The sequence below is a fragment of the Ambystoma mexicanum genome, chromosome 5p (genome assembly GCF_040938575.1).
Source record: "Ambystoma mexicanum isolate Mex_15411 chromosome 5p, UKY_AmexF1_1, whole genome shotgun sequence".
Taxonomy (NCBI): Eukaryota; Metazoa; Chordata; class Amphibia; order Caudata; family Ambystomatidae; genus Ambystoma; species Ambystoma mexicanum.
This window is the reverse complement of record NC_090930.1, coordinates 175,451,221-175,523,309: the sequence shown is the minus strand read 5'-3', so window position 1 is coordinate 175,523,309 and position 72,089 is coordinate 175,451,221.

The window sequence follows — 72,089 nt, the reverse complement described above, 5'->3', positions numbered from 1 at the left end:
GCCTAGATAAAGCGTCCGCCTTACCATTTTTTCTCCCTGGTCTAAAAGTGACTCCAAAATTAAACTAATTAAAGTACTGTGACCATCTTAACTGCCTTGGACTTAATGTATGAGCTGTCTTGAAGTATTGTAAGTTTTTATGATCAGTGACCACTGTAACCTGATATTTGGCCCCCAACAAATAATGTCGCCACTCCAAAAATGCTGCTCTAATCGCCAATAACTCTTTATCAGTGATTGAATAATTTTGTTTGCAGCTAGTAAGCTTGCGAGAGTAGAAAGCTACTGGATGCCATACTCCTTCTTCATCCTTTTGAGACAATACTGCTCCAACAGCCACGTTAGAAGCATCCGTGTGATTGAATAATTTTGTTTGCAGCTAGTAAGCTTGCGAGAGTAGAAAGCTACTGGATGCCATACTCCTTCTTCATCCTTTTGAGACAATACTGCTCCAACAGCCACGTTAGAAGCATCCGTTTCCACTTGGAAAGGTTTTTCTGGGTTAGGGTGTCTCAATACAGGAGCTGATGTAAATGCTTTCTTTAACTCTTGAAAAGCTACTTCTGCCTCAGTGTTCCAATCAAACTTAGTGGCTTTCCTCAATAATTTGGTAATGGGGGTAACGATTTGTGAAAGATTTGATATAAATCGCCTATAAAAGTTTGCAAAACCCAAAAAGGACTGGATATCCTTGATGCACTGAGGCGCTGGCCATTCCGTAACTGCTTGTACTTTTTTCTTGTCCATCACAATACCAGAGGGAGTCAAAATAAAACCAAGAAATTCCACTTGAGTGGTATGAAAGGCACATTTTTCCAGTTTTACATACAACTGATGGTCTTGTAATTTTGTTAACACTGCTCTCACATGATCTATGTGTTGCTTTTCAGAAGAGGAATAAATTAAAATGTCATCAATATAAACTATAACAAACTGATCTAGAAACTCACTCAACACGTCCTGCATAAAGTATTGAAATGCTGCCGGAGCATTACACAAACCAAAAGGCATCACAAGGTATTCAAACAAACCAAACTTAGTCCTGAAGGCTGTCTTCCACTCATCCCCCTCTTTCACACGGATCAAATGGTAAACCACTCTCAAATCTAATTTGGTATAAACCACTGCTGTTTTTACTTGATCCAATAATACTGAAATCAAAGGCAAGGGGTACCTGTTCTTCACTGTCACCTTATTCAATGCTCTATAATCAATACATGTCCTAAGTATTCCCTCTTTCTTTGGGACAAAGAACAAAGGTGATGACACAGGTGAGGTGGAATGTCTAATAAATCCCTTACTTAACATGTCATCCAGGTATTCACGTAAATGCTGATTTTCTGTTTCAGTCAAAGCGTAGATTCTGCTACAAGGTAATTTAGCCCCTGGTTCCAATTCAATCACGCAATCATAGGATCTATGGGGTGGTAACCTGTCTGCTCCCCCTTTGTCAAATACTTTACCTAAATCTTGGTACTGATTTGGGATACTCACAGCCATTTGTAGTTCTGCCACCTGATCTGCCGAATATAATGCGGGTCTCACCTCCTCCTCCATGTGACCCTCACATTCCACTCCTGCAAATACCACCTCCCGCTTAATCCAATCAATCCTGGGATTGTGTTTAAGTAACCAAGGCATGCCCAGAATGAGCCCGAATTGAGGTGCCGCTATTAAATCAAATACAATTTCCTCTATATGTCCAGACTCACACCTCATTAGAATGGGTTTAGTTTGTTGACATATGGGCCCTGAAACCAATGGTGATCCATCCACTGATTGCACCCCCTCAACCTGAGCTTTTTCCCTTAAAGGTAAACCCAATATTTTCGCCAATCCAATGTCAATGAAATTACCGGTGGCGCCTGAGTCCACCATTGCAGACACTAGCTGCTTAGTACAGGCAAAAAGTAAAGTCACCAAAATGTACAAATGTGAATTTCTTTTCCCTGTCGTATTTGTACTCCGATTGGGGAACCTATTAATTTCTGGGCCTGTCGCCTGCGTTCCCCCTGAGGCCGGCCCAGTCCTTTTCCCGTCTCAACCTTGCTTCTATCGACCCCTGCTCCTTTCTTGGGATTATTCGGGCAAGTTCTAATAAAATGTCCTGGTTGTCCACAATAAAGGCACAAGTTATTAGCCTTCCGTTGCTCTTTTTCTGCAACAGACAAGGGACCCTTATTCCACCAATTTGCATAGGTTCTCCTTCTGTATTCCTGTTTCCCTTACCCTGATCCAACCTAGCAAAAGGCAAAACTTCTGGTATTTTCTTCTCTCCCTTGCGCTCTCCAATACGATGATCCAATCTTAGGGCTAAATCATTCATGGCGGTACATGTACTAGGCTGAGGTTCTACTTGAGCAATAGCATCCTTCAATTCCTCTTTGAGCCCTTGATAAAACAACACAGTCTGTTTATTCTCAGGCCAATCAGTTTCAATCACCAACCTGTTAAATTGGGTAACATACGAAACCAAGTCGCGTGTTCCTTGTCTTACAGCTAACAATCCTTTGTCTTGAGCCAAAGACACCTCTCGGCGATTAAATAACCTACCAAACTCCACTAGAAAACCATCCCAATTATATAATAAAGGATCATCCTTTTGCACCAGAGGCATAGCCCATGCTGCCGCATCTCCAGTTAAATAGGAAATAACAAATTCTGTTCTAGCTTGTACTGTCTCAAACGCCTTAGGTTTACACAAAAAATGAAGTCTGCACTGTGTTAAAAAGGTCATGTATTTCTTAGGGTCTCCTGTGAATCTTTCTGGTGCGGTTAATGGCACACTACTAGGGGGCTGCACAATTACAGTAGGCGGGGCTCTACCAATTTGCCCTCCCATAGAGGTTCCAGCCCCATCCAGCGGGGTTCCTTGTGCGACCAACCCCTGTACCTGGGCTTTCAATACACTAGACTCTTGTCTAGCTTGTACCAACTCTACTTGTATGTCTTGTAGTGCTTTTAGCACATCTGCTAAAGGGGGAGGATTCATATCCATTTGGCCTGGGTGGTTCAATTACCCCGAAATCAGGGGCAGGTAATTCTGTAAAACTTATAAGGGAATAGGGGTCTCAATCCCCTCTTCCGAACCACAGAAGCCAAATAGATTGACCCCTCTCACCGTGGCTGGCACGGGCGCCTGAAAACTGATATCACAGGAAGCCACGTGGCAGCCAATGGGGGGAAGATGGAGTTAGGGAAAAGGGGATGGAGTAACAAAGGAAAGGAGGGGAACATACACAAGCAAATACATACAATACAGCGATATTCCTGAACCTGTACCTCTATTTCCTGAACACCTAACCTGACCTCCTATACCTGTAATGACCTTGCTACATACGAACCATAGGAGCTCTCTAAACTCCACTTTGCACCTCACAGAACATAAGCGGATAACCTAGAACATGGACTTTGAACATAACATAGGGCTTGAACATAACGTAGGACTTGGACAGTCATTTCTTGAACACACATAGATTGGCTTACAAGCTAAATGGTACAAACAAAGGGGTGTCCCTTTTTATGAAGACACGAGACCCATGGCCCGTCGGGCACAATTAAGCCACAAACAATGATTTAGGAAAAAAGACACACAAGAACATGCCCTTGTACTGTGTGGACCCATACGTGTGCTTTGAATAGTCTCTATATCTTTTCCAGTGCCCTGTTTTATCCGTTCAGAGCTTTATAGCATGTTTTCTCCACATGGCGTGTCTAATGCATGGCATGTATCTTAGGGCGTGTTACATCACACACTCACTGCCGCGTTGAAGTATTCAATTAATAAACAAAGTAAGCATATAGCAACTCCAGAATATGAACACTGGGGTCAAAAACACTTAACTGATGGTCCGGATGCCTCACAAGGACATCCGGACCCTGAAGAGCGATGCCTGAAGCTTTTGGGACGGAGCCCGCTTCACCGCCGCGGCCCGTGTTTATTCAGCTGTTAGTCACCGTCACGGCACGGGGAAGCTACATCAGTCCTTCAGCGTCTGAGAATTTCCGCATGCCTGCTCCTAAGCTGCCGCCCGTGCTGAGAATCATTAATTACCTGCACCGAGGCACGGGCGGCGGCGAGTCTTAACAGTTGCTGCTAATGAGCAGCTGTTGTAGCGCGCAATAGGAGAACTACACACTTCCCAACGCCTCATGGGAAATGTAGTTTATCGCCTCTTGCAAAGCAAGAAGTGCCGACCTGTGCCTTTCCTCAGATTCCTGACACGCTGCCTACACCAGGTGTTGACAATCATGACTGCGCGCCCCTCAGTCCGCAGGCACACATACATGCCCAGAACACCCGCAGAAAGGCAGGCCGTTGTCCAGGACTTTTACAGGGTGGCACACTTCCCCAAAGTGCTTGGTGCCATAGATTGCACCCATGTGGCCCTACGCAAGCACTGGCATTCCATCAATGTGCAGGTGGTATGCGATGCAAAGGGAATCATCAACTCTGTCTATGCAAACTGCCCTGGCTCCACCTATGACCGTTTCATATACAGAATGTCCGCCCTGAGCCGGACCCTGGAAGCTGGGTAGCATGGCGACACATGGCTCCTAGGTGAGTACAAATGCCTGTGCACATGCATGCATGTCACACACAGACAAATACACAAACCCCAATAATCACAACCATTATCACCTCTCCATGGGACAGTGCCTACCCTCTGAGCAACCACATGATGACACCAATCCAGAACCCCACCACACCACCCCAGGTAAGATACAATGCTGCCCATATTGCAACCAGGGGCATAGTGGAGCGCACATTCGGAGTGCTAAAGTCACGCTTCTGCTCCCTTGACCGCTCTGGCGGGAGCTACTCTATGCACCCCAAGTAGTGTGCAGGATCATTGTAGCAGCATGTGTCCTGCACAATGTTCCTACATGGCAGGGCGTACCGGTGGACATGGTGGTGACCCCACATCCCCAACCACAGGCACAGGCGCTGCCCATGGGAGGGGATAGGGCACGTGGCGGGGCAGCCCGGACCCAGCTTGTGGCTACATTTTTCACCTAAACTCCTACCCCTGCAGAGTGCACACAGGCCTGGCACATACCAGGTGACAATCGATGATGACAAAGAGAAAGTCAATTGTGTACAACCTTACCACCCTGGGAATGTTGCCATGGAAGTGCTACATTGTGTGCATCCCTAGCTACTTAAACATAAACAATTGTGTGTGACCAAAAGGAACACATGCAAGGTGTGTATCACGTACCCCTGCAAAACAGGCAATCCCTGGTATGTCATCCAAACCATCCAAAACCACATCACCCTTGTCTGACACACCATGACATGGCAAGCAATAGCAAAATCCCAACACATTACCAATAATATACGAAGTGACATGTGATAAATGGAAAGTGGCATCAGACAATGACGCCTGGCATGGAATCAGATGAAATGACTGACCAACAACCTCCCACACAAAACAAGTCATACCGAAATGCATTCCAACAGTTGTAGCATGAACATAACAATTAATGCCTATTCACATGCACATTGGGCAATGCAAAATCCCTACTCCTGAATCCGTGTGCTGTGTGCGTCTCCTGCAACACACTGCTCAGCACACAGCATAGTGACCAGCCATTGTGTTAGAGACACACCTTGAGCCTCACATGAAAAGGACTAAATAAATAAACAATTGACGCATGTACAGGATCCACAAATGGTCATAGATCATGTGCTGCAGGCAAACTGTGTGCACATGTGGACATGGAAGGGTGGTTGTACATGTGGTGGATCATAGTGTGTGTGTCAGTAGGGACATCCACTCAATACATGCATGTTTAATCAAGTGATCATCAGTGTCCTCTGCACATCACATGTGAACATTGCCCATGTGCACACCCCAGCATGTCAAACCACACCAATCCCCTCACACCTGAAAGGTAAACATAACACAGGAACAGGCATTGGCCAGCAGAACACATCATGTACATAGGACACCACAATTACAATGTCAGGGTGCCCATCACACTGTAGGCCAAGACAACTGTCCAACAACCAAACACCCTCCCTCAGTCACCATGACGTACTGAACAACTGTGTCTGGGGTAGTAGCCTTCTTCCTTGAAGTCTACCTGGCCACAGGATCACCCTACCCCTTTGTCTCCATCTTCCACCTTGCATGTAAATAGTGTCCAGCACCCTCACAGGCCACCTTGACTGGCAAAAATACCAAATCGAAGAGAACTCAAAGGAGCTAAACACACAAGCCAGGCAAAAAGCCTGTAGGCAGCAAAAAGCCCTTGAAGAGTCTCCAGTAGATGACTTGAAGTAACAGTAAATTTCAAAGCACATGTTCAAGCACAATGATGGAACAACCAAGGTAGCACACTTAACTAATGGCACATAATATACAATGATGCAGCACCAACTGATGGGTAGTGTCACTGCTCCGGTGTCCAAGCGCAGGAGTGGCACGAACCAACCACCCCCTCTGTGGTCTGGGTGCCTGCAAGGTCAAACTTACACAGGCCTCTGAGACTGCGGTGGGAAAGGAGGGTCAGGGATATGTTGTCTGGACAGGCATTGGTATTCAGGATAACCGGAAAGAGGGGCAGGAGAGGGGAGTCGGATTGTCAAGGGAAAGTAGGGAAAATACGAAAATCTACTATTCACAATAACACATACTCAATCAGAGAAACCATGTTCATCATGCATATTGTACCAAATGACTCAAATGGAAGTCAAAGAGAGACTTATCTCTGGGGTGAGTGCTGGCCTCCTGCCGTCGCACTCTCAGGTCCGGTAACAGGAGCAGTTCAATGCTGCAAAGAGAGTAAGAGTTACTAATCTGTGTGTGTCTATAACACACACACACAACACCATACATGCCCCAAAGTAAGTAACTCCTCCCCAAACAAACACTCTTGTCTGCTGCTTTGTACCCATACGTAAGATTCCCCCTGTGATGGTTCATACACTGTCAATGCAGTAAGTCAGGTGCACGTGGGCGCTTGGCAAATGGAAAACCAATGTGTCAAGATTCACACATCATGCAATGGTCCCTGGGTAAGCAGCTAGACACATATAGCGAGGTACGACTTCAATACAAGTAGTGTTCTGTCATCCCCCAAATAAAATAGGTAGTGCATGTGTCAATTTGAACATGCAAATGATATGCACTGCACACAAGTCTGTCCCTCGCTGGGTGTCCCTGTGCGCAGCTTCTTTTTCTGGCTTGGAACACTACTGGGCTAATACATCTGCTTCTATGGAGCATGGTGGACCGGAGGATATGTGTGACAGCCCCTGCATGTGCCCCTGACAACTTGGAAAGCAACTTGCCATGTGTCCACCAACTCATTTTAGCTGTACTGTGCGCTTCAACACCAATAACTGTCCAAGCTCACCATCAGTGGCGCTACTTAGCATGCATGTGCAGCTGGCCTGGTGTAAAGTTGGCTGTGGTGTGTGCCCCTTGTGCTGCTCACCTTGCCTGGAGTTCCTGGAAACACGTCTGCTTCTGTTGGATGATTGAGCACAAGCCCTGTGGCACTGCTTGCGCACACATGCGCATGTCTGCACCACCGAATGTGGCCAGCTGCCAGACATACACTGGCCCATGTCTGCCGGAAAAGGTGGTCTGGAGGCTCATTCTCCTGCAGAAAGGGCACAAAACACAGAATTAATGCTGGAAGGTCCCCTGTGTGTGTCTCTTCATGCTGGTTGTGACTGGCCCATGTCAGAGACGTACACCAGATTTCATCCCACCATCAGTGTGACTTTGACAGGCAAAGGGTGGCGGCCACTCTCTACAGCATGAAGTGCATCAAGCACATGTACAGTAAAGAAAATAAACATACAACACAATGTATAGCAATTAATGGACACCTGATTCATGAAACCACCCATTTCTAATGCAGAAATGCTGTCGATAAGACCCCAACAATCCCCACTAGGGGTGTTAACACAAGTAGTACAGCAGCAGACAGGCCACAGATATGACAGTCCAAAGCCCTTGTGAAATTGACTGTAACACCGAACCATCCTTGCGAGCCCATGGATAAGGGAAGCAGGAGTGGCCTATGTGAGTCAGGACCCCAAGCTGCAAACACATACACGAGGCAAGCGTGAAGGGCCCAGCTGGAACAGACAGTGGATGCTTTCAAAAGCCACAAAGCACCACACTGTCACATGAAAGCACAATAGATAAACAATTTTAAACTATATTAACTAATTAAACTAACTATAAAAAACCTACATTACCTAATTAAACTAACTATCAAATCGAATGTTAACTAACTAAACTAAAATGAAAAATCAAAAATGGCCACATACGACCTGGGTGGGGGCACCCAGGAGGGGGGAGGTACAGGGTGCAGCTCAACACCCACATGCAATGATGTTGAGGAAAACAAAAACCTCCATGGGCTCAACGCCTGCACAGCTCGACCTGTTTGGGAGATATCTCGTCGTCCGAGTCAGCCTCCTCCTGAAAGGGTAGACGTGGTACAGGAGCCTGACCACACCTAGGCGCAGCTTGCCCCTCGTCGGCAACAAGTCTGCTGGACGGGTGAGCCTGGTTCTGTGCGGCGATGACACGTAGGTCAGCATACAGAACCTCTCGTGATACGCGTGCTTCCTCTTGCAAGGTAGCACATGTAACACGGAGTTCTTCCTGCGTGGCCTGGCTAGACAACTGATGCACCTCCCGGCAAGCACGTAGCTCAGCTGAGATGGTACGCTCAAGCTGCGCAAACCTCTCCTCTGACCGCTCCCTCTGGGACATCAAGAGGACACCCAGAGTGGATCTGAGGGAATCATACTCCGCCCTCAGGGTCTCCATGTGTGCCTCTGCGTGAGCAGCAATTGCTTGATGCAAAGACAACATTTCAGCCTGGCGTGCCCTGTCTGAGACCGCCATGCCCAGCCTGAGCGAGCGGGCCTTGGACTGTGCCGCCCGCTGCTGGAGAAGCACCTGCCTAGTGTGGGGGAGCACGGATTGGGCCACATGCTCCATGCTCACAGCGATGTTTTCTATTGCTGCCCTCTGGCATTCTGAATTGGCAGTCATGTCTTGCTCCCACTCAGTATACCTCGGTGGCGCGCAGCCACCGCGTTGCTGGGCTTGACACCTGCGGGTCCCAAGGCACTGACGTCCTTGTTGGGTTGGCACCACCCTCGGCTGCAGGACTACATTCCCCCGTCTACGTGATGCCCCAGGCACATCAGCAACTGGTGTGGAGGGTGACCCTGCGTCCCGATCCACCACAGGCAGAGGTCCCACCACCATCTGGCCCCTCAGCGCAGGTGTCGCGGACAGAGGAGCGTCCATATCAGAATCACTCACCCCAGACGAATGGACCCGATGCACATCCAACTCGACATGGTCGTCAGAGTGATCGTCCGGGCTTGACTCATTGCCAGCCACAGACAAGATGGACTGTAACACATATGGGTTCTCGTGGCCTACCACCCCACGACCCCCACTTGTGCCGGGTTGCTGGTGTGTTAGCAAACCTCTGTCTGGCATGACAACACCATCCTCTGGCTACATTGCGTCATCATCTGGAAAGTGGAGAAAAACTTTACATTAGTTCACATGTCAGAAGCACATGACACACACAGACATAGACATCACTTTGACATAGCATCAGGGACTAGGCTTGCAGAAAGTTGTAACACAGCTCTGAAGTGGGTTGATGCAGTGCAGGACATGCGTACGTTATCCACTATCTACATGAACAAGTACATCATGATGTGTATCAATTGACTTGAAGGCAGTGCAAGGGCAAGTCCAGGTATCACGTGCTATGTGCATGCTATGTGTTACATGGATGCCAGAGCCCTCCCAAGTGAAAATTTTGCGATGCATTGCATGTCAGCGAAAGGCCAACAAGAGACCTGTGCATTGCAGACAGTGCTGTCTAGCATCAATTGCATCCTCTGAGTCAACTGACAACACAGCAGATGATGATGGGACAGAAAGCAGGACATATGATGACCCCTCAGTAGTACAGACATGGGTGCAGAAGCCCCCACACTAGTTGAACAGAGTCAGTGGGCCTGAAACATGGTGAGGCCTGCGCCCTGCACAGACTGTGACAACCAAAACATGTGTGTGGTGCAGGACTGATCCAGAGTGGGCATGGAAGGGATGATCAAAAGCAAAGAAATTTACGTCATCCCGGACACATACTACAATGATCATCCAGTCAAGGACACATAGGGGGATGCATGGAATACACATGGAGCATGAATGGGAAATCATGTTACAGCGGAGCATCTGCCATCTGCACAGTCCAAGTGATACAACCTGCATGAAGTGCAGAGGATGTAGACCACTGCATGTGTCTGGCAGGTTGGCTGGTGTAAGTTTGCATGTACACAGGAGTCTTGAAAAGGCCATTGCAGTACACCAACGCGATGCACACCTGTGCAATGTTGAAATTGGGGCACAGGGTTGGTGGAGGGGCAAGGAAGCATGCCTATGTGGAGTACCCGCATGCATGCAGAGGACACATGCACGTCAGTCATGCAATTACACAGTCCCAGTGCTGAGAGGAAACACACCCCAGGCTACATGCAGAAGGGCCATAGAGCTGAAACATGGACTGTAGGGGCAGCTGGGTGACTAGCATGTGATTAGGGGGCAAGTGTGGTGGTGAGGACAGTCCCTGTCTGCTCTACATGTCCACTATCATGCACAGCTGGCACATATCATAGAAGCATTCCATTACTTGCACATGAGAACCATGTAAACCTGAGATGCTGTGGCACTCAAGCACAACACATCACACAAGCAAAACACACATGTCGTCGACCAACAGGCAACAACACTCACTGGACAGGGCATCAAAGTCCGGCATCTCTCCCACTCCTTCGACCAATTCTGTTGGTATGAACTCCGCAACGAGTGCCTTGTGCGGAGTGAGGTCTTCCTCCTCAGGTGGCGTCCCACCGCCAGTCACCAGAGTCATGTTGTAATTTGAGGCACGCTTTGCCTTAGTGCTGCGTTTGAGGTAATTCCAACACTTTTTGCACTCTTGCGCTGTGCGCACCTCATAGCCGAATGCACTCACATCATCCGCAACTTGCTTCCAGTGGGTATTCCGATGGGCAACCGTAGTTTGACAATCCGGCCCCACTAGCATGTCACGGTTGTGTTCCCGCACGTAGTCCATGAGGAAGTCCAGTTCCTGCTTGCAGAAAGGCTTCTTCCTCGACGTGCTGGAGGCCATAGCTGTGTCTGGGGTCCCAGCCTGTACTGCTGGTGCAACCTTCCTCCTCTTGGATGCTGGTCCGGACCCTGGCAGGCAAATGCCGCCCTGATCAGTATGGGCAGTGGCGCTGGTGGAATGAGCCAAGGGAGTGGCAGGTGGAACATGGAGTGAAGCCCTGACTTGCGTCAGTGGCTGCTGGGTGCCCTGGAATGGACCCTGCGCAGCAACATCCGCTGTGCCAGGGTCATTGACCGGGACTGTCCTGGTTGGTAGACTCACAACCGGGGTTGTGTCGGATGCATCTGCCCCTGCACTTGGCAACACCCGGCTGGTTGGGGCAGCAGATGACATAGCTGCCCCAGGGACAGGTGCCTTGGTCAGGGCAGCCCTGCGTGCACCTACGGTGTGCCTCCTGACCACCTGGAATTCTTCCATGGACTCTTCATGTGCCAACGCAGCATGCGCTGGCAGATCCTGAGCTTGGGTGGTGGTGTCCACAGCTGCACCTGCAGCTACCACTACCCTTGGGCCTGTGGCAGTCGATGAAACGGACTGCCGGGTCACATGGGCGCCAGTGTCAGATGCAAGAACTGCATCTCCTGGAGCTGCAGGGGGTGGTGGCATGACTGCACCAATATGTGGCACAACATTGTGCCAAGCTGGCCCACCCTTGCCTCTTCCCCCTCTGCAGCCACCCTAGACACCCTGGAGTCCCCCTACTCCCTCGTCACCCCAGCCACGTCCCTGACCACGCGCCCCTCACCTTACGCGGCCTCCCAACCATGGCACAGATGGAGTAGTGCCGGCACAGATGTAGTGGTGCCAATGGGAGGTGTACACGCCAATTGTCCTGGGCAATTGGGGTGAAGGGGGTGGGATACAAGATGTTAACAGCACCCCTGCACCTGTAAGGCTGTATGTGACCCCGGTGATTAAGTGACGGGTCACGCAATGCTCAGGCACCCCAAAACTGCTGTAAACCCGTGCACGCAACCCCCGCAGCCTACGTGCATGGAATTAACCTCCCGCAGTACGCGGTGGCACCCGGGAACACGAAAAATGCGTACGCGTGGGACACGCAGGCTACTATGACCTCGATACCCGGTGGCACCCAGGAACACGAAAAACGCGTGGGACACGCAAGCTACTATGACCTCGAAAACGGTACGCGATACACAGGGGGCCTGCAGTGGGAAAAATAGCATGCCCGACTCACCGTCTGACTAGCATGATAATGAAAAACACGCATTGCCAATACCCCTGCCAAAAGAAGAGATACGTCCTTGATCCGCTGTGAAGGTGGGATGGCGTGCAAAACAATACAAAGTAGCAACACACACGTCGGTCTCCAAGAAAGGCACGTACAGCGAAGTGCTGGCCCCGCTCACCTTTAACTCGTGCTGAGGGAAACACCCGTGCGCGTTAAGTAACAGAAGCGCTTACGCGCTAAGGGCCTTTTCTCGATTTACACGCGGACGTGTTTTTTTTTTCACATGCTGAATCACTATGCACCCGTCACGAGTGAAACGCCCGCGCGCATCACGTCACTTACGCTCTCTCAGATTACACGCATTAACACGTGGACGTGGGGAAACGCCCGTGCGTATAACGTCACAGACACGCTTATGTGCTAAGGGCCTTTCCTCGAATTACACACTGACGTGCACTTTTTTCATGAGCCAAATCACTCTGTATCAAGCTGGCCACGCAACAACACACAGAAGACCACGCTCCTGCCCAGAAGGCCATTTTCCTGCCCCCCAGTGCCCCGAGCAAGCTCCCACCTGCCATCTGCTGCTGCCTGCCTGCCTGCTGCCCACATGCCCTGCTGTTTGGTGCCTGCACGTCAGCCATCTGCAGGGGTGCAGTTGCTGTGACCACCCCTGCTGGAACAGAAGACTCCCGACTGCTATACCATCGCTCCACAGCCCAGCCCCAGGATCCAGTCGCCCACCCACACCTGCCTCTGGGGTTGCCATGTCAGACACAACACCATCTGGCACCACTGGCAACCCCCAGCCAGAGAGGCAGAGGGCTACCAGCTTCAGTGCCAGTGAAGTTGGTATCCTGGTGGAGCGAGTCCTGGGGCAGTATGATGCCCTCTTTGGAAGTTTGCGTGCCGACAATGAAGGACGAAAGAGGACCTGGATGGACATCGTGACTGCCATCAACGAGGAGGGGGTGGCAGTCCGCGACATTCAACACGTCCGGAAGCGCTGGGAGGACTTCAGGTCCAGGACCTTCAACAAGGCCCAGCGCCTCGTGAAGGCAGCGAATGCAGAGGGGTGCCGGGTCCGCCTTACCAACATCCAGATGAGGGTCCTGGAACGCATACACCCAGGGCTCCACCGCCAGGTCCTTGAGAGGCAGTCCAGTCTGGAGTCGCGCGGTAAGTGTACATGCCTACTGCTTGGAGGCTGTGCATGTTGAGGTGTGGCAGGAGTGTGCAGGTTTTACATATGTCTGTGTAGGGCCATGTATACATGTGTATGTACAGGGAAATGAGCCTGCCGCATGTGAGTCCTCTCATGTGTGAGACACATCTATGGTGTATGTGTTGGTAAACATGCTTGGCAAATGCAGGTGTGGGTGCACACATTTTTGATTATCTGTGTATGTACTGTGGCATGGTTGTGCTGTCACACATTGATGCTGCTTCCACCTGCATGTATCTGCACTATGTACATTTGCATGTGTGTGTATTTGATAAGTGTGCAACTGTGATACACCATGGATGCATGTGATACTGACATGTAGGAGGCTGATTGCCAGATGTGACATGGATGGGGATGTTATCACAGCGACAGGTGGTGGAGATGTACATATGCATGTATGTCTGGTGGCGTGTGTGCATGTGTTCTGCACTCCCCATGTTGCATGTGACGTGAGGCTCCCCTTCGGCTACTCATGCTGTTGTTTGTGTATGGATGCTGCTGCCTGGTGCAACATTCCTGTTGATGTGCCCATGTGTGTGAGTTGAAATGACATGTGTGTTGGGGAGTGTGATGCCATGTTTGAAGTTTGACACTGCCTCTCATGTACAACTGTCATGTGTGTATCAGACCATTGTACAGTGCCCTGATACCTGTGTTCTAACTTTCCCTGTCTGCAGCGTCAACTGATGAAGAGGGCGGAGACGGTGCTGTGGAACAAAGCGCCAGGGATCGCACCGCCAGCCGGAGATGTAAGGCCGAGCTCCCCTCCCATGTTTTCATCTCGTCAGGGGGTGAGGAGTCTGGTGCCGCGTCCGTGGCCGCAGCTGCTGAGGGTAGGTCCAAGAGGCGGAGGTCGGAGGTGGACTCCTCGGCAGCAGAAGGGGCAGCTGAGACCCCATAGGGTCCGATGGAGGAAGATGGCATGGAGTCATCCAGGTTGGTGGGGGGTTTGGGTGAGGAGGAGGCCGTGGAAGGGACACACACAGGGTCTGTAGGGGGGGATTCCACTGGTGCTGGTGGTGCAGTCCAGGGGCAGGGACAGGAGGAAGCAAAGGCCGCCGCGGAGGTGCCTGTGTGTAATCCTGTCCCCGATCCTGTGACTGCATCATCCCGCACCAGCAGAGATGCCTACGTCTAGACTCGTTCTTAGGGAGGGAATGAGCGCACAACAACTGGCCTTCCTCTCCCAGCGGACGTGACAATCCAGGACCGGGTTGAGCCTGACCTGGCTGGGATGGTGTTGCGTCAATGGGGCATGCAAGCTGACCTGCAGTGTTTTCGTGAAGACACTGCATGTCATCTCGGATGCCTCTTTGACCGCGTCGACCTACTGGGACGGGTCACCAGTGCCGGATTCCTCCGGGTGCTGAACCTTCTTCTGACCCCCTCCTCACCTGAATCCCCTATGCGCCAGTCATCCTCCATACAATCCTCCGGCCCATGTATCACCTGGGTACCCTGTGGAGCTGCCTCTGACCCAGCGGCCAGGCTGGTGGAGGACACATCCCTGCCGCAGTCGGGAGTCGGACGTCCAGCAGGGGTGGCCACCACAACAACCGCACCCCAGCAGGAGGAGGACGTGCAGGCAGCAAGAGGTAGGGCACAGGCACAGCTGCAGCAGGCTCAAGGTGGGAGCGATGATGGCTCGGGGCCATCAACATCAGAGGGGCGGGCATCGCCCGGAGGGCAGGAGGATCCCGGAATGGGAGTGTCTTCCGTGTGGCAGCGGTTGGGCCAGCACATAGATGCGGAGTGGAGGCAGGCGGAAAAGGCACGGTTCACTATGGTCAGGGCGGAGAACTCCATGCGCAGGGCGCTGAGGCCGGCCGAGTGCCTTGAGGCAATTCGCAGGGAGTTGGAGGTAGAGATGGCATTGTCCCTGCGAAACCTCGGGGCCATGGAACAGGCCCGCCTCCAGGACATAGACCAGGAGTTGGATGATGCCCTGGCCCGGGAAATCGGAAAGTGAGCCGTAGGACTTGCCCGCCGCCATTGTATATAGTTCGTAGTTTTAGGTTTCATTTATGTTTTTCATTCATTTGGGGCGCTTGGACTATGCCCCACCTTTTTGTATGTACTTCTTTATTAGGTTGTTTTTTTGGTAGGTTTCATTTCATTCGTTGGGCTCATAGACCCTGGATTACTTCTTTGTACATAGTTGAACAGTGGATTTCTCTATTTTTATTTTTCTCACCATGCAGCAATGGATTTTACTATTTCCGTTTCCTTTGGATTTGCTTTGGTGGCGGGAGACTTTGGACACATTTTCATTTGGATTTATTTGGATTCCGACTTCATAGTTTTTTTGTGTTTTGGACATGCTGCGTTTCATTTCTTTTTTCTAATTTTTATATGTTTTCATTTGATTACATTCTTTTTGTGTTCAATACATTTTGGTTTATTACTTTGATGTGTGGTATTCTCTCATTGGTTTCATGCATGTCACGATGTAGGTTTTCACAATCACTGGCACCCATTGTGTGTGTGTGTGACAGACATGTGTTGATGTACATACTTGCCATTTGGGTTGTATCATGTAATGGGCATTTCAGTGTGGGGTGGATGGGATACTTGGTTGGGTCTTTGCACAGTGGTGGCATGCGGTGGGATTTGGGGGGCCATAAGGCCCATGATTGTGGATCATGATGATGTGTTGGGGGAACATGAGTCAGGGCCTGCTGGCAGGGGCCCGTCACTGCTGGGTGGGTGGGGGTGCAGGGGGACATGAGTCGGGGCCTGCTGACAGGTGCCCGTCACTGCTGGGTGGGTGGGGGTGCAGGGGGACATGAGTGGGGGCCTGCTGGCAGGTGCCCGTCACTGCTGGGTGGGGGTGCAGGGGGACATGAGTCAGGGCCTGCTGGCAGGTGCCCGTCACTGCTGGGTGGGTGGGGGTACAGGAGGACATGAGTCCGGCCTGCTGGCAGGTGCCCGTCACTGTTGGGTGGGTGGGGGTGCAGGGGGACATGAGTCGGGGCCTGCTGGCAGGTGCCCGTCAATGCTGGGTGGGTGGGGGTGCAGGGGGACATGAGTCGGGGCCTGCTGGCAGGTGCCCGTCACTTTTGGGTGGGTGGAGGTGCAGGGGGACATGAGTCGGGGCCTGCTGGCAGGTACCCGTCACTGCTGGGTGGGTGGGGGTGCAGGGGGACATGAGTCGGTGCTCACTGGTGCATGGTGACATGTGGGCTGGCTGGGGGGCATGGGCTGGGTAGATGGGCTGCCTGCTGGGCATGGCTAGGGGTGCAGGGTAGTCCCCTGTGGTGTGGGCTGCCTGCAGGGCCTGGGGAGGGGGGAGAGGGCACACTTGGGAGGTTCCACACTGCCAAATCGCGTGTGTAACTTCCTGCGCACCCCCAAGATATACGTACCCTGCTCGCACAAGGCCTATCGCGTGTGAAACTTCCTGTGCACCCCCAAGATACACATACCCCACTCGCACTAGGCCTATCACATGTGGAACTCCCTGCGCACCCCTCAGAATACACGTACCCCGCACTCCCAGCGAAGTCGCATGTGATACTCCGCGGGCACCCCCAGAAATAAACGTACCCCGCTCGCCCAGTGAAATTGCATGTGAAACTCCCCGCGCACCCCCAGAAATAGACGTACCCGCTCGCCCAACGAAATCGCGTGTGAAACTTCCCACGCATCCCCAAGATACACTTACCCGCTCGTACAAGGCCTATCGCTTGTGAAACTTCCCGCGCACCCCCAAGATACACGTACCCCGCTCGCATAAGGCCTATCGCGTGTGGAACTCCCCGCGCACCCCTCAGAATACATGTACCCCGCACTCACAGCGAAGTCGCGCGTGATACTCCCTGCGCACCCCCAGAAATACACGTACCCCGCTCACCCAGCGAAGTCGTGTGTGAAAATCCCTGCGCACCCCAGGATTACACGCATGCACCCCATCCACCCTGTACATTCCGCACAGGCAGCCCATCGCCCCAGTGCATGCCCCACTGGCTGCCCACACCACAGGGTGGAGTGTTACACGCGATTTCGCTAGCGCGAGAGGGGTATGTGTATTCTGAAGGGTGCGCGAGGAGTTTTACACGCGATTTCGCTGTCGCAAGAGGGGTAGTGTATTCTGAGGGGTGCACGGGGAGTTTTACATGTGTTTTCGTGGTTGGGGGGCTGTATGCTGGTCCACTGGCCTTTGCGCCATGTACTGGATTTGTGCGCTGTTCATGGCGCACAGGGCGGAGTTGGAGGCGTAACTGGCGCTGCTGCAGGGTCGCTGCGCAACTCTGCGCCACGGCTGGTTTTGGATGTTGGAATCCATGAACACGCTGTGCGCTGAAATGGGTTTTGGCGCACGCGGCTGGCGCAGATTGCCGCACGCGCACACTGTGCGCCAGCTGCGTGCGCCACTTATGCGCCGATTTCTATGAATTACCCTCTAAGCGAAGATTATCTTTCTTTTTTGCATGATGAAAGTCGAACTATTGGAATTAAAGTATAACAATGTATAAACACCAACAGGTTTGCACCTCACAATCATTATAGGATTGGAAAACTGTGAGGAATACTAACCTAAATGCTCATAGGCTCACAAAGGATACCCCCCCTTTCTCACATAACCTACCTAACAGGCCGACAGGTGAATATCGGTCTCTATGGAGCTATGCAGCCACTGACCCGCAATTAACTTGGATCATTCAGTTATTAAGTGCAGACTAGAACACAAAATAACACATACAGATCAACAGTGGGTAGAGTGCACAGACTGATTATTTTAACCAAAAACAATAAATCACTATCAAATAGGTCATTTTGTAAAATGTGTTGCGAGGGAGTGCTTGTTTGGCTGGGAGGACTGACTGCTCTCACTTTCCCTCGTGGATCATATCCTGCATTCGATGCCTTTCCTGTGAAGAACTAGCTTTCGATTCTAGCTGAAGCCTTGCCCACCTGCTGTAGGCCAAAGTATATATGCTACGTGCGGGTGTACGAGAAAGTGCCCAGAAGTGCCTGTTTGGCTGGGAGGACTGACTGCTCTCACTTTCCCTTGTAAATCATATCCTGAATTGGATGCCTTTCCTGTGAAGAACTAGCTTTCCATTCTAGGTCAACATTATTAATGGATTTGTATAGCAATATTTAGCATTTATAACTACATATTATTCATTAATACGTGCCCCTTTATGTGTATTTCTGTTAAAGCTTAAGCCCCGCCCACCTGCTGCAGTGCTGCAGTATATCTGGGACGTGCGCACGCACCAGCGCACACGCACTGAAGAAGTGCCCAGAAGTGCCTGTTTGGCTGGGTGGACTGACAGCTCTCACTTTCCCTCGTGGATCATATCATGCATTGGATGCCTTTCCTGTGAAGAACTAGCTTTCCATTCTAGGTGAACATTATCAATGGACTTGCATAGCAGTATTTAGCATTTATAACGACATATTATTCATTAATATGTGCCCCTTTATGTGTATTTCTGTTATAGCTTAAGCCCCGCCCACCTGCTGCAGGCCACAGTATATCTGGGAAGTGCACACGCACCAGTGCGTGCACGCACTGAGGTAGTGACCAGAGGTGCCTGTTTGGCTGTTCGGCGATGAAGGTGGTGCTTGGGGGTCCTATTTTCATTTGCATTTCATTACTCTGCACATACTTTTTTATCAGATAACTGTCATGATTCTTGCCCCTCATGTCCCCAGCCCTCCAAGATGTCAGGCTGGAGCCAGGCCACGATCACCTACATGGCCCTCAAGGGCCTCTCCATCCCTCCAAAGACCCACTTGGAGTCAGACTTGGCGCTTGTGGCACCAGACTCACTCACTCCCATAGGATAACATTGGGGATTGGACTTGTAGTGCATTGATGGGGACAAGATGGATGCCCCCACATATTTCGGTTTCCAGAAATGCATGTGCGGTCTAGCCTTTTGGGTGTGGTTGAGCCCAGAGACACCTGGGTTACCCAGAGACTATTTAAGACACACCCAGGCTGAGAAACATGCTTTGCGTTTTCTGCACCTGCAGCGTGACACTCGCACACAGGGGACATCATTCACGGATATTGAGAAGGTAGAAAGACTGACAATGCAATCTACATGTGGAACAGAGAACAAGAAATTAATGAGTTGGGGGTGGGGGAAGGTCACAGGAGTGCTGACATATATGTCATGCATGGCCAAACCTTTGTGAGTCAAAGAATGCAAGCCTACATGGGGCAGGCAGAGCTAATACCCATCGCCAATATCACCCCCTCCCCCAGGCACAATGTGACATGACTGGCAATAATAGTAGGGTGCACAGGATGCACTGATGTATGTACCACTATAACTGAAACAACCATACAAATGACAATACGACCTAACAATGCACAGTATGAGTACAATTGAATGGCAGGAACTGTCCAGGAATTTGGAATTGAGTAAGGTTGATGTTGCAACTGGGGTAGTGAGGTAAGGATGAAGGCCAACTCATTTACTATGCAGCAGAATTAACGGCACTCCTTGGCCATTACCCATTTAAAGTCACCCCTAATGTTGTGGAGTGAGAGCCTCTGTGTATGTTTGATGATGTACCTGATTAAAAAGAAAGCCCTGCAGCACAGTAGAATGATGTCTACTTACACACCAAATACTCTTGTCATTAAATACTCCTCTTATCTACTGCAGGTGACTCTGGCTATCCGCTGTTGCCATGGCTGATAAAACCCATCAGAAACCTTGCAACGCCACAGGAGGTGGCGTACAATGAGGAACACTAACTGACTATGCTGCATAGATCACACTTTTGGACAGCTTAAAGGAAGTTTCAGGTGGCTCGACTGGACCGGTGGGGCATACATGTACAGCCCGGTGAAGGTGGGAAGATTGTCTTCAACCTCAGCGGCACCTACACCTCCATACCAGCCATGATTGTCATGGTCTACGCAATGCTGCACAACATGTGCATTCAAAGGAATATTCTCATGCATCTAGAGGACGGCAACGCTCACCAAGACTGTGATGGGGATGATGCAAGTGATCACGGACCACCTCAGGGGGGACGTGATAATGGACGCAAAGGATGGATAATCCGTCTGATCTCATTGAGAACTATTTTTGAAATACACATGATTGCACATTTCACTGTACAATTACTCATCACTAAAAACACATCAATAACACTGGATTCTTTTGCTGGAATGCTAACTGTTTAATTGTAAAGGGACATACCCATGCCCACTCAGCACCATCTTCCCCAACACTGTGATGAATCTGATGATGTCATCACTCCTTTCCCAGAGGTAGCCTATCCCCACGTGGCCAGGGGAAGGCCGCTGATACCTGATCCTGAACCTGGGTGGCGGCTATGCGAGGGAGGATCATATAGGGGAGGGGACGCTCATGGGGGGCAGTTGACATCATCAGAGGAGACATGGGATCCCCTTTCCCTTATCGCGATGTTCCCTCCATTCCTCATGCCTTAACGGCATACTGTGGTAAACCCTTTTTACAGACCACAAGACCTACTAATGACATTTTTCAATGCTGTAACAATTGACACTAGATTGTGAACAAAAAAGAACTAACCTGTGGTGTGCAGCAAGTAGCAAGGCAAATTAAGGTATCGCCTGAGATCCCGAGCTCCTCCCCTCCCATGTAATGGAGAGAAGGTTGGGCGTGGAGCCCCCGGGAAACCCTCTGGGGGGGGGGACCTGCTGAAGCAGTTGAGGGGCTGGTACGAATGAGGCCGCTTGGATGGTGTTGATGCCTCTTCTATGGATGAACTGGATCCTAGGCTGTCTGTACACGACTCGGTTTCCCACAGGGTCCGGAAAACGGAAGGAGACAAGATCAGAGTTAGAATCAGAGTCAGAGAGGACCAGGAACTGGCCCACGGGAGGAAGGTGAGTATACCTATTGCGAGAGGGAGGAGGTCCTACCGGAACCTATCTGAAGGGTAATGGATAGAGTGTGGAAGTCACTGAGAGGATTCCGCGAGGCTGCAGAGATAAGGCAAGGAAAGAAGGTAAGAGCATGAAAAAACAAGACGGGACCAGAGAATCCCTAGAATCCGAACTTTGGAGCGTCTTGTGAGCAGAAGCGATGTGCCGAACCTGGAATCAGCAGTGTCTATATTCGGGTCCCACAGAATAGCGCGATGACGTCAGAGGACGCATCAGATCCAAACGTGAAATCACTGCAGAGGAGGTGCCATCTTGAGAGTAGGGATGATTACATGTAAATGTAACCTCCAGTAATGCCAAAGAGAACGGCGATGCAGGTGAGCCGTGACAAATACTCCATAAATAAGCACCAAGAACTGCCTATCAATCCCATATGCATAGAAATACTGGGACGAGGAGACTGAACGGAGTAATAAAGAACAATGAGTCTGAGAAACACATCACATGTTCTACTGTTTCTAAACCTGTGATAGTTGCCAGGACATTTAATAATACCAACCAGCATGGAGAGCAGAGACGCTGCCTGGGAAAGCTTTGTCCTCTTGGTGCAGACCGAGAGACAACCGAGCTACAATGCACACCGTATAGCCAGCTGGCTCAGGGTCATGGGGATGGAAGACTGCAGATGCTGGTTTGCCATGTCAGAGCCGCAACAGGAAGAAGAGGATAGTCTCCCTGATAACCACGGGAGCCAAATAGCAGGACTGAAGCTGCCTAAACACAGAGAAGCGCTCCACAGCAAGACAGCACCCGCGAGGGACGTGGGAGCAGCTAAGCAAAGCCAACAAGCCTGTGAAAGGAAAGCGAGACCCTGGAATGCTTCAACTTGTTTACTGCGGAAGAGCTGGAGAATGCCAAGGAAAGCCTGTGAGTCTCAAGAAGGGACACTGGGACACCAGGTCGCTCCAGAAACTTTATCAAGGACAGATGAAAGCAAGCAATGTGAATGAAAAGGAATTTGTGACCTAATGTCTTTGGAATAATAGCAAAGTAAATGCAAAAAATATACTACAAGGTGAATGCAAGGCAAAGTCAAGTTTGCAAGTCTGTAAAGTGAATCACACAAGGAAAGCCCTGGCAGGAGAATATACCAGGCAAGGCCAAGTTTGCAAATGTGTAAAGTGAATCACACAAGGAAAGCCTTAGCAGGAGAGTATACCAGGCAAAGTCAAGTTTGCAATTGTGTAAAGTGAATCTCATGAGAAAAGCCCTGGCAGGAAAGTATACCTGGCAAAGTCAAGTTTGCAAGTCTGTAAATAAGCCACATGAGATAGTCATGGAAATGGAGTACACCAGGCAAAGCCAAGTCCAAATTGTTATTTTGAACAGAGAACCACCCCCCCCATGAAGACTCTATAGGTGTTTCTAGGTTTTTAAAAGAGAACTGGGGAAGCGAGACTGCTCCGCAGGAGTGAACTGCGACACCAAGAGGAGGAGGGAGTTATCGTCTTGGCCTATAAAGAACTTAGGTTGTGTAATTGATTCATTTTCTGTTGCAGTTACATTTTTCATTTGATCTTGAACATGTGTGCGCTTTCAAGCCCCAAGACATTATCATTATCACATTAGAGTTACTTGTAGAGTGTGAGGGCTAGGATAGAATTTCGGACACAGGACATTTTGCTTTGGACATATTGACAAGGGACAGGCCCTTAGTTTTTGGTTGGGGTAGGGAAATACTTCTTAGGATAGAGACGGCTAGTCATTTTTCAACCACCTTTTATTTTGAATAAACGTTTATAGCAAAAACTATGAGCTCTCTGTGTCCACGTCTCATTCCTGGCTCCTCACAACACTCATACCTACAAAGCACCCTCATCTCTAACTCCCATGCCCACCCAGCACCCTCCTCCACAACATCCATGCCCACCCACCACCTGCAGACCCAACACCCATTTTCACTCACCACCAGAACCAATGACCGTGCAAGAGCAGCCCCTACTATCGTGTGTACTTGCCACATCCTAGCATAGACAGTGGGTAGCGAGACAGCATCTGACATGTTCCTCGTGCTGGAGTGCTGGGGATGGGCCCTTCTGTAGAAATGGCCCCAATGGAGCTGGCTCTCTCCCACCCTGTTATGCTGGTCTGTGAGCATAATAGTTCTCAGGACTCACTACTGGCTAACATGGTCTCTGCCAGCTCTCGCACCCTTTGCCCAACCAGGGTGACTTTCTGCTCTGCTCTCTTTCCTTGGCAATGGCCACCCGCCCAAATGCCCTCTGCATGGCATCCCTGCGAATGGCCGAGTTGTTCCTCAGCAATCTTCTCCATGTGCTCCTATCACTGATCCATCACATTCAGTGGCTCCAATATTGTGTCATAGCTAATTTGGGGTACCTGAGATGACAGGTTGTGGTTCTGCATGCGTCCATTGCACTGATGTGTCATCATCATCGGTGACAGAGTCAGAGTCTTGCTCATGGTGCAACTGCAGTGCACAGCCCTCTAATAAGGGAGAGGGAGTGGTGGGGAAAAGGGAAAAGGGACAGGAAAGGAAGTGGGGAGGAGTCTGGTGGTGAATGCCCTTGCTCGCCTTGACTGGCGCACATGAAATGGTGGTGGAAACAGGTGCAGGCTCTGCCAAGACTGAAGTGGCTTTTGGCAGTGTTGGTCTTTGCAACTGTCTCTTGCAGGGCCTCAGTGGTGATGTTCAATGTGGTGGTTTCTGTAAGTGTAGCGCTCATATCTGAGGTGTGGGGGGGGGGGCTGGTGGTCAGTGTGTCCATAAGCTCTTTAGACACAACTGTGGTGGGCACAGGCAAGGGGATGGCTAAAGAAGACTTGCCTAGGGATTTCTGGCAAGTAGCAGATCCACGCCCAATGTCCTTGGTTGTGTGGCTAGACGATGGCACTGGCATGGAGGTAGCAGACACTGCAGTGGATGTGCTTGGCCCCTCATCACTTGCTTGGCTGACTTCAGTGCCTCGTGGGAGAGATGTGACATGCTGTCACTTGACATGTACCTTACAGTAATGACTATTCTATACATTCCAGCTCATTGTTAGTGACTTGATGTCGCTTATGTTGGTAACAGGCATTGATATTACACATGGGGCATCTGTGACTGGCATACTGGCCTGCATGCACTCAATGATGTTTACGCTGCTGTTAGGGGATGGCATTGGTTTGAAAGTTTGCGTTTCATACGCGGACCTGGGGACATTTTGCTTGGGTCATGGTCTTATGGACTTTGTCTACACAATGCATGTTGACACTCTGCAGGCTACGTGTGGTTCTTGTGAATGTTGGCCCAGTGAGGTTTGTTGGGACTTGTCATGTTCCGCACCCTGATTAATGTGTGTTTCATCTTGCATCTTACCTAGCAGCTGCTTATTGGTGGCATAATTTAGTATGTCTGACAGACATGTGGTGGCAGTATGTTATGCTGTAAGTTGTGCAGCAAATAGCTATCTATGTGTCTGTAGATAATCAGAGTTCATCAGGTTTTTGGTTCGCATGTTAATTTAATTAGCTTTTATACTGCACATATCACAACTGTAGTGGTCTTAAAGCACCAACACCATGTCCATGTGAGTGAGGGAGTTGAGCTATGGTTACTGGGAAGGGACTGGGGATCTCCCAGACACTGCGAGTCAAATGACACATCATGTGAAACATTGCTTTGATACATTTAGTGACATCATTTGCTAATTGCATGTCCTAGTGTATGAGTCTGACCTCCCTTGAGCATTCATTGCTTCATTGCTGGAGCCGTTGTATTGGTTGCTACTAGTGTGCATATGCAATGGTGGCCACAGAGTCTGCTGGATTACAGGCAGTGCATGTCTTCCCACTGTATATGGGTTATGTCATTAACAATTGGTCATACATCTACTCACCCGGGTCTGCTTGAGGTCTTGCTTCAACCTCAGCCACACCTACGCCCTCCATACCAGCCATGTGGAGAATGGAGCTCAATGTCTCCTCCCATGGGTCAGCTGGGAGGCTCAGCTCTGCCTTCTCCTGTGGCTGCTCTTTCTTGGTAGTGGTGTGAGTGGACCCTGGATTTGAGGTCATTCCACCCCTCACGGCATTGGTTTCTTGGGGCACCATCCCCACTGCCACACCTTATCCGGCACTTCATTCCAGATGGCGGCCTTCCTCTGGTGTATGATTGTCTTGCTCTGGGCCTCAACAAGCTCTTCAGAATGGCCCACAACCTCCTCTGCCCACACAGTCAGCTCAGCCTCGTAAATGTTGGCTTCCTAATCCACATTTCAGGAACATTACTCTTGCCTTTTTCCCCAAGACATGCTTGCACCTTTTTTCACCCTTGGATGGCAGTAGGAAATTGATGATTTTCAGTGGATTGACTTTTTAAAGATGGCCGCCGTGAAGCTTCCTGTTTTCTTCATGATGATATTTCAGTCATGGGCTAATTCTGCAGATTTCCCGAAAATGACTGTTTGGTAATTCCCCCAAGTGACAGGTTGCCGTAACTGTAATTGCTGTACATTCTGGCTGATTTATCACTTGTTGGCGGATTTTGGCAGTAATTCCTACAGGCGGAATTACCATTACTGCCCGGTATATTGGTACATGACCAAGAACTCATAATATGGTGGTAAATCCACTGAGCATGGCGGCAGTAATTGTAATTCAGTACGGCATAGTTACCGTCTTACTCATAATGAAGTCCTATTATGTTATTATGATTTGTGCTGTAAACCTCTGCCATTTTCATGGTCTCCAGGCGCTCTAGCGGATCTGAAAAGGAAAGGGGTTGGGAGGGCTTAGTTAGTGGGATTGAGAGGGAAAAGTGCAAGAGAGCATTTATGTGCTGTTGGTAGTTTCAGTTTGGAAAACAACGGTCAGTGTATGCTGGTTTGTTTTTAGGTTGTCGATGTTATGTGGTATTTGGGGCAAGAGTGTGTATGGGGTGATTTGTGTGCGATTGGTTTAGTATCCTGTCGGGTGTTGTGGAGTGACTGCAGTTTGCAGTTGGTATTTTTGTTGTTGTTTTGCATCAGTGGCATATGGCTGACCTGTTCAGTGTTTGAGGGTGAGTGTGCAGAGTATTTAGAGAGTTTTTAGTAGGGTTGTAGGTCAGCCATCTGAGTCTTTTTCTGCGGGTTATGTTGTAACCAGAACACTGAATAGCATCACTAGGACAGCACTACAAATTAGAATGCTGCAGGTCACTGGAGAAAAGGTGTAGATTGGTACATGGCCAAGAACTCATAATATGGCGGCAATTCCATTGAGCACAGTGGCAGTAATTTGAATTCTGTATGGCACAGTTACCGTCTAACTCGTAATGAAGTCCTGTGTACTGGAGAGCAGTACTAGAACAGCACTACAAACTAGAATGCTACAGGTCACTGAAGCTAAACCTTAAACTGGCAGATTACCTAATTTCGGTTAAAAAACCAAAGCATAGGCAATCAACAAATTCAGACTCAATGACCACAATCTGGAAAGGAAGACTGTCTGACATAATTCAATCAGGAAGCTTAGGCAGGACTGCATCTATCAACAAAGTGGATTAGTAGAAGTAGAAAATTAAAGACACTTTCTCCAGCACTGACCAGCATGCAAAGACATTTGGGGCAAGAATAGGGAAGTCTTTGCGAGTAAAACTAGACAAGAACAGTTTGCTTCATCCTTGGACGACAATAAGAGTTAGTAGAGAGCACAGCAAAATATGTGTATGCTCACCACTACAGAAGACAATGGGCATGAGATAATGTGGACTTTTAATGCCTCATTACAAGTTTGCCGATGATAACTAGCCGGTAATAACGTTTACTGGCACATTTCCGCACCAGCAAACTGCAAGAGCTGGATGTAATTCTGCCACGCCACCAACAAAAATAGCCGGCATTACTGGCACTTGTGTTACCGGTGCCGGTAATACCAGCAAATCCTGCCATGGAGTCATGTTGGACTCCATAGAATGCGGATTGACCGCCATTACCGGAACTTGTAATCTGTTGGTAATTCTGGAAGACCAAGTGCCGGTAACAGTATTACCGTTTGGTGGTATCCCACTGGATTTACCGGCGGAATACCACCAAACTCATAATGACACTGATAATGTAACATTTATGTACCCATGTATTTGCTTTGGCACCATTTATCTTACTTCTCATGCCAATAATGTACCTTGTACTGTATAATATATTGTTAGGCTTTTGCTGTAGCAGCATGTTCCCATCTGCACCCTTGGATGAGCATCATTGCATTCTGCTTGCAACTCCCTCTCAATAATTTGAAAGAGCTTCAGCTGCCCCAGGCCAGTGGCTGGCACTGCCACTGTGACCAAGTCTCTGGCAACAATATACTCATGTTAGAATTACCTTACCCACAGCCATCCACACATAGCCATTGAGAAGGGCAAAAGCGTTTACACAGTGGGATATCCATTTCATTTACCATTCTGGAAACTTGTTACTTTAAGGGAGGGAGAGGTGGAAGTCTATATTTGCGATTGTTCTATGCAATTCTTGAGGACTTGTATGGGCAATGCATGGTGGCACCCTGGGTGCTGCACAGAAGATGCCCGGTGTTGGCTGACTATTTACTCTGTCACCCTTTTGATAATATTCCCTGCCCATCATTGTTTGTCTCTGGAGAATTGAAGGTCACACATGGGTGTTAGTGGGTGCACTCAGTCGTGGCCGCACACAACACCAAGCGTCTCATTTCTGCCATGCCTATTCTGTCATGCAAGACACTATAGCGTAATCCTTGGTCACTCTCACAGAGAAGCCTCTGCTGCTACTGCGGGTGCCCAGGTTCACAGATGCACCAAGACCATGGCAGTGTCCAGAGGTGAGGTCTGGTCAGGAGATGACTTGCTTCGAATGTAACTATGTATACAGTGCAGAAAAGCTGGGAGAGGAAATCTAGTGGAACCATTAAAGGAAATAGAAAAGGACTATAAAATATTTTGTATTTCTACTGCAACATACTCCGAGAGCTAAGGTGTGGAGCTAAAGAACTGGTTAGGGAGAAGAGATTGCTTTTTCCATGGAGTTTCTTGGTCTTCACCTATCTGGCAGAGGACTTTGGAGTATACTGTACTCCCAATCATGATCCAGATGAATCCTTCTTCTGTGTTTGTCCAAAGATGAATCGACTAAGGTGGAGGGTCTCCCCCATTTATATAGCTAAACTGCTGCAGCAGATCGGTCCATATTAAGCCTGAGGCAAGGGTTCAATCCAGGCTGCTGTAAAAAGGGCCTTTGCCTTCTGATTTCATACCCTGAGTGATTTGTCTGCATGCAGTGGGTAGAGAAACAGGTCATTTTGAACCCCTAAAATCCAAGATGGGTGGATCCCTCGTGGACAGAAGTGCTCTCCATGGCTACGTGTTCTTGTTTCCCTCCCTCTTTGCTCTTCTGTTTGTTTCCCTCCCTCCTTGTCACCCCCCCCCCCCCGCCCAGCTCAGTTAAAAGACTGATCATCTGGTGCACCTCCAGAACAACACAGGTCCCATGCTCCCCACCAGTCCTGCACTTGCCGCCTGGCCTTTGCACTTGACTCTGGTGCTACTGCAATCTACCCCACGATTGGGGCAACCTCTCTGCACTTAACCCTGGCCCTTGCTGGACTGGGCACACTTCTTCCACTTACTCAACCTTGAATGTACTAGGCCCAGCAAATCTGTCTATCTAATCCTCCCTCATGTCCCGTCCCCCCCTAGTTTGGTCATGCTCGAAATATTCATGCATATGCACATTGGATGACCAACCTGCAAGCAATCGGAATTGTTCGCAGACCAGTACTGTAGTTCATGTTGTTCATGATCTGTGTGTTCCCTCCCTCTGTACCTCCCTTTCTTATTTGCTCCCCACACCCTTTATCAAGCGCTGCAATAGGAGATATTCTTCTGGCCTAGTATGCTAGTTATTGCTGTTAGATTATTCGGAATCTTCAAGGCCTAAGAATGACGACTATTATTCCTTTGTTCTCTTCCCGCCTTGAAGCGATTTAAAGCTCTTCACTTGTGCATAGGCGCTATACAAATAAACAATTACAATTACTTTAATACCAGCCCCTCCCTCTGTTTGCTTACATCAAAATGACTCCAGTAATCAGCACCATTGTAATGGTAGGACTGCATTTGAAGCACCAGTCTCCAGCTGAACCCCCAGGGACTGTTTCTGCTGCCTTGAGAATGGGACACACCTCCTCAGGGGGATCAAAGAAATGGCTTCCTGGGTAGGACACACATCATTGTTTTTTGTACAACCCAGACAGCTTAATGCAAACAAGGCCCAATCATGAATGAGTCACTGCCTACCAATCTGACAATAAAATGACATTTTTTTAAATTTTGTATTGTGCATAGTTCATTACAAACCTTATACACTTTAAAAGAAAAAAAGACAATACAAAGTCCTGTTAAACAAATTACAAATTCCTCCCCTTTAGCACACATATACAATTCCAGACATTTTCTACGTACAATTTTTCAACAAAGTTCATATAATAAAACCCCAGATAAACAATACAAATAACATTAATTGGTGCTGGATGTATAATTGTGTAACCTCAGTAGCCACCATGTCAAAACCAGCCATGGCTTATATTTAATTTACCTGCTGCCAGAAGGCCATTGGGGCACTCAATTATGATATTTTGAACCAGGGATGCTCACAGTTAAAAATCCACTAGTGCTTACAATTCAAAAGCCTCCTGTTACGCTCACCTGGTCTCTACACGGACGTTGGGGCATGGTTGGAGCCCTCCCAGGACTTGGCTCCCTTGGATCGACTCTCTCCCCCAGCTGCTGTGAAATCGAAGACTTGGGATGCTGATACTGCTCCTGAGAGAAGATGAGAGGCAGTGAGAGTGGCGTGGTGGTGTCGTGATCCCCCTCAACCCTTTCTTGCCAGAATGATGTGAGCATGAGTTTGCCCATGCAAGCTCACCTGTTTTAATGTAAGGATGAGCTCTCCATCCTGCTTTCTCTCAGCAGGGGCGCCGTGGATATGATATGATATGACATTTGTAACGCGCTCATACACAAGTGTTTCACGGCGCGATGGACCTAGTTGCGTCACTGGTCCTTAGCGTGGAGATCCAGACTGGCTGCGACCTGTTCCGCCTTGAAGGTAGGTGTTTATAAAAAATGATTATTGTCTGTATCCTTTGTGGTGATTTTCCCCAATGATTACTGTCCTTAATGTTATATTGTCCTTTCCTCTCTCTCTAGGTGTGACGATGGCCCACGAGTGCGTGGTGATGGAAGAGTGTCCAAGCCGGAAAACCTATAACTGGTAAGTTGACTTTCCGGATGATGCGCCAAGTTCGCGAGTTGCGCCGCCCAGCGTTTAGAGTTTATGCAATTGCTAACCTTGTGCTCTCTGTCTCCTTTGCAAGTGATGGCAAACGGTTCTCCGAACTCCTACCGGCTGCCAGAGGAGAAGATCCGCAAGGATGCTGCGCTGGAAGATGGCCCTGTGTTGCTTGGGAGTTCGGGGCAGCTAAGTGCAAGGCACCACCCAAAGTGGATTCAAGGAGACAGGTAAGAGGCGTGCAGCCACTGCTGGGTTGGAAGCGAGTAGAAGTGCTCCAATCGATGGCGAGGCTGATCTCAGGTAAGATGCGTGCGGTAGCTGCAGAGTCGGAAGCGGGTAGTAGAGCTTCCAGCAATGGCGTGGCTGACCTCAGGTAAGATGCGCGTGGTAGCTGCAGAGTGGGAAGCGGACAGCGGTGCTTCCAGCGATGGCGTGGCTGATTCCTGGTAAGATGTTAGATGTATTCCGTAGACTGAAGATGCTCCTGCTGAACAGGTAAGGATCTGTAGACGGCGGTAAGCGTTATGCTGCACAAGCAGACTAACGCGAAGCACCAGCATGCGGGTGGGCTGGCTTATATAGCCTGGCCCCAGCCACTCCCTTTAGGCCCCGCCTTGTGGCCCCACCTTGCCACTCCCCCTGTCTTCTGCACATGCCTTCCATGCATTTGTATGGCCCCGCCCCGCCGAGATGCATGTGCCCTGAGCATACTGTGTGCAGAGCACACTTTGAAATGAGCTTGGTGCCAGAGGCGCCAAGACTGGGTCTATTGGGACCCTGCAGGAGATAAAGTGAATGGGACCAGTGGCCATGACATCTCCCCTGTCTGTTGGAACTTAGGGTTTCAGTAGCTGTGTTCAGGAATGGATCCGTGACATTTGAAGCTGCCCATTTACCACTGTAAGGCAGCTTCTTGGGGATGTCAGTAGACAGTCACAGCAAGGAATATGTGTGCAATATGCTTTTTGGCATGGAACGAAAATGGAGTCTGATTGGCAGAGCCTACTTTCAGAAACCGACCTACCCAGAATCATGTTATTGCTAAAAATCAAAAATGCTCCGGCTCTCTCCCCCTTGCAGATGGCATTCCATCATTCCACCCACGACCCCACAGTGCAGTCTGAATCCCTTTGCAAGTAAGGTAAATAACACTGCTCAGCAATACTGTGCTGACGGGGGTATGGCTCATGGTGTCGCTGCCTGCAAAGTCCTAGTACGGGAGCTCCTGGTTCTGGTTCTTCATCCGGATCACAGTTAAAAGCCACTGAGTAGGTATAAGGGAAGCGTATGCGTAGCAATTCTCTGTGAGGCTCACCACTTGACACTATTACCACTTGACACTATTACCACTTGACACTATTACCACTTTCTAGTGGATTTTGGAAGTAATTCCTCCAGGTGGAATTACTGTTACTGGCAGGTGGGATGATACACGGCCAAGAAGTTATAGTATGGCGGTAATTCCACTGGGCGCAGTGGCGGTAATGGTAATTCCATATGGCAGAATTGCTGCTATAGTTGCCATCTAACTCGTAATGAGGTCCATACTGGAGAGCAGCCCGAGGAGAGCACTACAAACAGGAATGCTACAGGTCGCTGGGGCAAAACTTTAAACTCCGAGATTACCATTACCTTATTTTGCTATAAAAAGCACAGGCAATCACGTAAACACAGACTCAGTTTCCTGTTTCTTAGTCAAGGCTGCCTACTCTGGAGCGACTAGTGCGTAATGATCAGTGCTGCATTGATCCATGCAATGTCCACTGGCGTACCACTGACACCTGCTGCGTCACCGCTACTCTTTACTCTTCCCCACAGGGCCCAGGTGGTGGGAGTCCCAGCAAATCCTCGCCTCGAGTTGTAGTTGTTAACGCCGAGACCCGACACAGCAGTGCTTGGTTGCAATCCGGGCCACTGAGTCCAAGGTTGATGGGCTTTCGCTCTGTTGGAACCAAGTCGCCAAAATAACGCCCACATAAACTGGAGTCATGCATGTGGGATGCTCATATTTAAACCCTCTTTCAGTGGAGATGTCACTGCAAAGGATTTAGCCACCGTTTTCTGGATGTCATGAAGCTTCTTAGTAACGTAATCCAGCATACCGACATATATGGTGTTGGCAAAGTCCATTATTTGCTGTTGGTTCATGAGATGCGTACTCCATGTTGTATTGTCCCTTTGGTACTCATAGTTTTGTTTATCTTCTATTCTATTGTCGCTGGGGAGTCACTCTATGCCCCCTTCTAAAGTGCACATTCGTTTTTGTTACCAAGGGGTTAGTTGATTGCTCCTGGACCCAGTTTGTACCTGTTTGCTGACATTTGATTTGAGAAGTTTTGATTTGCTGTGTCAATGTTGCGGTCTCTCCTTGCAGCGATTACATAAATGACTCCATTACTTTTCCTTTAAATGTAAAATGTATGCATTTTAATATATTTATTATCAACATTTAAAAGCCGACACATTACAGTGCAAAAGTACTCTGGCAAATAACAGTGGAATAATAATAGTGGGTGCCAAGAGTGTGACATCCCGCACGTGACTGGTTTATGATGAGGTAAACTGCACAAAATGACGCCACATTCTTTGTCGGCCGATGTAGTATAATGAATCTCAGGAGGCAGGAAGCTGCGGGTTGTCCAAACAGGCTTTATTGCATAAACATGGGTTGTTCTTCCAAATAACCCTAGCAGTGGTGCTCTAACAACATGCCAACGTGGCCAACAACATATAGGGCTGCGAGTGCAGTGTCGGGTGGTTCGCAAGTCCTCTTGATTTCCCGTGCTCGGAGGAGCCCGGGGAGACGCTCCTCTTGCGTCCTTCGCTCGTCCCGTAATCGCGCGTAGCGCGCGGGGGCGGGGCTTCGTTGCGCTCGAGATCTCGCGAGAGCGGGCGCTCTCGCGACATCTCTACACACCTCCCTTTATCACAATGGGAGAGGGGTCACTGTAACACAAAGTCATTGAATCTTACCGGTCTTTTATGCTCCCTTCTGGGCCTCTCACTGGTTCCCGGGCAAGGTCCCTGCGGAACCGGTTCAGGGCTTACATAGGGTTCTTCCGGTTGATTCTCTGATTCTTCTCTCTCTCCATCGCTTCTCCCTGGTTCTGGTTCTTCATTCCCCACATCCTCCATTTCTGCTTCAGTGCGTGGGGTTTCTGGAGTCTTAAGTCTTTCTTGTCTGCGTTGATACAAAGCTACTCTTTCGAAGTTCCACGCGCGCCCGTCTTCTGTGCGGACGTGGTTTGTCCCTTTATGAGTAACTTGTATGGGTTGACTATACCGGGAACCTGTGTCTTGATCTTTTCTCGGTAGTTTGATTTTGACCCAGTCTCCTCTTTCGATGCTGGGCGCTTGCTTCGTTCTCCTTCTTCTGTCACTCCACAATTTCATGCGTGACTTGTTTCTTGTAATGCGCAATATTACGTCTGCCATATCTACCTCTTCATCTATTCTTATTTTAGACAGCCAAGGCGGGATAAGTGTTGATGCCGCACTCCTCCCTCTCAACATTTTGAATGGGGATACATGGGTAATGCCATTCGGAGTGAGTCTATGTGCTGCTATGGCTTCCTTTGTAGTCTTGAGGGGGTCCATGCCCGAGGCCATTGCAAGTTGGATGGCCCCTTTAATGAACCTGTTCGCCCTTTCCACGAGTCCATTTGCTTGAGGGTGATACAGGGCCGCCTTTTTTTGCTTGATGTGGTTCTTTTTGAGAAACTCCTCCATGTCTCTAGAAACTAGTTGCACCCCATTGTCCGTGACTACTTCATTGGGGAGTCCTTCCCTTTGAAAAATTTCGGTAAGCACCTCTATAACCGTTTCTGTAGTTATGTTTGGAACAAACTCTGCTTCCACCCACTTGGATAGGTAGTCGACTAGTACAATTCCGTATTTGTGTTCTGCTGACATCGCTTCCAGGGGTCCGATAAAGTCTATGCCCACTTTGGACCATACTGTTTCCGGTATCTCGGTGGGTATGAGAGGTGCTTGGCGAATCTTCAATCTTTTGTCGCTGTTTAAACACTCGTGGCATCGCTCTATCATGGAGCGAATCTCCTGGTCCATGGATGGCCACCAATATGCTTCCCTGACTCTGCGGCGAGTCATCGTGTTTCCCAAATGCCCCGCATGAGCCCTGCATAGAATTGTGCGTCTCATTCCTGTGGGGGGGACGATTTGATCCGACTTCATGATTATCCCTTGTGTTTCGGACAACTCTTCTTGTACTTTCCAATATGGCCTCATGCCCTCGGGTAGCACCCTTTCATCTGGCCAGCCTTCTTTGATCCATTTACGAATGGCGGACATGGTTGGGTCTTTCCCTTCTTCTTCTTGCCAGTGCTTTTCACTGAGTTCCAGATATTCTGGCGTTCTTATGTCCGAGATGGAAGCAACAATGCACTCCCCTTGTAGAAACGGGGCAGCCTTTTCTTTGTTTTCCGGTAATCTCGACATGCAGTCAGCCTGCGAGTTTTTCCAGCCAGATATGTGGTGGATTTCGAATGTATATTCTTGTAATTTCGCGGCAATACGAGCTAGTCTGGGAGTGGAAGCTTTGGTGCCTCCGGGACTGAGCATATGGATGAGTGGTTTGTGATCTGTCACCAGCTTGAACTTGGTGCCCCACACATAAGTCCTGAAGTGCTCCACTGCCCATGCACATGCTAGCATCTCTTTTTCGATGGTGGAGTAGTTCTGCTCTGCTTCAGATAGCGCCTTCGATGCAAAGGCCACCACATGCTCGGTGTCACCCCTCCTCTGCGTAAGTACTGCTCCCAGTCCATATGCACTGGCATCAGTGGTGATGACTGTTTCCCACTTGGGATTGAACGGTTGAAGGCACGGGGCTTCCATAATGTGCTGTTTTATGGTGTCTATTGCCGCCTTTTGGGGTTCCTGCCACAGGAATTCGGACCCTTTCTTGAGAAGATCCCGTAGAGGTGACGTGGTTTCAGAAAATTTGGGTATGAATTTTGCGTAATATTCTGCTAAGCCTAAGAATGATCTCACCTCTTCCTTGTTGGTGGGATTGGGTGCTTTGATGATGGCTTGCATAAGATTCTGTTTGGGGCTGATGCCCTTTTCTGAAATTTTGTATCCCAGGTACTCGACTTCTTTTACTCCAAAAGAACATTTCTCGTATCGTAGGCGGACTCCCGCTTCTTGTAACTTGTTGAGCACTAGTTTGAGAGTGGCATCGTGTGTCGGTTTATCACCTGCATACACCAATATGTCATCTTGGAAGTAGACCACATTTTTGACTTTTCGAAAGAGGGCATCCATCATGCGCTGAAACGCTGAGGCAGCTGATGATAATCCGAAGGGCATTTTGGTAAATTGAAATGTGCCGAACGGGGTGATGAATGCCGTGAGAGGTTTTGATTCTTCATGGAGCTGGATTTGGTGATATGCGTTACGCATATCTAGTTTTGAGAAGATATTGGCCTCTTTCATCAAAAGTATGAGTTCATTTATGCTTGGAAGTGGATAATTGTCTGTGACGACTTCCAAGTTTAAGCTGCGCAAGTCTATACACACTCTTAATTCTTGCGATTGTGGTTTCTTTATGAGAACGACTGGGCTCAGCCATTCGGACGCTTCAATCTCTTCTATCACCCCTTCATTCTTCATTTTGTCCAATTGTTGTTTGAGGGTGTCTCTCGCTGTGGCTGGTACTGGCCTCACTCGGTGTTTTACAGGGATGGCATTTCTTTTGAGGACAATTTTGTGTAGAAAACCTTTGATGTGGCCCGGCTCCTCCGAGAACAGTGCTGGGTAATCGCTCTTGACTACGGTTTCACTCCTCACGCCTATGGATAGGACTTGCTCTTCTGTGCTGGGGTCGAGTCTGATCTTCAATTTGTCTTGGTCATCCCACCCTAGCACTGGAGGCCCTTCGTGGCTGAAGTATATTCTGGTGTAAGTTTCCCTCCCTTTAAATTCGACTTTGGCGTTGATGTAGCCTAGTAGTTCAACTGATGCTCCACCGAAAACCGTCGGCTTGTGTTTCGTGGTGAGTACTTTTACTTTTTCTTTCCCGAGCATATCTTTGTATGTTTGTAGGGGTAGGATGGTAAGGTCCGAGCCGGAGTCTGCCATGACCCTTGTCTCTCTGCCGTCGATCTTGATCATGCAGTGTGGCTTCTCTCTCCTGGCTCTAGTACTGTTCACCATGATTACGGTGGGCCTTCCTTCTTCCTCCGACGAGGAATCCCTTTCTGCCATGCGTTCTGAGGTCAGACTTGTGACTTTCTTATTTCGCCACCTGCACACTATTGAGAAATGTCCTATGCGCTTGCATACTGTGCATTCTTTGTCTCTGGCTGGGCACTCTCTGTCGAACGCTAGATGCTTTGTGCTGGTGCACCTATGGCACTTGAGGGGTTCTTTCTTGTTGGTTCTCCCTTCTCTTGAATCTGGAATGAACTTTTCCTTTCTAGGACGGAACCCTACTGCTTGTACCTCAGGGGAACTTTGGGTACCTGCAAACTCTTTTCTTCTTCCTGCTGTTTCTTCCACCGCTCTGGCTATTTCCACTGCTTTCTCTAACTGTATTTCTTTTTCCATGATGTATTTGTCTTGAACTTTCCGGCTGTTGGTGTGGACTATTAGCATGTCGCATATCTGATTTTCTGCATTAGTGCCGAAGTTGCATAAAGCTGCCAGTTCTCTCAATTTCGTGATATAATCGTCGACAGGTTCAGACGGTTCTTGTTTCCGCGTATAAAACCGAATCCTGTGGAGCACTGTGTTTTCCTTACTGGCGAACCTCTTTTCTATTCTTCTGACAGCCTCCTTGAACACATCATCATCGTCGTCTTCTACCTCTATCGGCGCCAGACCCTCGAATATTCTTTGTCCTTCTACCCCAAGGGCGTTTAATAGCATGGCTCTGCGTCTTGCCGCCGTGAATCCTGCTCCCCCCATTGCCTCCACATACGTTGTAAACAGGGGCTGCCATTGTGGCCAGGGAATGGCAGGCCTACCTGGCGTCTGTAAAAAGGGTGGTGGCGGTGTTGCTCCCTGCATGCTTCTGCGCGGTTCTAGGAGGTCCTCGTCGCCAATTTATGTAGTATAATGAATCTCAGGAGGCAGGAAGCTGCGGGTTGTCCAAACAGGCTTTATTGCATAAACATGGGTTGTTCTTCCAAATAACCCTAGCAGTGGTGCTCTAACAACATGCCAACGTGGCCAACAACATATAGGGCTGCGAGTGCAGTGTCGGGTGGTTCGCAAGTCCTCTTGATTTCCCGTGCTCGGAGGAGCCCGGGGAGACGCTCCTCTTGCGTCCTTCGCTCGTCCCGTAATCGCGCGTAGCGCGCGGGGGCGGGGCTTCGTTGCGCTCGAGATCTCGCGAGAGCGGGCGCTCTCGCGACATCTCTACAGCCGATTATCAGTATTGACTTTAAATGGCACAGCTGTTAATCTCAGTGTCCAAAGGGCAGCGCATGTTTACTTGGCCGAGAAACAGAAAGGAGAAGCCATAGTAGGCTAGGAAACGTTCCTCGCCCTGAAATGTACACATGAGGACAATGCTCGGATTAATTTAGTGTAACATGAGTTTTGTCGCTGGGCTACTCGTTGTGGACCTTTTACTGGGACACGATGGTATCCAGCATGAGAGACTATGTGCATAACAGGCTGAGATTACTTATCAGCTGTCTGTGGGGCAACCCTCCTTTTCATGCATATCAGAGCACACCTGATCAGATGCCCCTTCAATGAAGTGGCTGTCTGCCACCGATCTCTCCCACTCTTCACCTTAACCACTATCATAATGTCTCCCTTGCTCTGTCTTCAGCAACTTTGGGCAGGCATGGGAGCTGCCCTGGTTACATTATTATAGCCAGTCCCTAATTGCCTTTCACTACTCCTGGTTTACATTTGTTTTAAGTAGCTACTCCTCTCTTGTAAGTCACTCTGTCCTCAAACCATAATGATGTCCAATACCTTTCCTGTGTGTTGGAATGGCTTTCAAAACTCTGACCTGGTGGACAGATGTTTAAGAGGCCACCCTTGTTATAGTGAACAGGGAGCAAATACTGGGAGTTTAGCCCAACTAATCAAGGTAGCACGGAGAGAGGCCAATGCTAAATATCAGGAGAGGTGAGTGGGGTCGGGGGTCCACACAATGAAACACCAAGGATTACACTTAGACAATAAGTATCAAAAATACTCTCTTTTTCTTTTTTATTCATGTGATATGGTTAATCAATGTACCCTTTCACATAATGCAAACGTTCAAATCCAACTTGTTTAAATTAAGCCGGTCTGAAAGCTCTTAGACATCTGTGCAGAGTCTGCTGATGCAGGTTCAAATCCCGACAGGGCCAAACTCAGCCTTTCATCATTCCTATGTCGATAAATGAGCACCGCACACCGTGGGTAATAAGCAGCGCTCAGATACCTGAGGTGAGGGTTTGTAGCGCTATATAAATGCTAAATTATTACTATTTAGATAAAATACAGTTAGAATTTTTTACAAGATCAATCCAAAGATTAATACAAAAAACAGTGTCTAAATACATCATAACTATAATGTCATGGTTGCCATGTACTGTTATGTAAAACCACTAGTTTGCGCAAAACACTTAAGTAAAAACAGTTTTCCATAGTCTATGAAAACTAAAAAGAAAGACTTTCATTGATATTTAAGGGAAAACATAAAAATGAACACAAACTGGGTTATATTTCACTATTTTGAGATCATTAATCAATCATGGGCTGAAATCCAGTTGATTCTACTTTACCATCTAATATTTATCAACGCAGTTTTACTTAAATATGTTAAGACTTATAGAGTTAGGAGGGTTTCATAACCTGGAATCAATCTGTCCCAAAACTCTTCTGCCTTCAGCCACTCCTCCTTGTCAACAATTAATCCCAATAATTGCCCTCTATTTTTAGGTATTACCCATTTTGTTCGAATGTTTTGGTTTGCATGCTTCATCTGACCGATTTTGCCCTGTATCTTTTGAGCGTTTACCCGTTTGTTTGCACATAACCGAACATGAGGAGCTGAGGCTGTGGGGGTGTCCCCTGCCCCCCCCCATGTTTGGCATTTTGGGAGTGCGGGGTGTCCTCCGCTTCCATAACATTGACAGCGGGGACAAAAATAAATGAACCAAAAAAACGGGGCACGAGCAAGTAGGCTGCGGGCAGTTCGGCCGTGAATAAATGCGGCACGAACAATCAACCCAGATCCTATTCTTACACTCTATTTTTGCATGCTTTAACGTTTGGACATCTTCTGTTTATTGTGGGCCCAGAAACACTATGAAAAATGACTAATATTAGGTAATAATATCACACAATACTAAACACTGATACATATATACAATCGCAAATAGGCAGCGCAGAGTAACCAATGTACCCTCCCCCACAATACCTGAAAGGGAAGGAAAGTAATTAGATTTAGCACTGCCAGTCCACAGGAATTGTAACCCTAATTTATGAGGTCCAACCCTAAATTGAAGGGGGCCTTGTGCCTAAAGGTTCACAAAGTTTCAAATGAGTTTTGAAATTTTGGAAAAATGTAGGGGTGGTATCAGAAGTGAGTATGGGTCCAGAGGTCACATGGAGGAGTTAACAGGTGAGTAAGACTTGTTTCTAGCTTTTGGATGGCTTTAGGCACAAGTACCGCCAAAGCCAAACAGTTGAAAAATATTTAAATGTTCTCAAACTTTTACAGGGGGGGATAGGGGTACCGGTAAGTATGGTAATAACTTACTAGCCGTGCTCTGATTTTTCTCCAGACTTGGCAGGTCTTTGGGGGGGTCACCAGAGGTCAATCTTCCCGCGGTTGATTCTGGTCAAAGAAGCCCAGGAGCTACGGATGCAAGAAGAGTTCTGGTCGTGTCCAGGAGCTGTGTACAACCTCTTCTCATGGAACAATGCAGCAGGCAGTGGTGCAGTACTCTTCTTGGTGCTCAACCAGATGCGGGAAAGCTGGTTTCGACGACGGTCACTGATGCATGGCAACATCAGGGGACACAGATGTTGCTGTCAAATATAGCCTCCTATCTTCGGACCCGTGGATGTTGGGATGCTGAAATTTCACAGGAACATCTGACTTCGGCTGAAGTGCTGCACTACCCATATGGTTACTTCTGCCAAGGGCGAGGACATTTGCCTTCCTCCGCTTCTTCTACTCCATAAGGTAGCGTTTTTTATTCTTCTGACTGGCGCTCCGGAGCTCCCAGGGTCCTGATGATCCACTCATGTTCCTCTGCTCCCCAGATGCAGGGACCCTCCTTCCTTCTCTAACTGGGTCTACCCCATGGAACCTGAAGACACTGCCCCACAGGTAATATGGCTCCTTAGCTCATTTGATTTGCTCTTTTACCTCGTGCTTCCACTTGGGAATACATCTTCTAAGCCCTGTCATACCTACCCCACAGAGTTCTTTCCAGCACTTGATGTGAACCTCAGTACCTCCTTGAGATCCCCTGCTCACAGACCCTAGCGGGACCGCGAAACCCCACCTTACTGCTGCTCTTCACCCCTTTAAGAGCATGCCAGATCTTTTGGAGTACCCAGCAAGGTTAGTCCCATGGCTACTGGAACGTTAGATTTCGCTATGCTTATTGTATATGCATACATATTTGTTTTACCCTTCTTTTATCACATATGCGCCCTTTTAATACACTTTATTTTTGTATGACCCTCACAAATAGAGACTTGATTTTTGGCCCTAGAAGAAGGCTCTCCCTTCCACCGAGCCGAAACATTTGCAGATACCGTGCCCCCCATTTGGGCGACGCTTGAGTCTGCCACAACATCTCTAACCTTAGATCTAGACGTCAACCAATCCAGAGGTCATCCTTCTGCTGGGCATATGAGTACCTCCTCAGAGGTCTCCCAGTTGAATAAATAATTTGGCTTTGTAACAAATACACTATCGTACACAGTCTTTATATTACATGATGTCAACAAATGTAAATTCACTAATGCAGTGTAAGTCACAAAATGTATGTTTACTGTCCATTTACAGTGTTGTAGGCCACGTTATGTTGTGGTCGTTTTCTGTGTTGATCATTCCTTCTGTAAGTGTTTAACAGATTTATGGTCACTGTAGTATTTACAAGACACTGTGTTCTAACATAATTGGCACTACTGGTTGATTTATGTCATGCTTAACTTCCAAAAAAATATAACAGCTAAAAAATAAAGAGCTGTAGAAGTACTACAGTTGGTTGTGTGTATTTCTAGGGCGCTTATCCGCGAGACAGAGTTGTCATTGCCCCACTTGATTTATGCAAGGGTACAAATGTTTTTGCATTAAATAATTGCAAAGATTTAAATTCTTTTAGGGTAGGACAGCCCCCCTGTTCATGTGTTTGCTCAGCCCATTGTCCTTCCCATTTTAGCGCTGTCCTTTTTTGTTACCGAAATTTCACAGGAGGGCTTCATGCTGGACAAGCTGAAGACCCCCCAAGTTCAGAGACAAAACACGGAACTGTGATTTGTATACCACAGTAGCCCAAACTGGAGTTGGTCAGCCCACTGGATGGCCCAGGGACACTTCCGAAGACTCTCACTTCCTGAGCTACGAGAAGAAGTTGGGACCAGTTGTTCCCACTGGTCCAGGGGGGTGAAGCACCAACAAGGGTCTTCGGACATCATTAGGCAGGGCTCCACCGGGACTACAGCAAGAGTTGGTCGTCGGGCCTCTTCAGGATGCTTCCACACATCGTCCTTCTTTGGCATGGCTACTCAGGATACTTGTCTCCTTGTCAGATCTGCTGGAGTTTTGCAGGACACCTCTCCTTATCCCAAAGTCAGGTGAGTGATCAGACTCAGCCCTCCAATGGAAAGATCTGCCCCACACATGCGCACCTGCAATGGTCCAATCAGGGACCACTGTGGGTCTGACTCATGCATGCACTCTAGATGTTCAGGCACCAGTAGGTGGATTGGGACCAGACAGTCCCAACACATGTTCTTGGACCCCACACACGTGATATGCACTAACACCCGAGAAGTAAGGCATTCCTGGGCAAGTGCATGACCATAAAAGGAAATTCCTCACCTGGCAAGGTAGGAAGCAGGACAAAGGACAAGATGGCCAAGGAACAAACAAAAAACCTTGTGGCACTGCCATGTTGGCACACTAGCCACTGTTTGTAGCCAAACGTGGTAAACACAGTAAGGCTAAAGAAAATTACATTAAAAAAGAATGAAAAAGTAACTGCTGCCACCAGTTTGTCCTTGGGCACAAGTCAAAGTAACCAACAATCCCTTTCAGTGTAGTCTAGGGTCATTCAAAAGAAACCCCATTGGAAGATGTATTGTGCAATGTTACAAAGTTACCCAAAAAGGTAACAAAGTCAGAGGTCTAAGAGAAACATAGTTTCCCAATACTGACATCCTGAAGGACTAGTCAATGTCCCCATAGCAAGTGAGCAGATGCCCCGTGGAGTGAAGCTGAGTTTGGGGGTCCATAGAATATGGAGGGAAAGTTGCTAAAAAGAGAACGCTTTCCTAACACTGTGTGCCCCATTCATGACTCATGCACGCAAGGTAGCCCCTCTCCAGGGTCCTCTGTCATTATAGCTTCATCCACATAATGGCCCTTTTCCCGTCATTATTTTTTAGGATTCTCCCCTCTCCATTAAGGGTGGTGAAAATCTGAGAGAATGCTTGCAGAGATCTCTCTCAGTCTGGGACTCTGTTCACAGCATCACTCACCTGAAGACAGTCTGCTCCTGTACACTACCTCCCACCTTCCCCCCTCAGCTAGCGTATGCTGCCCAGTCCTGTCACAAGTCCTCACAGTCTTTGGCTCAGTCATGCAGTCACCATGTCACAGTTACTCCTTTCCTGATTCCCTGGAGATACCATGACGCCACCTACTACCAGACCTCCGCCACAGCAGTGCCGAGCCTCTCCAACACATGAACAATCAGCATGACAGCAACTGATGATCTGAACGTGTAACCCCCTCAGATCCTTATCCCCTTAGATCCCATACAGCATGTTCCTATCCACAGGCCAGTTAAGCAGGAAAACCAGCATTCTGAGTCTATGCATGTATACACTTTATTCAAATTGTTCAACACAATTCATTAAAGTATAAAAACAATATATAAAAACAAAACAGTATAATATACAGTGTTTCAAGTAAACAATCTGAGGATATATACACAGCAAATTAGTGAATTCGTCTCTGTAGTACGTAATCTGATTGTGTTTCTTAGATTGATGCTCACAGAATTAGACACACACAGTTAATTGCATACAACTTTAAATAAAGAGCTGAAAGGGCATTTTTTTTAAAATGAATTGATCTCAATATTGGAAGCAAAGATTTGCGTATTTTGGACACAGGACTAAAAAATGTATCCTCGTCTCCACTCTATCAGGGCAGAAAGGACAACAACTTTTTGCCCGACAATTCTGGTCCTTCCAAGTGGCAACCCAAGAATTTAGTGGGATACATTCATTAAAATGGAGACAGGTCAGGGCCCAATGTTCAAAAATATAGAAAGAAGAACATAAATAAGCCTGAGTACCTTCAAGGGAGATAGATTGGTAATCTAAAATCTTATCATCATCGGCCATACCATTCTCCAAAATCTCCCTATTGGTGCCACCCAACTTCACAGTGAACTGATTTATTGCTTCCTTTGACTACCACATTAACCACAAAAGTGAGGCTCGAACAGCTGCAAAGCATTTTAAGAACTTTCTACATCAGAGGATCTTCTTAGCACACAGGTGTTGCATGATAGAGTTTAAAATAATGTTGGACAGTACAGCTTTCGCGTTCTGAGTCTAATAAAATGAAATTGGGGTTACAAATGCTCAAGAGAAACCTATGAAGGTGGGCAGGTGTGAGGATTATGCCACGAACACTGAACCTACTTTGTGGGAAATGTGATTCTTGTTGTGGGAATTAGTTCATGCTGATCAAACCCTCGATTACATATTTCCAAGGAGCACAGATGAGTTTTTAGGAGGTTCACACTTTCAGCAAGCTCAATCAAACAAATAGGGAGCCTAGCCAAAACCAGTTTCAATGATTGGAGTCACTCTGCATGTGTCGATCCTTGTCCAAGAAAGTGCTGCAAGCTTCAACCATCAAACAACTGTAAAACATGGCAAAGTTACTGCGGTATTCTGATGTCGTGTGAGAGCCCAACTACCGTGGCAAATTGGGCAGACTCAGAGAATGAAACATGTGTAGTGGAAGGGGTGCATCAGACATGGACGTCAGCACAGAAGAAAGCAGCAGTATATTCTGAAGGTCTAAGATGCATTAAAGGCTATGAACATATACAAGCCCGATGCAATACCCATAAAACACAAAGTCTGTGTCACAATGTTATATGGATAGGATAAAGCACTGACACAGTAGTAGAATTTTAACAGGAAGGCTTTAATTAACTTTGTTTTTCTATTTCTTTTTTTAAAAGGATACGTGAACTTGAAGTCTCTTCAGGGAATGACAGGAGATTCTTCTTTACTCTGGTAAGTGGTTTCAATGTTTTTTAATTTCTCGATCTTCCTCTTTCTTTTCTGTCTCTTTCTTTATTTTGATTCAATTTCTTTACTCTTTAATCTCCTTCTTTCTTTTCGTAACCCTCTGTTGCCTGAAATTCAGTTTGTCTGTATTCTCTCACCTCTATCTATCGTGAACAACACCTTTATTGTTTGGTTCGTGCTCCGGACTTCAGAATGAATGTTCTTTTAATATAAATGGACATTACTTCGTTTGATGGTAGCGTGTCAATTACTGTATGATATTCTATGCCACTTTCGTTACTTCAGTCTGTCTCTTAAGTATTAGCTCCTCCTTCTTTGCTACTATTTAAATATACGTTAAAGCACAACGCTGTATTCACATTTGCAGTTCATTTACTCGGCTCACATGACTCACTGTGTTTGTTTACATTCAGCAACATAACTTCAAAGAGACCGCGTCTCTTCCGAGTGACTCCTCTCCAGCTGGGCGTTAACCTTGTCCTGATTCGCCTTCTCTGAACTCGCCCATCCACAGCTGAAGGAGTTTCTCTCCCGCTTCTCGGGGTTGTTCACGCCCCAATTTGGTCTCAGAGGTGAAGCTGCTTTTCAGCTGTTGGGGCTCGGCTCCAACAATGCGGTGTGAGTGTTTACACCGCGTCTTGAGCTATCTCGGCAAGCCGTTCCCGCTGGCTCCTTTTTAGGATTCAGTTCATACGTACAAAACATTTATAATTAAACTCCCACTTTCATAAGCGCAACGGCACAACTTTTTTTAACTATTCACCAACTCTGCTTTCAGGTCACTCTCTAATAGCCCACTCATAACAGATGTTTTCGTCTTCTTCACCTCTGTTCCCTGGCAACAACAATAACACAGAGTAGATTAGAGAAAAGGACCTAATTTCTTAATCTCTGCATTTTATTGGTGTTAGAGCTGTCAATCAGTTCCCCATTCAGTGTATAAGTATTCTTAACCTTTCCCACTGCTATGTAGCCTGCTTTTTCTAGAGACCCTTTCCAACATGGACTCTTCACATACCCCCCCCTTCTGGGCCCTTACGTTCGGGAAGGGAATGTGTACGTGACAAAAAGTCAGCCTGGGCCATCAATCGTCCCAGATGATGAATTGTTTTGAAGGAGAAAGGTTAAAGAGAAAGAAACCACTGTGCAACCCTTGGATTTGTGTCTTTATTTCGAGCAAGCCACACTAAAGGTGCATGATCCGTCACTAGAGTGAATTCTCTTCCCAACAAATAATACCTAAGTGCCTCTATGGCCCACTTGATGGCAAGACATTCTTTTTCTATAGTTGCATAGTGCATCTCATGTGGGAGAAACTTTATTTATTTATTTATTTATTTATTTATTTATTTATTAAATTTATATAGCGCGCAGGCAGCCCAGGGGCATTGTGGCACTGTTACTTGCAAGGAAGACTTAGTTACAATGTGTGCAGGTTGTGCCTTGGGTTACAGTGAGGCAGTGACCTGTGATCAGATATACCACATAATACATCATACAATACAATTATGAGGGCTAGGCCATGTAATTGTTAGATGAACAGGGTCGTTTTCAGGGTTTTCCGAAAGGCGGTCAGTGAGGGTTCAGAGCGCAGGGAGCTAGGGAGGGTATTCCTTTCTACTTTCTACTAATGAACAGAATAGGTCTCTCAGTTTCGCCTTGATTCCGATACAAAACTGCTCCAAACCTGTCCCAGAGGCATCAGTATGCAAGAAAAAAGGAACCGAATAATCTGGGCAGCGAAGAACTGCTTTATCTGTGAGAGTATTTTTCAGAGAGTTAAAAGCTCTCTCCGTCTCTGCATTCCGCCAGTCCTTTTTAGGTGAAGCTTATGCCCTTAAAAGATTAGTCAAAGGAGCTGCAATAGTTGAAAAATGGGGAATGTATCTTCTATAATATCCCATAAATCCGAGAAAAGCTTGGACCTGTCTGGCATTCATAGGGAATTGTAGTCGCTGAATTGCAGCTAACTTGTCTTCCTGTGGCCTTATAACCCCTTTTCCTACATAATAGCCCTGATACTTTGTATGAAAATTGGCCATATAAGTCTTCTTAGGGTTTACATGATGGCCTGCCTGTAGCAACGCCTGCAGAATTACCTCTAAATGAGATAAGTGTTCATTCCAGGATTGGCTAAATACAATGATATTGTCTAGATATGCACCAGCATAATTCTCATGTCCTTTAATGAGTGAATTCATCTACCTCTGCAAAGTTGCAGGAGTCCCATGTAACCCAAAGGGAAGGACAGTAAATTGAAAAAGCCCTGGAGGAGTGGCAAGTGCTGTTTTCTCTTTATCTGGTGGATGTAATGGTTTCTGCCAATATCCTTTTGTAGGGTTAAAAACCTTGCTTTACCAAGTTTATCTAAAAGATCCTCTATCCTGGGTATGGGGTGTGCATCAAATTTTGAGATTTAGTTTAATTTTTGAAAATCCATACAAAAGCGTGAACTTCCATCTGGTTTAGGGACTAGTACTACTAGAGAGGACCAGTTACTGTGGGAGGGTTCGATCACGGCAAGCTCCAGCATCTCCTGTACTTCTTGATTGATTGCCTGAATTTTGGCATCGGGTATTCTACAAGGACGTAGTCTGACTGTGGTACCAGGTTGAGTATCTATGCAATGGTAAATTAGAGTCGTCCTTCCAGGAAGAGATGAAAATGTATCTGAAAATGCATCTATTACTTTTGATAACTCGATCTTTTGAGACAAAGATACATTTTGATTAATATTCAAAGTTTCTTTTTGCATTTTCTGTACTAGCTGTGGGAAGTGTTCCGCTTCTAGTTCACTGGTATTGATCATAGATATGGTTGTGGGAGGTTCTATCCACTTTTTCAGTAAATTCACATGATAAGTTTGAAATGGCATTCTTTTATCTGATTGTTGGACTTTATAAGTCAGTGGACCTAGTACTTCTATCACATAAGGTCCTTTCCATGCGGCTAACATTTTGTTTTTGGAAGTTGGTAGAAGAACTAATACTTGATCACCCTTTTGGAATGTTCGTAACCGAGAGTTTCGATTGTAATATTGTTCGTTCTTTCCCTGCACCTGTATTACATTTTCTCATGCTATTGACTGTAATTTCTCCACTCTTTCTCTCAGTTGATAAGCATATTCTGTAAGAGATATCTATTGAGAAGGTTGTTCTTCCCAAGTTTCTTTTAATATATCTAACATAGTTCTCACTGGTCTGCCGAATAAAAGTTCAAACGGGGAAAACCCAGTTGAGGACTGTGGAGTATTTCGAAGTGTGAGTAATGTCCAGGGTAACAGTCTATCCCAATTTCTCTCTCCTGGTTCAGTAGGTTTACGTAACATCTGTTTAATGGTTTGATTGTACCTCTCAACAAGACCATCTGTTTGAGGGTGATAAACTGCAGTTTTCAAGTGATCAATTTTTAAAATCTCACAAACTTGTTTAAGAACAGTAGACATGAAATTAGTTCCTCGATCAGTTACAATCTCCTTAGGTATTCCTACCCTACTTATAAATGGAATTAATACATCGCAAATTTGTTGTGCATTGGTAGACTTCAAAGGAAAATCCTCAGGATACCTTGTGGCGTAGTCGACAATTACCAGGATATATTTGTGTCCCCGAGATGAGGGGTCCAGTGGCCCCACAATATCCATGCCAATACGGTTAAAAGGTTCTAGAGGGATATTTGCTCTATTTTTCTTCTGACACTCTTCACATGCTTGACAAAACCTGACAACTTGAGCGTATATTCCTGGCCAAAAGAATCTTGCTAAAATCTTTTGAGTCATTTTGTTCATTCCCAAGTGTCCTTCTCCAACTTGTACATGAGCCACCTCTAACACAGCTCTATAATATTTACTGGGGACTAATAATTGTTGAGCTGTTTTTCTACCTACACCCTTTGTGATAAGGTCAAATAAACCCTTTTCCTGAATGAAATAAGGCTCCTTCCTATCTGTATTCTCTCGGGCCGCCGTCCTAGCATGTTTCAACAGTGGGTCTAACTCTTGAGGCATTCGAAAACTATCCCCTCCTTCATCTATTCTCCAATCTACAGCAATTGGTAGAACATTTCTTTCTCCCCACTCTTTCTTCAACTTTCTTCTATTGGCCCGACTCTTCCTCTCTTTCGTGCTAGGACTTGGAATTTCTTGATTTTAAAAAGGGGCACTTTCTACCCACTTATTCTCTAGGTTCCTTATTATCTGGGGTAAATTAGGCACATCTGACCCTATTAAAAGAGGCTCTGGCAATACAGGCATTACAGCTGCTCTAACACCCATTTGTTCACCCGCCACTTTTATTTTTATTTCCTTTATAGGGTAACTTTTCACATCCCCATGTACACATTTAATAGGATTTTTTTTGACAAAACCACTGTTTCACCTACCAGTTCAGCACTTAGTACGGTCTGCAGACTCCCTGAATCAATCATGGCCCTGGTGGGTTTCCCATCGACTTCGGCATCACAAGTGTACATATACGGAGATTTGATTGAAGGAACATTTTCTTGGATTTCTCCTTCCTTTGGAACTTCCATTGTCTCTACATCCATTGGTTCTAATTTAGCTCTTTTAGGACACAACCTGGCTAAGTGTCCCCATTCTCCACACTCCAACATTGGAGACCCTTAGGAGCTTGACTACTCTGGTGAATACCTGCAGGAGCCTCACTAGTCGGTCATTCTCTATTGTTTTCCCAATCAGATCTTCTAATCATTGAGTTTGGCCATCTTCGGCTACTTGTTGGTCTGGTGGATGTATTGGAGGGACTAACAACGGCCCTGGAGGACCCAGTATATGTTACTAATCGACCTTGTCCCGCCTTCTGATATACCAAAGCAATATTGACTGCTTCAAGCAAACTGGGTCGGTGATGTTGACGGACCCAATGTTGTATGGGTAAGGGTAATGCTTCAATGAATTGTTCCAATACAATTTTCTCAGCCATTTCTTGTGTTGTTGTTGTGACGGTTTGCAACCACATGTCACCTAGTTCTTTTACTCGGTAAAAGAGTTCGCGTGGAGTCTCATCCGCTTGCAACTTGATCTCCCTGAACTTTATTCTGTAAACCTCCTCATCGTGACCAAGGCGTTCAAGTACCACTTTTTTCCTATCCATGTAATTTGTATCTCCTGTCGGGTCCGCTGCCTGGTATGCACTTTGCATCTCTCCTGTCATGAGTGGGGCGATGTAATGGCACCACCTATATGTGGACCACTGCGCATTTCTGGCCACTCTCTCAAAGTTAAAAAAAAATGTGCAGGGTCTTCTCCGGCTACATATTTTTGAAGAACAGATGCTGGTACTTGTGAGTGTCTCCACACATTTGTAGCTTCAATTAATTGTGCCTGCTGGACCTGAAGAGCTTGCTGAAAAGCCTGCCGATCCGCCTTTGCCTGCTGGCTTTGCAATTGTAAAGCTTGTTGTAAGAGGTGTTGTCCCTCACTTAGGGTTTTAATTAAGGCTTCCATGGTGTCCACTCTTATCCCACCGCTGCTACCAAATGTCACAATGTCATCTGTGAGGATAAGATAAAGCACTGACACAGTAGTAGAATTTTAACAGATAGGCTTTAATTAACTTTGTTTTTCTCTTTCTTTTTTTTTTAAAAGGATACGTGAACTTGAAGTCTCTTCAGGGTATGAAAGGAGATTCTTCTTTACTCTGTTAAGTGGTTTCAAGGTTTCTTTAATTTCTCGATCTTACTCTTTCTTTACTGTCTCTTTCTTTATTTTAATTCAATTTCTTTACTCTTTAATCTCCTTCTTTCTTTTCGTAACCCTCTGTTGCCTGAAATTCAGCTTGTCTGTATTCTCTCACCTCTATCTATAATGAACCTTATTGTTTGGTTCATGCTCCGGACTTTAGAATGAATGTTCTTTTAATATAAATGGACGTTACTTCGTTCTATGGTAGCGTTTCAATTACTGTATGATATTCTATGCCACTTTCGTTACTTCAATCCGTCTCTTAAGTATTAGCTCCTCCTTCTTTGTTACTATTTAAATATACGTTAAAGAACAACGCTGTATTCACATTTGCAGTTCATTTACTCGGCTCACATGACTCACTGTGTTTGTTTACGTTCAGCAACATAACTTCAAAGAGACCGCGTCTCTTCAGAGTGGCTCCTCCCCAGCTGGGCGTTAACCTTGTCCTGATTCGCTTTCTCTGGGGTCGCCCATCTACAGCTGACAGAATTTCTCTTCCGCTTCTCGGGGTTGTTCACGGCCAGATTTGGTCTCTGAGGTGAAGCTACTTCTCAGCTGTCGGGGCTCAGCTCCAACAACGCAGTGTGAGTGTTTACACCACATCTTGAGCTATCTTGGCAAGCCACTCCCGTTGGCTCCTTTTTAGGATTCAGCTTATACTTCATACGTTCGTCGAATGAAACATTTACAATTAAACTCCCAATTTCATAAGCGCAACGGCGCAATGTTTTTTTAACTATTCACCAAATCTGTTTTCAGGTCACTCTCTAATACGGCCACTCATAAGGGACGTTTTAGTCTTCTTCCACCTCTGTTCCCTGGAAACAACAATAACACAGAGTAGATTAGATAAAAGGTCCTAATTTCTTTATCTCTGCATTTTATTGGTTTAAAGAGCTGTCAATTAGTTCCCCATTGAGTGTATGAGTATTCTTAACCTTTCCCACTGCTGTGTAGCCTGCTTTTGCTAGAGACCCTTTGCAACATGGACTTTTCACAGTCTGCCACAGCCAGACAGGCTTTACAAGAGCGGCTGAAGAGACTGCAAGAAGGATGCACAATCGAACCAATAAAAGCATGCGAATGGTTCAGCCCGGTAGCCCAGATCAAGGAAACCACGTCCAACAAATTGAGGGCATGCATTGACCTGTGCTGTGAAAACCAATACATTTTAACAGACAGCTACACACTGACAAACATCACAGAAATAATCTAGATGCTTCAAGAAACCATTACTTTCTCAAACTAGACATGCGCGATACTTACTACCAAGTGAGGTTGCATAAGTCGTCAAGACATCGGCCAGCCTTCCTAACACCTTATGGCACATTTCAATACACCTGCATGCCATTTGTTTTATCCTCAGCTACCTCCATATTTCAAAGGATTATGAATCAGATCATACACGGATTTACGGGAGGAATGCAGCTCATCAAGATTCAGCCTTAAATTGCAAAGAGGTGGGAAAAGATTCAAAAGGGAGAAGTGCACATTTAGATCTGACAGAGCAGAGTACCTGGGCTGTACCATCACGACCATGGGGAAAAGTCTGAACATTGATCTCCTCAAGGATATCGACGAGTCTCCAGAACAGGACAATAAAGAAGATCTGAGGTTGTTCCTGAGACTCGCGGAATATTCTGCCAAGTCCATTCCCTCCTTTTCGTAATGCACCAAATCTATGCCGCAAAGGCTCCAGAAGGGAATCGAGAACATCTGGTTGATCGCACAAGAAACCAAATTCAAAGATAGAAAGATACCACAACAAGCATAACCAATGCTTTGTGCTTACAAGCTTGTTACCTGGTCGGGGGCCCACATGTTAGCAGAGATGCGAGAGCCTACAGAGTCTCAGCCACTCTAACCAAAGGAAAAAGGCAAAAGAAAGTGGTGGTGCCCTTGCTTAAAAAACCTTATCCATAGCAGACAAGAACTAATTTAGATACCACCCCTGTGTACAGGGGTGTAAATGGACGTTAATGGCCTGCCAGCATGATCCTAGGTACTGGCCCTGTACGCTTTGAACGTGGGGGTGATAGTTATTTATACCCCGGGGCACCCTCCAAGGTGAGAATTGTGAAATTATCTCTTTTTTTAATGGAAAATGGGCTCTGCACATTTTGAATCTTTTCAAAACAAAAACAAAGATGCTCACCACCATAGGAAATAGAAAATTGACTAAGTCTCTTTTTTATTTACTATGGCAGGGCAACGTGGATGGACAGAGGACACAGATGCCCCCGGCCAGCAGGTCTGTTAGTGGAGTGGTGGCAGGATGCCATGTGGAGGAGGAAATGCCATGGGGGCTGGGGGGGATCCAGGATGTTGTCGCGAGGAGGAGGGCTGAGATTAAGAGGTAAAGAACAAATGGCTGCACCCAGGGAAATGATGTGAGTGGCTGCGAGAAAGCTGGTGGTCACTGCCAGATTGTGCCTGCATTCCCAGCTACCTGATTGGCTGCCCGCCTTTCCATAGTGCAAATCTGTGCTACAGGAAGAACTCCTGGTCTGTGTGTGGCCACATAGTATTTCAGGGCCTACATTTGCAGAACTAAATTCTTCAAATGGACATGCTGTGGCCAGCGGTACCAAAATATCTGCCACTGGGATAACTCACCTATCTGCCAAACTTCAAGAATACAATTTCCTTCTTGAATCACAACCAGGACGATTGCATGTTCCACCTTCCCCAAAGGAATTAAAAAATGATTTCCATGAGAGATGAATGCATAATGGCCTCCTTCGAAGTAATATCCAACAATGAAGCAAGTGGCATTTCAGAACATGAGTGGAAAGACGCTATGAAGTAGGATGAAACCATGCTATACATTGAAGGTTTTGTGAAGAGGGGATGGCCACATGTGGCAGCACCACTGATAATGCTACAGCCCTTTAGATGTATTGCCTTGAAATTAACAGATGTAGAAGACATACTATTCAGAGGAGAAAGGGCAGTTCCTCTGCAGGAGCTTTGCCAAATTGATTGAAAAAGCACATCATGCTCACATGGAGATTGCGCTAACAAAAAGATGAGTTAGGGATTGTTATTGGTGGTGCAAACTAACCAAAAAATGTAACAAGTCTTGATTCAGTGTTACGTGCGCAAACAGTGAGAAACAGCATCATTGCGATCAAGCTTCCCCCACTGGAGTGGAAGCGCTGAATGCACTATGGAAAAAGATAGGATTGGATTTTTATTTTAAACTAGAAAATGTGTAGATTACCAGTCATTATGGTAAAGTCATTGTTGACTATTTATCCAAATGGATTGAATTACACTTGTTCCCATCATTCCCACCAGCACATTGATTGAAGTATTAAAATAGGTCTTCTACTGAGAAGGAATCTTGCAACACAAAGTGACAGACCATGGCGTACAGTTCTCTTATCACAATATGCAAGAATTACTAAACTCAAAATACATATGTCCTTTACCACCACAAGGGAAACGGGTTGGCCGAACAAGCCAACAGACCCATGAAAGGGAGATTACAATTAGCATTAGCTTCATACTGCTCTTAAGGTGATAGCTGGCCATTGCCTCACTCCCAATACTGCAACAGTGGTATCCCTTCCAAGTCATGTGTGGTCAAAGCGCCGACTTCTCTCTCCTTTCTCCGTGGCTCTGTGAAGTTATAGAAGATATGTTCATAGACGTAAGGGTCATACTTTGGCATATCTCTAGAGCACAGAAGAAACAAAAGAATGTCAGGTCATTAGGAAAGCTAGCAACGATCCCTTCCCACAGGTCACCTTGTGAAAAGGAGACTTAATCACAAGAACACCGCATTAGGTCCAGATTCCGTGAACCTGTATGAGTTGTAGAGAGAGGACCAAGCCAAGTAGTAACTGGTGATGGCAGAACATGGAATATAGAGGATGTTGCTAGATACACACCTGGATAAAGACAAAGAATGAACAATACAAGGAACAAAGGAACCAGCAAAGAAAAGATACATAATAATTCGAGAGAACACAATGAAACTGAAAATTATAAATTCCATACCCTCCAGACTTGAAGGTGGTAATAGAAGCTCTGAAGAACAAACCATAACCTCTGCAGGGTCAGTTGCAGAAGAGAACAAACTTAATTGAAGCATGCCTGAAATTATCACCAGGGAACGAAAGCGACAGAATGATTTTGAGACCCCGCCAAGCCATGAGGGTCCCCAACTTGTACAAAGAAAACTAAATGAATGTACTGCACAGAGACTCAGAATGTTTATTAAAGAAGGGAGAATGTGGTATTCTGACCTCATGCAATATCCCAACTCCCATGGGTCATGAGCGAGTTCAAACAATGAGACGTGCACAGTGGAAATAGCGCATCAGACGTGGACTAGCAGAGCAGAGGAAAGCAGTGGTCACTAGCACGATACCACACATAGACAAAATCCTGCTCATGATATACTGATAAATAGTGACATCATGCAAATCGCTATGATGAGGACGTAAGAGTGAAAAAGGAGCATCTAACTACAGTCCTAGAGTCAAGTGTTTACTGAAGTGTGTGAAGGCATCATGAACGAGAAACAGACAACGGATCAAAGTTTGGTCCACAAACGTTTATTAACTAAAGGTTTAAGATGGCCGAAGTGTTTATGGTCTATCCATCGATGGAAATGCATCGAAAGACAAATGCGTCGATGCAAATCCATCAAATGGAAATCCATCGAAATGCTATCGTCGATGCAAATCCATCAAATGGAAATCCATCGAAATGCTATCTTTTACATGTAAAATTACATTTCCATCGAAACTTGTCCATCGAATATAGGGATGGACAAGATACAGTGGATATGTGCTTTTAAATGTAAAAACTAGCATTTCAATGCTTTTATTTCCCACGTTAAAACGTTACATGGAGCTGTCCAGTGCTGAAATTTCAATTTCAACTATACAGTATAGTGAGCGGGGTGTTGCGGGGGACACCCCCGCGGGCCCTGGCTTTTTTTTGTTGTTGCTCGGATGAGCTGCAGGCGTATCCCCTGCAACACCCCGCTCACTATACCGCATACTATAGTGAGCGGGGTGCTGCGGGGAACACCACCGCAGACCCTTGCTTTTTTGGGTTTTTTTTGTTTTGCCAGGGGCTCAGGGGGTGTCCCCTGCAATCCCCGATCACTGTAGTGAGCGGAGTGATGCGGGTGATACCCCCTCAGCCCCATACCGAACCCACCGAAACACCTAAACACATACCAGAAAAAGTTTGAACTTTTGGCAGTTAGAACTTTTCATGGTGTGTGTTTTAGGTCTTTTGGTGGGGTCGGTAATTTTAACTCAGAGATTTAGTCCTATTCCCTTTCAGCTTTTCCAAAACAATACAATTCCTTGGGACACTTCCCCGCTCTTTTGATATGGTTATCTTGCACCAATTCATATATGTAGTTCAGTTCCTTGACTTCAAGTCATATTCCAGTTCTTTGCAATTCAAACACAAGCTTCTTTTAAGTGCTTTTCCATATAGGGGTGCACTCGGTCTAGGTGCAGGTTGTCGGACCACATGGTTCACCCATTACAGGTGATGTAATGGATACACCTTACTTGCTACTTTGGCTCGGAGCAACATTTCGGCCTTTCAGCTGGACTAGTGCCTCCCCATTGGGACGGCCCTGCGGTTCTGTGCGCTTCCATGTTGCCTTTTCGTACGTGAATGTGGCTCTGTGTACCATGAGGGAACAGGGCGTCACACAAGTAGTGGCTGGTCATTTCTTGCGGATGCAGCCCACAATGGTGAAATGTGTTTTGGAGTTCATGGCCTGATGGCTGTATGGGCTTGGTGATTTTGTTGTGCATTAAATTTCTATTCTGATTTGGCCCGTGTAGCGTTCTTCTTTGCAAGTGATGTGGCATATGCCTATTTGGGGGGCGATGTATTGTGAGGAGATCTGCACTGGGTTCCAGCTTCGGAGTTTAGTTGCGTGGTACTGTACTGGGCGCGTTTGCCTACGAAGCCCGTGAGGTCAGGGATGGGGGCTGCCAATATGACAGTTTGAATGTTGTCATGCTCAGGGGCGGGGGATTGGGTTTTGTGTAACAGATGCCGGTCAGCCAGGTGGACTGGTGGAATGATGTGATTTTCGGAATATTGCTGGTCACAGGTGCCTGTGTTTACGTGCGTTTCTTGGTGGGGGACTGTGGTCATGTCCATTGGGATGGCTTCTGTATTCGTGCCATCTGTGCCCTGCAGCTCCCATTGGCCCCTGTTGTGTTTCTTTTGTTCGTTGGCATGCATGGGTGACTTGTACATTTCACTGGTTGCATTGTGACTTCATTGCACCTACGGGGAGTTGTACTTTGTGGGCAGGGAGCGGTGTACAGGCACTCAGTGGGGCCGTTTACGGTTGATTCGCGATGCCGTACTTCTCACCATGGCGGAATGGTGCATTCCGCCATGCTTGATGGCGTTAGGTACATGTCCGCTAGGGTCGGAATTGGCGTACCCTTGCGCCATGGTGGTGTTTACGGTTTGGCATGGCGCGCGCGCGCGTGCTTGGTGCAGTTAGCGTTGGCGTTCACTACGGTGTCGCTAATGGCATCGTACTTTGCGGTGACGGGTCATAGTCGCACCGAGCGCTATTCGATGGCGGTATTGCATTTCCGCCATCGTTTTCCGAATTCCGCCAGGGTCGTAATGAGGGCCATTGTCTTGTGGCTGGGTTTGCCACCATGAACCTGTTGCACTTTCCTCTGTTCTCCTGGCTCTTGCCAATGCTTAATACACAGTTGCTCGTATTCTCTTGGCTTTTACCAGTGCTTGGTTTCTCATATAATACAGTGTGGCAGAAGTGTTTGGTAGTGTGCTTTCTGATTGCTGTTTGGAATTATTCTTACTTTGCTGCATGAGATCCTGCTACTGCTACTGGTGAGCGAAAACTTTCCGGGATGCAGCGTGAGCCCGGGAGAAGATACATCATGGCTCCTTTAACAATCTAAACACCTACCCACTTCAAAAACTACCATTATACTTGGAGCGTGGGGAAGTGTGGCAGAAGTGTTTTGGTCGTGTTCGGTGGTGGAGGTCAAGAGGACAAGCCCGAGCAAAGTAAGTCTCCAAATAGTGAAATATAAATATTAGTGCTCACTTTTGATTTTGAGTTGCATTCTGGTACGTAATCTCGGCGGATGCCGTACAGTTGATATAGCAGAGAAGGAATACCAGAACAAAACTGACTGTATCGTGTAAAATACCGCTGATTATATCTGAATATCAGTTGTCTAATTGGACAATGCGGCCGTTGGTGTCAGTACAGAGAGTATTCCCTGAAATCTCTTGGTGTTTTTATTCACCTATCAGTTATTTTTCACTGAGCGAAGACTGCAGGCACTGTGCCTTTGACTCGCTCAGCGTCTCGATTAAAGTATACATTCAATACTGCGATCCCAGTAAAAACATTGACTTAAGATCACTACTCTTGGGTAATAACTCTGCATATGAGTGGAGGAGACGTGTGAGAAATGTGCAAGCCATACAATTTACAGAGCACTCTTTTGGGGGATACAGTTACATCGGCAGGACATATTCCAACTACCGCCCTCTCGGAAGAGACTGGCTCGCTGGGCAGGTCGACTTTTCGAGCGTATAAATCTGGGGGTGGTAGATTTTATCCCACAGAGTTTTTTTCCATCAGATTTACAAATGCCAACAAGTTCAGGCCTGAGGGATCCCTCAAGGATGAACTTAAAAGAAATCAGAGAATCCACTCCACTGAATCAGGCACTAAAAAACTATCTGTGCACAAACTCAAATTATACCCTCACCACCACAACAATGAAAAATACCATTGGAGACCATTTTCCGTTGGGCTCATTAAGTAAACTTCCTGATTCGCATTTGCAACTTCAAGCAAATGAACCAACAATACTGCAACCATCAGAGTTGATCCACAATCAAAATACCAATGATACTCAAACCCTAAATGTGGACTTTGTGGCAGGGGAAAATGTATCCCCTGCTGATTTATCATATGAGCTCAATGATGTGCATGAATTGTGGGGCGATTTAGAGGGTGAAAATGGCGTCACACTACAACATCCACAGACGAAAAACTGCCATTCTGTGAAGGAGACAGCTCTGGATTTAAATAAATTGCAGGAACTGGGTCCTGCAACTATAGTAGCCCTAAATTGTGTGCTGAGCTCCTTGGTAAAGGTGTTTGAAAACCTGAAGCAGGAGGATCAACAGCATTCAGGAATTCTACCTGAGCTCACAAAAGTGAAGGAAATAAATTACTCCAACATGGTGGCATTAAAATCCGCTGTAAACGAGTCAAAGGAAGAGTCAATGGCAATCCTGCAACTGATATACAGGAATCAAATGGAGAACTTGGATAGCATAATAAATCAATGAAATGGGCTAAAAGTTCCAGACTGGAACAGGTTGCTGCCCTCCCTCCGTATGGAGGTTGCACGAGGTGCCTACAGTCACTGTCAGAGAATTTACTGGGAAATGACTTGAATGATACACCCCTATCAGCCTCTGTAATGGAGGAATGTATATATCTGGCCCAACTAGCAGAGGAGGTGGAGGACACTCCCAAAATCATAGGAGAGGAAGTTATTGAAAATGATTTATCTCTAATGAAGGACAAACTAGAGAAGTGGATTAAGCGAACGAATGGCAAAACAAAAAACTGAGAAGAAGAATGGATAGATATCAAAAAATATCTCTAGAGGAAAAGTCGAATCAGACAAAACATTCTAAGAAAAATCAAAGCACACATATTAATCGCCTCATTAAAAATCAGAAGGGGGTGAACTCCGAGGAAAATAAAAAAGAGACGCTGAAATGCCCCATACCAGGTGCGAGTAAAAATCAAAAGAATAGTGAGATTGATACAAGTAAGAAGACCCCTGGAAACATGCCAGAAGTAATAAAGGCTACAGTAGGCAGCCAAACATACACTATTATTCTTCCACGGAAAATAGCCCCAGTTTTTCTGCGGCTGAAGCAAAAATCTAAATTGAGTTCTCCACCTCTGAAAATTGTACCTATCTTCCTGAAAGCTAAAATTCAAAAGTCTATGGGGACTAGATGTCCTGAACCTCGGGAAAATCTAAAAACTCCACAAAAGGATTTGAGAGATAAAGGGGGAGACAATCGACAAAATCGTAGGGGTCCAGACAAACACCGTGGCAGTAATCCCTATAATGCGAATGAAGTCATTAAAACCCAAAAGACTGACTCTTTCTTCAAACAATCATCAACAGTGAAGGGTCCAGCCCATTTGCCGTCACTTAAGACCACTCAGGACAGGGACCCTAGCCTGAAGGATTTTTTGTCAAAAAAATATACTGATAATAAACTATCTGCACCCTTAAATCGACCAATAATCGTAGGAGAAATGAAGCAAATGTCTGAGTTAAAATATCTTTCATCACGCGATATTGAGTTCCAGGATATATTAAGCTGCACTTTCTATGAAATCAATATTAGCTATGGAAACAATGTTGGGGGCCAAAGAAGAATGGCTAAAGAGGGGCTTCCTGATATTAAGAGATTCCCTCCAAATAGACAAAATATCTGTCAATCTGGTAAATCAGGCGATACCCCGCCAAAATCTTAATATGGCTTCTTCAACCGGGTATCTCCCAATATGTGGGAAATTATACCGGAAATTATAACCCACGTTTTTCTTAAAATCGGTATCCGGGAATCGAAACTCTAGCCAATCAGGCTTAATATATCCTGGATCTCAAGAGGATATGATTCCTTTTCTAATGGTACCAAATAATTGTATATTTTCCAAAATGTTGACCTGATTTTACTTCAGGAAACCTGGTTGACTGAAGATTTGGGTATTGACCAACAATTTGCTAATTTTAGTGGTCGGGGTCGTCCAAGCGGGGGACTGTTACTTGCATGAAAAAATGAGATATTTCTTAGTTCAACACTGTTGTCAAATGTCCTACAGGGTATCCTGGTTGTAAGACTACATATTAGAGAAAATATGATTGATGTACATTGGATTGTAATTACAATATATTGGAATCCCCAGATTATACCATTGATGAATTTTCTGCAAACCCTCTCAGACCTTTTGGTGGATTATTCCTCTCAATTTCGCTCAGATGAATTGACAATAATGGGGGATTTTAGTACACAATGTACTACCTCTCAATCTGTGACTTCAGTGTATAAATACAAATCTAGAAATGGGTATGTATGGTGTGACTTCTTGTCAGGGATTTAAGAATGTTGAATGGCAATGTGGAGGGAGATATTCCCTGTGCATCTTCCTGGCAGAGAGGTCAATCCTTCTCGACAATTGATTCCATTTGCATCTCAAAGACATTTTTTGGCAATTGCATCAAATTCACTCTTACAGAGGGCAATGCTAATGACCATGCAATGTTGGAAGTCATTCTTAAGCTTGGAGAAAGCCCTCTAATACCTCGTTATACACAAGATCTACTTGTAAACACAGCTGGCAATCTGGTAGTGAGGTTTGAAAGAGGCGGACAAATTCTTACAACAATTTAGATAATGCCATTAAAGATCTAACTAATCAGCAATTGATGGAGTATTGTAAACCGAGTAGCTTTATTGATTTTTTATGGGGCTTCAATCGTCCATTAAAGGGGAGCTCCAAATCTAGTGGAAATCATAAACATTCTTTTGACAACCAAATTAATGATAAAAAAGGAAAAAAAGATCAGATAAACTATTAATAAAATACGTACAAAAGATTATGAAGATAAAATAAAACGGATAAGTAACATCTACAGAAACTGGGTGAGAATGCATAGGTTCATGATGCATCAGAGGTATGGCGAGGAAATGCTTAAAGCCGTCACTCTTAGAAACTCTAGGAATTTCTGGACCATTGTTAGTTCAATGAACACCCAATGTGATCCCTCCCAAGCTTCTGTAATTGAAGAAAATACTGGGTGGATCATTTCTCCAAGGTTTATGGCTCTATATATAGTCAGGAACCCTTAATTCAAGTTGACTCAGAATGGTCATTAGATTTAGCATCTGATGATATTGAGACCCTGACAAAGAAATCACCCGTCTCCAAGGCAGCGGGCCCAAACGGCCTTACTTATGCAATTCTGAAGAAAAATCACCCTGTATGGGTGAGAGTTCTCGAAATTCTGTTTGATAGCATTATTGCCACTAAAACAATACCAGAGTCGTGAAGAAATTCAATCATAATCCCGATATATAAAAAAGGCGATCGTTTGGCCACAGCCAGCAGTCGTTCAATCTCGCTACTGGACGCGGATGGTAACATTTACTTAGGACTTGTTCTAGAAGAATTGGAGAAATGGGCAGACTTTAAAGGTATACTCCCTAAACAGCAGACTGGCTTTAGGAGAGGGGTATTCACCTCCTTAAACACTCTAATACTTGGGTGGGTCAGTATAGATTTACTGGTAAAGGATGGTCTACCTCTTTTCGGAGCCTGGATGGATTTCTCCCAGGCTTTCGACACTATAAATAAAAACAAACTTTGGTGGAAATTGAAAAATTTGGGCTTACCTGACCATCTGTTGAATATTCTTATATATCTCCATCAAGGATCAGCTTTAAGAGTGAGAATGTCAAGAACTGGGAACCTATCTCAATCAATCAATATAGAAAGAGGAGTACGTCAGGGATGTCTGATGGCACCTTTTTTGTTTATTCTATACTTATCAGATTTGTTTCAATGGTTGAGAGAGAGCGGCCTGGTGGCACCGAAAATAGGGAATATGAAAATTAATTGGTTGGCATATGCCGACGATATTGTGGTCTTAGACCACACGCAAGTCCGCTTGCAGCGTTTACTAACAGCTTTGTCTAAGTATGCCATAGAAAATGATTTGAAAATTAATCCCAGTAAATCGAAAATGATTATCTTCAAACATCCATTGAGAATAACTAAATGTTATACTTGGCAAATGGATAATTTGATCATTCCTATTGCCAATGAAGTCACCTATCTGGGTTCTCAAATTGCGGCTTATCCAACCAAGGTCCATCTTCTTTCAACCAATGAGCTAAAGCTGATGAGGACGTGTGCCCAATTCTGTACATTTTCCCTGCTACCTATATTAAATTTTTATGTTGGAAAAGTTATCCCTACTATTGCCTTTGGCCTTGAATGTAATCTCCAGGCTTTCAGTATGGACTGGGACAAGATCGAAGGTAACATCTGGAGAGGAACGCTGGCTCTCCCAAATTCTGTGCGGATTGCATGTGTAAGGTATGAATTGGAACCCACATCTCTGTTAGCACCCATGGAATGGAAGTGGGCTTCTTTGTATAGGTTAATTCTGGTCCCTCCGAGGTCATCATTATATGAGGAGGTTGCTCTCCTAATGAACAGTAATAATAACCATTTTCTGGTTACATTAAGATCAACATGTAATGAAATGTTGGAGTCGTCTGATAGTACAATTGATGTCTTAATTCACAATCCAATGAAAACAAAGGAGTTAATGAAGCGCATGGACTGGATAAGAACGATAAAAAAAATGAGAGCGGCCAAAATGTCACCATCATGGTCGCAGACAGACAAACCAAGATCTTTTCTCCACTCTTATCTAAAGAAGTCAACGAATCCAGGAGTCAGGATGGAATTCCTGAGATTTAGATTAAACCTTTTACTGACCCTGGAAATCGGCATATCAGAGAGCCAGAAAGGTTTCCAGCTGACATTTGTGACAAATGTGATGCAGGGGTAAGACAAACAGCCCATCATCTTATATCTGAATGCACAGGAACAAGGACTGCGAGAGTGAAAAGATTCCAAAGATGTGTGCACGACATTAAAATACTGGGCACTCCGATGTTTTGGCAAAGACTTGCCTCAGGAAATGAGATATTGAAGTACTCTCGATTTGATTTTGCTTAGAAACTAATTTGTGATAATCATGGATTTTAGGATTCTGTATCTATTTTTATGACTGTGTTTTGTTTATTTATATATTTGATAAGAGTTGTTTATATCTTTTTTCTTTCTTCTGTTTTTCTTTTTTTTCCCTGATTTCTTTTGAAGAATCTTTGTGTCAAAAGTCATCATACTGATTTGTATGATGAATTCACAATAAAAAAAGAAAATATATATATACACATATTACAGTTCCTTGTACTCTCTTGGCTATTGCTTGCTTTCTCAAGTAATATTTAGTTCCTTGTACTCCCTTGATTTTTGCCATTGCTTGGTTTCTCATATACTACAGTCCCTTGAATCAGGAGGTTTCACAAACTTTCTTTCACCCTGATCAGTATTCAAAGGTGCTCCAACTTGTTTTCACTCCAATCGTTAATCAAAAGTGCTCAACCTTGCTTTCACTCCAATCGGTATTCAAAGTGCTCAACCTTGCTTTCACTCCGATCAGTATTCATAAGTACTTAAACTTGCTTTCACTCCGGTCGGTATTCAGAAGTGCTCAAACTTGCTTTCACTCCCATCTGTATTCAAAAGTGCTTCAACTTGCTTTCTCTCAAATCAATAGTCAAAAGAAATACTTGCTTTTATTCAAATCAATATTCATTACTCACTTTGCGTGTTTGCCTGCCACCCCGGTACTCCCCCTGCATGGTAGACTCACTAGTCAGATCTTCCGGCTTGCCATCAAGGTCTCCTGCCGCCACAAGCTCTCTCTTTCCCTTGCGGTGCCTCGCGTAGTCATCCAGTTGTTTTCTATGCCTCTGTTCACCCAGTGATGCTTCTCCTGCAGCTCAGGACTCCTGCGACCGCTTTGCTGGGTCACACTGGCTTCGCTCGCACAGTCCACTACCGGCCTCTAGCGTTTTTCCACTTTGCTTCCAGCTGCATGCACTCTGCGTCTTCCAAAGGGTCTTCAGCGCTCTGCTTGTCGCACGCCGCTTGTCACCCCGCTTCTCCGGAGTAGTCTGCCCTCGTCCAAGTGTCCTGCTTTCACAGCTGACTCCATTTCCATAGGATTTCCAGCTTTTAAAGTTCCTGCCACCATGATTGGTCCAAAAAAGACTAGACCGCTCAATGTTGAAACGTTAGTCCTGCATTACTCTTGCTGGCCTCCTCCTCGTCCCAGCACACAATGGATGTCTGTATTTGTGTGTGCTAATAAAGTGAGGATGTGTTTCTCTGGTAGGTCTCTTCCTCTTCCAGTACCGAACTGATGTTTCTTAGGGAAGGATGTAAGGAAAGAACAGGGAAAGGACTGACAATAGCCTATAAATATTTGAGGCGACTGAAGACTCATTATGAAAAGGAAGTAGGGATACCATGTCTCACCTAAGGACATCTCCTCCTCACTCCCCAAGTCTCTTCCACCCACGTGATCCTCACTCACATCTCCACCCCCCAGGGTCAGGATCCAAGAGTTATGGCCTTTCCCTAGTCACCCGAGAGGAGGCTACATGGGGAAAAGAAGTGAGAATGCCCTCAGGTTTCTCACAAGTGACAATATTGCCACTGTTAGTTACCCATTTACGTGAGCTGAGGACCTACATGGAAAAAGAAAATAAAGAATTAGCAAAAAAAGGAAATTAAAAGCACAGCGAAAGCAAATTATTTGTACAATATCAAACTATTTTGGTCAAGTGAGGAAACCAAGATTAGAATCCAAATCTTCTGAGGTAAGGTAAGACTATACTGCCTCTTCTCTTCACCTTTCTCTCCTCCTTTGACCCTCTTCCTCCTTTCCCCATTCCTGTCATCTAGTTCCTCTTTTCTCCTGTGTCTATCTTTAGTTGGTCAGTGTGAGGTGAATGAACACATGCATGTGGGACTAAGCATGGAAGGTGGGTCGTGCCTATGGAGATTGTGCGACGGGAGGAAAGGGATGTGCCTTTAAAGAGTAGGTGGGGATAAATGTGTGGTAGGGTTGGGTACTCCCCCAGTGTCGCTGTGGTTAGAAAGTAGTGCTTATGTGTGATTGTTGATGAATAGAGTGTGGGTGGGCTGCATGTCTGTGAGTTGGTGAAATATGGGATTTAGTCTGTCTAGGTTAGTCTGTCTCGGATACCTGAGCAGTTTTATGTCTAAGCTGTCTAATTATTGCTATTTCTGCATGTGAATCAATGATCTGTATAAACTATAAACTATTAACTCAATGGGCCACATTACGTGTTTGGTGGTATTTCAGTGGTAAATCTGCATAAATACCACTAAACTCAATTACCATTACCGCCACTTGGTCCTGCAGATTTACTGCAGGATTATAAGTGGTGCTAGGGCAGTGCCAGTCCCCATTTTTGGAATCCATAGTTCTCCCTGGGACTTTTGGCACAATTACCAGCAGCAGTAATTCCACCAGCAGTAATTCTGCCAATGTTGCCGATTTAAGGTGGTATGGTGGAGGATTTACCTCCAGCTTTTTGCTAGAGGTTTATCCTTCACCTCATCGTCAAACTCATAACACAGCAGTGCAGTAATGCAGCGGTAATGCAGCAGTAACAGAATTACTACCATTTTTACCGCACCAGCATTCTCATAATGAGGCCCGTTGCTAATCTACAGTCTACTATCCCTCTGTATTTATTCCTGCTTATAATGTCATTGAGCCAAACATGAGTCCAACCGAGATGAACACACGCATTACAATTAGAACAATCTTATACAGGGTTTTATTTTTAAAACCACTGATAGATATGATCCGATAAAGTACAAATGCTGCTCACAGACTCCCTCTCTTCTGTACCACAAATACTGAGTGCCTTCTCGTGGTTTCTAATAACTCAAAATAACAGGACTCTAAGTGAAAACTAATGTTCTCCTGATGAACGCTTGGAACAAAAGATAAGGCAACATAAACACTGGGTGGCTACTCCAAAGTTCGGTATCGTCCAATTTGACCTAATGCCAATTTGACTTCCCATTTGAATGCATCTTTTTGACCTAATTCGGTAGGTCATATGGTACACTTTAATTAAAAAATAGTTTGGTGGGTGGGGGTAAGTGAATAGGTTGAGGTGGGGGAAGTCAAAAGAGTTGCGGGGGGGTCACCCTGCATTAGGGCGGATTGCGGGGGATCTCCCTCTGCAGTAGGTCAAACAAATTAGGTCCAAAAAATTGGTCAAATGGGCAGTAGGTCAAGTTTTTCTTTTAGGTCAAACAGCCCATATCCCAAAGTTCCACTATAGTAAAAGTATCTGTGGTCATGAATATATTCATCTTGCAAAAACGAATTCTCTCAGTCTGGGTTGCAGTTCTGGATATAATTCAGTCACTTGCAGTCTGAGACTTAAAGGGGCACCACATGTCTTTCCTGGTTCTTCGTTTCTTGTGTTGCTGTTACCTTCATCCTGCTCTAGTTGTTTGGGCCTCTGAAGATATTGCAATTGGGTCTTTGGACCTTTGTAGGTGATTTGCTCAGCAGCAAGAAGAGGAATAGTTGAGGACTTCCAGGCTAGCGCGCCGAGTTGGCACCAACGTCCTGGCCACCTACTCATGACAGGAGCCTGGGTGCAGTATCTTAGTTGTCCCTGTCTTTAGGGGGATCTGCCTCTCGCCTCACCAGCCCACTTTCTTTTGCCTCCTGCTGTTCTGTGACATCCCGGTTCCTAAAGGGATCCCTCACATCTTTCCTTTACTCTGCTCAACTCTGTGTCCCTAGAGTCACTCTCTTAGGCCCTCCTTAATGCTCCCCTATGTTCTCCTTTGTCTTCCTCTCCTCACTTCTATCATAGGCTTAAAGCGGGCCAGATCCTCCTCTCCAACTCTTTCCTGAGCAAATTACCTATTCCTCTCTGCCTGTAGGAGTAACATTTACTTCCTTCATCTCCCCAGCTCTTCTTTCCACTCTTTTGCTGTTCTCCACCTCCAGCACTTTCTTCTCCTGTCCTTATTCTCTAACCTTATTGTTTTCTTACCTTTTCCTTGTTTTTTTTACTCTCCAAAACCTAGAGACAATTGTCTTCCCATTTCTCCTTTCCCTTCTTGTTGGTCACCTCTTTCTTAGCCTCCTCCTTACCATGGTTGTTTTTTCTTTCTTCTCACTAGTTTCCTCACTTCAGCCTTTCCTCCTCCTCTTCAACTTTACTGCTTCCTTTCCTTTTTTCTCAAGCCTCCTGGGCTAACCCCACCCTCCCCCCGCCCCAGCTCCACCTTTTCCTCCTTGATTTCCTTCCCCCAGCCTCCTGCATTGTGTTACCACTTTTTTCAACTGCTGATACCCTTCTGCCAGCCCCATCCCTTACACAGGGCTCTACCACTGCCTTCTCCCTTGACTAATGGGAATCAGGGGTGACACGTGTGCCTCTTTATAAGATGATTGGTTAAGTGTTTCTACCATCCTAAAAACATATGTTTGCTTACAAGATGGACGTTCATTCTGGCAAGCAGAAAAGAGAATATTTTCATTTGCTTATTAGCCATTGAGCTAAGCTTTGTTTAGGCTATTATGCAAATCTGTGCATACTCGTCCTTGGCACTTAAGGGGGTTATTTACTGTCCAGCGCAGGCTGAATGCTCTTCAGACAGGGGTCTGACAAAGACTGTCAATTCATTCATAGTGATTAGGCACAGCTGCACTGATGACCTTTAGATAGGTTGGCGAGTATACAGAGACAGTTGCATTGATAGACACCATGAAGATAACTGAAGCGAGAGGAACCTCCTTAAATGAAGTTGTACATTCTTAAATGCTTTGCCATACATATAGACCCTAATGCATTAGAGAACATACAAAAGCAATGGGAGGGGGTACGGAGGATCAGTATATTTGCCTGAATGAATCTGTTGTGTGCTGCGTACATTCCTGTGTCATCTTCTGGTGTGCTGTTACACTTTTGCCAGACTAATCTCACCTGAAATGTGGCACAGAGTCTGCGTTTTTCCTCTTCAGCTGCCACCTTGACTATGTGCCATGTGCATTTTTGTGGAGGGACCTGAGCACATTAGAGCTATGAACTCTGAAGATGTGTCCAGTCCTCCCACTAGTGTATTTTAAGCGGCACTGCAGAGGGGTCTTTAGTGTAAACACACACGCGTGTTATTCTGATACCTGCTCTGACTGAACCTTATTCTACTGGTACTTCCCTCCTGGCGAGGACAGAAGGGGTTGTATTATTACATTACCATGCCTGAGCTGTTGCATAAGGGATGATGGGAGAATGCACAGAGGATTCTACTGCGCTAAGGTATCTTAAAAGGACAGACCCCTCTAAGAGGCTTCCTGGGTCCAGTCTCTGCCAAGCGAGTTGTGTGAGGTGGAGTGAGTCAAGGGATTCTCCCCATGCCGCCCCAAACTCTCACAACACCTAGAAGGTAGGTGCTATTCTCCCCCAGAGACAGACAGGGGACTTTGTCACAGCTCTTATATTCCAGCCATAAAACAATGATGTGTTAGTACAGCCATACAGGCGTTCCAGCTCCCAGGTTTTGAGGTCTGTCATAAAACCGGTACGATTAACAACATGCAGACACTAGAAGTTGTAGCTTTGCATGGGTTTATTGATGATATTTACAAGGTCGCACCAAATCAAGAATAGGCAATGCAAAAACAACCTCGGAATGGCTTCTCTGTGCATAAAATATTCCAAGTCCCTTCTCTCTTCGAGACAGTCACTCACAGCCCCAATGGGTTTAAGTGCCCCCCACAGTGCTTTCTAGTCTCCTTGGTTCACCATCTCTGGTTCTCAGCATTCATCTTGTTTCTGGGAAGCCCCTCTTCTGGCGTCTCTGGCCCACACGTGCACCTGCACCGTAGGCCTGGGCAGTGGCAGAGGTTGTGGCATGACGGTAATTAACACATCCCTGGAACTTTGAACAGGAGGCATTTAGACTGAGTTTATTTATTTATTATGCATTTGTAAGGCGCTTAGATTTTATTTATTAATATTATTTGTGATGCACACAGAAACCCTTAAGCATCAGGGCGCTGTAAAACCAGTTGCATGGGGCCCGAAGGCGGCGATGCTTAAAATTACAAAGCGCCCAAAGGCGAGGCAGACAACAATAGTTCAGAAGCAAACAGGTTACAGTATGGCTGAGTATATTAAGTACATTGTGTTTCAAAGCGCCCACAGGGCAACAGGGAGGGGACATGGGAAAGAAAAGCAAATATGACAATGAAAGACCGAGGTGGACCTATTAGGCCTTGTGAGCATTCAGAATGTGCTAGTGCAGGGAGAGAGAAGGTATGAGAGAGTGGGGGGTAAGTGCTGGGTATACCAAAGAGGGATGTGCTAGGGAGTAAGCAGCTGTTAAGTGACTTGGTGATAGTAGTTGGCTGCCAATAACTAAGTGCACGCCTATGGTGCCAAAATAAGTGCTGGTAGCGGGAAAAGGCTGAAGGCGATTGGGTGTGGGAGGCCAGGACCAAGGAGGACACATAAGTGCCCTGGTCACCAAGCTCAGCAACTGTGGACTTTAGTGGAGGAGGGAGGAAGGGAAGAGGGGGGGCGAAAATGAAGGTCTTGAGGAGCTTCCAGCATTTGAGGAGTCTGTTCCATAGGAGGGAGACTGCCGAGGAAAGAGAATGTCCACCAGCTTGCTGTTTAGCAAAGCGCTACACACAGAGAGGTGGTGCCGGAGGAACGTAACGATCTGGAGGGAGAGTATTTAGTGAGAGCCAGTTTTAGATAGCGAGGTCCCCAGCCCCAGACAGCCTTATGAATGATGCAGAGGGATTTGAATTTGATCCTTGCTGCAACCGGAAGCCAGTGGAGAGAGCTTAGGGCTGGAGAGATGCAGTCCCTGGGCTTTAGGCCAAGGATAAGTCTTGCAGCCCTATTCCGGATTACCTGGAGGTGCCTAGAGAGAACCAGAGCTCTAGAGACATTGAGCTTCTGGGGGGAAGTGAGGAAAGGAAGAATTTCTTTGAAGAGGTGGAGCTGAAAGTGGGCCTTCTTGGCAAGGTCCTGAATGTGGGGGAGGAAGGAAAGAGAGGAGTCGAAGATGACTCCAAGGTTTCTGGCTTCAGATGAAGGAGAGGATGGCCAGAGTGAGGGTAAGAAAGAGTGAGCAGGAGTCCTAGTAGCAAGTATCTCAGTCTTCCTGGCATTGGGGCAGAGATCATTGGAAGTACACCAGGACTGGATGGCAGATAGGCAGTCAGGTATGATGGAGGAGGTAAGGAGAGGATCAGAGGGAAGTTTGAAGAAGAGTTGTGTGTCATCTGCATAACACTGGAAGTTGGGGGAGAAGGTGGAAATCAGGTGTGCAAGCAGAGCAAGATAGGTGTTAAAGAGCCAGGGGAAAAGGTTGGAGCCCTGGGGGATGCCACAGGTGGAGATAAAGGTGGGGCAGGAGAAAGAGCCCCGAATAACCTGGGACAGATGGTGTGACAAACCTGAAGGTGTCTCACCCGCCAGTACCCGGGGTTCTGTCATTCAGGTGGCCAGGACACGGCCATCGCTTTTGGATCCATTGCCTGGGGGTGGACCTGTGCAGGAGGATCACCTGGATGAGGGGTCCTCAAGGAGTGGAGATGGGACAGCACAGGGTGAGACGCGGTATCCCCTTCCCTATAACACCTTTTCCCCATCCTACCGGGTAGAATATCTAGGAGGAACTCAACCCCCCGCCCCTTTCCTGACACAAGCACTTTCTCGTGGACAGCTCACTGTGAAATAAAAGGAACTAATACCTGAGCTGTATACCTGACATGTCCCAACACAAGGGTCAGGCAGAGTCAGACAATTACTGATAATTACACACACCTGACTTCCATCACACTTCCCCACCCAGATAAAAGGCTGAGCAACGAAAGCACACTCTGAGCAAGGCAAAACACATGAGGAAGAATCAGTTCCGAGATGGCAGTTTAATACGAGGAGAAAGACGGCAAGATCAGAAAGGGTTGCAAGGAGGGAATTTCCCTTGGCCTTTTCAGAGGAACTAAACTGATAGTTTCACAAGCCCTCAAAAATAAGAAACATAAGACCAGGAATTAAAGCTGAAGAAAGGTGCATTGTGTGTCGAAGGTACCGGGGGCTCTCCCACATCGATAGCCAAGGTGGGGAGGAGCGATCGCCGCTGTGGTACTGTCCTTGGCTCCTACAAAAAAGCCACTCTGGTAAAGTCAGCACAGCCGGTGAGTCGGGGAGACTGATAGGAGACCGGTCTGTGTTAGAACCAAGGTTGAAAGTGGCAACATTTCATGAAGAAATCTGCAAAGTAGGCGTGAGCGATGCAAATATAATTGAATATCCAAGGAGTGACTGAACTTTTTTGAAACCAAGGTAGATGTCATATACAGAGTGGT